This window comes from Numenius arquata, chromosome 3, assembly GCF_964106895.1.
Source record: "Numenius arquata chromosome 3, bNumArq3.hap1.1, whole genome shotgun sequence".
Lineage (NCBI taxonomy): Eukaryota > Metazoa > Chordata > Aves > Charadriiformes > Scolopacidae > Numenius > Numenius arquata.
Window position 1 is genome coordinate 11,403,086 of NC_133578.1, and position 59,794 is coordinate 11,462,879.

General features: G+C 48.4%; 1 protein-coding gene across 1 annotated transcript; it reads left to right on the plus strand.

Moving 5' to 3' along the window:
• Window positions 1-2,190: 2,190 nt before the first annotated feature.
• HEG1 (heart development protein with EGF like domains 1) lies at window positions 2,191-52,320 on the plus strand. Its single transcript, XM_074145651.1, has 22 exons — window positions 2,191-2,380; window positions 21,663-21,944; window positions 22,975-23,205; window positions 23,567-23,860; window positions 25,147-25,455; window positions 25,881-26,195; window positions 27,718-28,047; window positions 28,923-29,231; window positions 29,945-30,274; window positions 30,970-31,266; window positions 31,785-32,126; window positions 33,114-34,481; window positions 36,720-36,839; window positions 38,453-38,547; window positions 39,851-39,909; window positions 40,403-40,563; window positions 42,840-42,974; window positions 48,147-48,189; window positions 48,301-48,338; window positions 48,866-48,953; window positions 50,399-50,573; window positions 52,171-52,320. The coding sequence occupies exons 1-22, from the start codon at window positions 2,191-2,193 to the stop codon at window positions 52,318-52,320; spliced, it is 5,661 nt and encodes a 1,886-aa protein (XP_074001752.1).
• Window positions 52,321-59,794: the final 7,474 nt, after the last annotated feature.

Consider the following 59,794-nt stretch of genomic DNA (forward strand, 5'->3'; position numbering starts at 1 on the left):
TGTTTGTGCTTCATTTCCTAGCACGTAGTACTTCCCCAGCTGACAGCAGCATGGCTGGTTCCTTGAGTTTAAGCAAATGTGGAGCGAGATGATTCCAAAAGTTATAGGGAGTAGAATAGAGACTGGGTTGATAGAGGGGTGCCTCAAAGGGCTGCCTTTGCCAGGGCTTTAATCTATGATTATGCAAGCATCAGAGTAAGGATTTCCAAGTGTGCTTCACTGCAAAGCTGTGTGGGAAGGTGCAGAAAGCATCCGCACGTTGAGAGAAGAGCACAGGAGCAGGGGGGGCCAAGTCCTGTGTCTGGGTAAAGCCAAGGTCATTGACTTGCCGGTGTGGGCTCATCAGTGCCACCTTTTGGCTGGAAGGAGGCTCTCAGGAGAGTTTGTCAGTCACCGGCTTTTGCTGAGGGGAGAAATGGGAAGTGGGGGCCTGTGGACAAGATCTGGGGTTTGCCCGGGGCTGCAGCTATCTGGATGTGGTGTACTGTCACTTGTCACCCCCCTCTGAAAGGTCGGATTCTGCTTGACTTGCGGAAATTAAGCCTGATTCTGAAATAGCCCAAGGGAAAAGCGAAGGGTCCAGGAGGATCTCAGAGGGGAGAGGCTGCCCAGGATGGGTTTATTTTCCCTGGGGAGCACGAGTTCGGCAGTGATGTTAAACCGGCTGCTTCGGGGTGCCAGCAGCCTCGGCAGAGCCCGACCTGCTGCTCCGTGGCGTGCTCTCTCGCAGAACCAGCAGCGTGAAGTTATGAAAGGGAATTTCAGAACAATGGAGGGAAATCCTCCTTTGCCTCCCATAAAGCCCAGTCTGGGAAATTCACCACCGCAAGAAGCCGCGGCCTCAAACGCTGCTGCTGGCATTTAAAAGGGAGCGGGTTAGCTTTATAACCAATAAAAGTTTTGAAGTTATTGGGTGAGGATTTGATTTTGATGGGAATTAAGTTTGGGGCTGTCCTACCGCTCACCACACTCGTCTGGAAAGAAAACTTTTCAATGGTGCAGGGCCCCGCACAACCGGCCAGGTTTTCACCCGCTTCAGAAGCTGTGTTGGTCGCAGCCAGAGACGCGATGCTGGACTCCATCGATCGATTGATCGATGGCTTTGTTTCCCCGTAGCTCAAACAGGAGCGCGGGAGCGTAACGGAGCCGACTCCCCCCGTAGCCCTGCGTGGGACCCCGGCAGCCGGGTTGTTTTGGCCCGCTCCCCTCGACCTCCATGTCGCCTAGGGCCTGGAAAACGAAGCGGGGTAGCGCTGCCCTTAAGAGCAAAACGCCTTCGTGTGGCCGCGGGGCGATGCGCGGGGGGGTGGCGATGCCCGGAGCCGGGGGTGGTGGCCGTGTCCGGAGCTGGGTGGGTGGCGGGGTGGCCATGCCGGGAGCGCGATGGTGGCTGTACCCGCTTGCCGTGCGGGGAGCGGGGCCGCCGCACCCCGCCGGGAGCCGCTACGCGGGGCGCGGGATTTGCGCGCTTTCCGCATTTAAGCGCGGTAGCGATAACGCTGCGGCACCTCCTGGGCGGCTTTGAGGGGGAAGCGGGGGGGGGGGGACGGTGGACGAGGAGGGTTTCCTGCTCTCCCGGCACGGCTGGGAGATGCATCAGGAAAAATAAAGTAAAAATTAGATTAATTTTTAAAAATTAAAATACTAATAACACGACTACTAATAGTAACAATAATAATAATAATAATAATAATGGTGATGATGATGCTGCACGCAGCCGGGCGAAGGAGCGGGCGGCCCGACGGCTGCGCGGGGCGGGAGGGGGCGGCCGCTCGGGGCCGGGCCGGGGCGGGGGGGGGGGGGGGGGGGGGCCGTACGGAGCCCGGGCCGTGCCGTGCCGAGCCGAGCCGCGGCTGGGTGATGTCAGGCCCGAGGAGGAGCCTCCGCCGCCTGCCCTTTTACTTTCGGGCGCCGGCACTTGGCCGCAGGCTGCTGCTGCTGCTGCTGGCCGGCCCCCCCCCCCCCCCCCCCCCCCTCACCCCCTCCGCTATGGACACCCCACACTTTTAAGGCCGGGGCGGCCGCCCTCTGCGCCGCCCCGGGGGTGGGGGGGCACCGTGAATTAATTAAAAAATTCGCTATTTACGTGGTTATTCATTGCCCCGCTCCGGGCATGTGAACAACCACTCTACCCCCCCGCCCCCCCCATCCCCACCCCCCCCCTCCCCGAATCCATCCACCCCCAGCGCCATGCCGGCAGCTTGTACCCTGCTGCTGCTGCTGCTGCTGGGGCTGGGGCTGGTCCCGCCGGCCGGGTCGTTGCCCCTCGCTTCCCCACGGCGTCTTCCTCCTCCTCCTCCTCCTCCTCCTTCTTCTTCGTCCCGAAGCTGTCTCGGCCGCCTTTGCTCGCCTCCCGCCGCGGGACACGCCGGCAGCCCGGGTGAGTGCCCTGCTCCGCCGTGGGGATGGGGATGGGGATAGGGATGGGATTTGGTCCCAAAAGCGGTCGCGGTGGGGCGGAGAGCGCGCGGGGTCCCACGCCGCGCGGGTCCCCGCGCGGCGTGGGACCCCGCGCGCTCTCCGCCCCACCGCGACCGAGGGTTGCTGAGCATCCCGACATCACCCAGTGCTGCATCAGCTCTGGGTGCAACCCCCTCCCCAAAGAACCTCTCTCCCCTTTTAACCTTGCCCAGCCCATCGTGGTACAGTGGGTGAATGTTTGGGATGGGAACGGTAGGTGGGAAACCATAAACGGGTCCGTAGCTGCGTGGACTGACTCGAAGGTGAGTAGTGGGAACTTCACAGAAGAATTTAAGGAGGACTCTGGTGGGTACGAGGGGCATGGCTGACATGTGCCCAGCCATCAAAATGTTCCCAGGTGGGAAACTGGTGGCTCCTGTTAGGTGGTCTTCAGGGTCTGAGTCACCTACTGCTCATCTCCAGACATGCCCTCACCTCACCTTAGGTGGTGACCCACATCCAGGTGTGGGGACAGATGCCATCAGCTCTCTATAAATACCCTCTCTCTCTCTGCGTCGCCTACAGACTGTCAGATTAGTCATGTATAAAGTCACATTTTTCCTTGCATGTCACATCTACAGTGTCGTTATGAGGAGCAATGACTAGTTTGGTGCTTTACAAATGATGCTGAATTTGGTTTCAGCACAGGATAAACCATATTTTTCCTGGAACCAGCAAGGACTCATTTCAAGTGTCACCCACTAAACTGGTTCACTTACGTGCTGAAGAAGACACATAGTTCTAAGGATGACTAATTCTCAATGAGTTTGGAAAGCACTGAATGTCTGCAGGTGGTATAAGGAAATCCAGTATGACAAATGAATCCTGTGTAAGTTTTAGGTAGGTTTTAGGGTTGATTGCCTGCTTGAGCTGGACTGTCAAATTTCATCTTTTAATTTCTGATGTGGAGAGAATATCATGCTTTGGTACTTAAGTTTACTTTCATGGAGCTATACAATTTCAGGAAATGTGACAGAACTACATTTATAACATTTTAGTTTTCTTCACAAACCCAAGGTGTGCCTTTGTAAGATGTATCCATACTAGACCGAATGTATAGTTGGGGATATCGACTGGAATGTACCCTGCAGTGGATTAGAAAGCTCCTAACTAACAGTGTTTGTATGAGAGCAGCCTGGTGACTAGGATACTGCACTGAAATGAAGGAGATTTGGGTCTGTTCCCAGATCAGCCACTTCTTTGTGCCACTCCGAGTGTCAGTTCGTCCTCCAAACCGGGAGAGAATAACTCTGTCTTACCTGCTATCAACCTCGTGAAGATAAAAATCTGCAACTTGCCAGGAAAGTGCTTGCCTATTATTTGATGAGAGCTGCGCAAATTCCTTGGTGGACAGAAAAAACTATTTAATTTCATCTCAGCTTTCGATCTGGCATCTTTTCCTGTGACCTTGATGACTCCTGAGAGTCAGCAGAGGAATGCGTTTCCTTTGTTAAGAGTCTGAAAAGCTCAAACTATCTGTCCGCATGCTGGAAAAGCCATTTGTCTGGCTACCAGCATCTGGCCGCCCAGCTCAGCGGCGGAGGCTTTTCTCCGAGCTGCCCGTGCTCGGCAGCTACAGGTGCTCGTGAATCATGTCAACCCCGTCCAGAAGGAACGGGGGGATGCACCGTGAAGCAATGATAAATAACCCGGCAGTAGCTCTCTCCCTAGCAAACAGCAGCATGAATTAGGCTGGGTCCTGACAGCCGCGATTCACTCGCTGTTAGCTACAGCTCTATGCTTGTCAGTCAAGGGAATTGTTTGGTGTTATGGGAGCGGGCTGATGGGAGCCCCTAAATCACTCTCAGGTTGAGCTGTCGACACTTGAGAAATCCCTGTTGTCTGTCTCGCTGCCGCTCCTGCCCCTCTGAGATGTTTTTCACGTTTGAAAACTCTTGCTTGAAGCAGGGGGTGGAGGGAGCGTTTCTTGTGAAGCCATCACCCCGGCGCTACGTGGAAATGAAGATTACATCTCTGCTTAGAACGAGTCTGAGGTTCGGCGGCAAAAGCCCTTTCTCAGGCAGGGCTTAGCGAGCAGATGGTGAGGCAGTGGGAGTAGAAATGGGGCTTTTGAGTCTCTCACAAAGCGTGGGGCGAGGGAGCGGGGCGGGAGCCTGGCTGCTCTGTGGAGCCTCGCTGCCTTCCCCGGCCTGTCGGTGCCTCGGACCGCATCTGCCACCCCTCCCTGCCAACCCCACCGTGGGCTTGTCTGGTGAAGAAATGAGGACAGATGGCTTTCGCGTGTTGTTTAAAGTGCAGGCTGAATCCTGGTGGAAAGGAACATAGGGAAAAATAGGTGAAGTAGGAAGCGAGGAAGCTGGTGAGAGCAGAGTTAAAGCAACATCAAACCCCTCGGTGAAATTCCTCCTGGCAGCCGTTTTACATGGGCACCAGGCGAGCTGAAGGGCACCGTGTGCCGGGGCTTTGGTTCCAAGCTCTGTCCTCCTGCAGGTTTCCTTATTTTAGGTTTCCCTGTTTTAGGTTTCCCATCTGTAAAATGGGAATAATTCCAGTGACACCATGGGGACAGCAGAGGTGGCATTGAGCCCCCGACAAAATCACCGTGGCTGGGGTCTCCCCCTGTTGCTGTAATATCCCTTTTTCCATTACTTCTGACCTGCTCCGGTGCCCTGCGGTGCCGCCCGGCACAGCGTGGGACCACCGGCAATGGGCTCGCCCTAAGAAGTTGATCTGCTTTTCTGCCATCTGTGTTCTTCCTTCCGTCCTTTTTCCCTCTCTCCGGTGCCAGCTGCCACCTTTCTTTGCCGCTTCCCCAGTGGGAGCCCTGGAAATAAGGTGTGAAATCACCCGAGAAGGAATCGGCTTAGCTTGCAGCAGGGATTTCGGGCTGGCTGCTAGGAGAAACTTCCCAACCCTCTGAGAGGGGCAGAACAGTCTGCATTTATTTATGTATTTTTTCAGCTTTCTATCTCTGAAACTTTCTGTGTGCGGAAGAAGCAAATTTAGGAGCGAGGGAAGAAGATGTGGAGGATGCCGATTTGCACAGAAGTATGGTGCTAACCTCCAAACCTGCCTCAATTTTCACAGTACGTTTTGTGGCTCCTGGGGGCAGAAGCCCAGCTCTCCGTGCAGAGGGGTGTAAGATGCCGCTGTTTAGCTTTGATGGGATTTCAGGTGGCCGCGGGCGGTGCAGGAAGGATGCTTCCTCCCCCTCCGGTGTGAGGACAGGGAAAGATCGCCTCCCACGCCTCCGCATTGCTATCAGAAGACCCGCAGGCTGCAAGGTTTCAGGGTTTTCTTTTCTTGGGCATCTCCACTGCTTCTCTCTGTGAGCTGGAAGTGGATGTGGTTGGTGTGCTGCGAACGTGAACTCCCTGGAGTTGTATAGATTTAGCTCTGCCCCTTCGAGGTACATAATTAAAAGCAAAAAAGCAAAGAGAAGGAAAAAAAAAAAAAAGCACTTCAGAAAAGGAGGGCGGAGATAAGAGATCAGCTTCCCAGCTCGTTCCCCATCCCGAGCCCCTGAAGGTGATGAGGGTTGTGCCCTGGGTTCGCATCTGTCTGTGAGAGCACTTTGCGTGATATTTGAGTGGTAAATGAATACAGTCCGAGAGATAATTGTGTAACCCGACTGGCAGGGAGCACACAGTGGTGTGTATTGATTTACACCTCCACAGGTAGTGAACGCGAGTGCTAAGCTGTGAGCGGGGCACAGCAGGTGAGGGGACAGCTGCTGTGGCTGGGGCCCGTAATTGGGCTCTCCACAAAGTCTCATTTCCCCGGTAGCGAAGCGGCAGAGCCAGCCCACGTCCCTTCAGCAGGCGTTTGCAGCGCGCTCTGCTCCAGCAGCCATCCCCACTTCAGGGGGGTAATTTAATTAGCTTTAATTTTTGCTCGTGGCTGGGAAGGTGAGGGAGACGAGCGGTTACTGCCGTGTCTGTGGGGGCTGATGCCAGCCTTGCTGGTGCACGGGTGCCTTCCTCAGGTGATATTATTTTCAGTATCAAAAGTTGCAGATGCTGGTGAGTTTAGAGGAGTGTGGGGTTTCTGGATCAACCTGCTCCTAGAGATCCTAATTTTTGGACTGGCAGTCAGAAACTCTCTATGATTGAGCTCCCAAGCTCTCTGCGTGCTGTCTCCATCCTCCCCATCCCGGTCATCTACCGGGGGCATGTGACAGCAGCTGAGCGCCGTGTGGAAGCTGATGGCTCCATCACCATCGCATCTCTGGGAGGTGGCAGAGGATGATGCTCCTTTAGCAGAGGGAGGTGTGGTGTCAGGCTAGAAAGGCAGTTGATTTTGGTATGGTTGTAAGGGCAAAAATTGAGTGGATGCTGCCATGGCTGGGACTGTGCCTGTGCATCCAAAATGTACGGCTGCTTCTTCAAACCCGTAGCTTTTCAGCCCATCCTACAAAAGGGATTTTGGGAGGTGTCTGGGCAATAGGAGCAGGGGATTGCTCTGTCCTGTGAGCTACCAAACCAGGTGCTGAGCTGTCCCCTGGGTGAAAGCCAAGACCAAAGCCCAAAGTGAAGACCAAAGACAGTAGATACATGTTGGCTGCCTGGTTGGGTGCTACCACTGGCCAGCCTGGGCTCCGGGGCCATGCACGGCTGCTGCAGGAGCTGCTGCTGGTCCTGCTTACTGCTCTTACGGCTGTACAGGAGGGGAATGAGGCCTTAGTAGCATCAATCTGGTCATGATGGTTTTATTTATGAAGCGTTTATCCAAGCTAATAACCACCCATCCCACCCAGAATAAAGAACTATTTCAATTAACAAGTTAAGCCAATAAAACCTGTCAGTGTAGCAACAGAGTTTCAGTGCTGTGCTGCAGAGACTAAGGCACCACCGAAGTCTCTGACTCTTCTGGAGTTGCTGCTGGAAGGACCCATTAGCCGGTGCTGTGACTTCTTCATCGATGGTAGCTACGTACCAAACTAAGGATAGGGACGGAACAGTAGGGCTCAGCTATGGGGTGCTCAAGGCAGGGCTGCAGCCTCCTAAATACCCTGGGGAAATGATCCGGAACTAGATGGATCATAGATAGCCAGTGTAAATCCTCTGGATGCTGGCTTTGCTTCCCCACATAGTTTCAAGAGAATTTCTGGGGTATGAGGGGGTGAGGAGGCCCTGGGTGAGTCCGGGTGTCTCTGCGCAGACGAACGGCATCGTTCATGCTTGGGCTGATCCACTCAGATACACAGAGAGCTCCTCTGCAAAGAGCTGTGGCCAGATTCTGGCACCTGACGTGGTGTCTTTCTGCTGTTGCAATGGTGCAAAGAAGCTTTCGGGGCAGTTGGACCAGCCAGAGGGTCAGAAGGCCTGCCAAGCGAATGGAAGGTTGGTTGTTCATAATATTTGCTTGATATGTCCGATACAAAATCCATAGTCTGTACCTCATGAGCAAGCTTGTTGCACATTCCTAATAACCCAACCACAGGCCCTGTTATTTACATTCGATTGAAGATGTAGGTCATACGATACAGATTTTCTCTTTCCTGATCGACTGAACATAAAAGGCAAAATCCAATTTTCAGTGGCAGTAGACCTGATTACAAATTCAAATTTTTATTTCTCTGAGCAGTTTTGTGACATTTGCATTGTAATTTGCTGTTTCCATAAATATTAGAGCTTTGTTTGCTGGGATACTCATCCAGAGCAGATGCAAGAGGGCTACAAGCATAGGCTCTGTCAAAGAATGGTGTCTGTGGAAGCCTATCAGGAGAAAATGGTTTTGTCACGTCTGGCCACCCTTCTCCCTCACCCTTTTCTGCATACATACAGCTGATGTGTGTGCACCCATTGCTATATATTTTTAATTCCCAGGTGTTGTACCATAACATCCTGCTGCTTCAGCAAGGGCCACGGCTCACTTACGGCTCTTTGATTATGTAGAGAGTTTGTATTCATCCTTTCAGGCTGAAATCATTCGCGTCTGAGGACGAGGAGAGAACTTTCCCACCCAAAAGGGAAATGATGTTGCATTACTGAGCGACCAGCCCAAGTAATAATATAATCTTAGAAAAATGCGGTTCCCTCGAGTAAAGGAAGCTCTGTAAACTTCAGCTCCTCCAAGCTCTTAGCGTAGCTGTTGCCTGTGTTATAGTAACGCTGCTGTAAGACTCGGTCTACTGAAGCGCTCAGGGAGCATGGGAGAAAAAGAGAGTAAGATCCAGTTCCTGTTTAAAACAAGGACCTTTTGAAGGCTCTGAATACTGTGAGGTTTATAACGCAGATTTTAGGATCTTGGGTCACATCCCTTCTTTTCTGTTAACTTGTCCAGCACCCAGCTGAGATAAAAAACGTGGTGACACTCCCCCCTGGTCCTGAAGAGCATGAAGAAGGGATAGGCAGAACCAGGGTGAGCAGAGGGGTCAGCTGGAGGAAGGTAAAACAACTGCAAGGTTTCCACTAACTGGAGTTCTGAGGTCAAAAGTCTGGTTGTGTAAAACTGGGGGAGAAAGAGGCTCACTTTTAGAGCTGTCAGTATTTGGGCAAAACCATGCAAGGGAGGAACGTAATAAAGTTACTCTGTGAGCAGTGCATGTGGTTTGCTCTCTTCTGCTCGCCACAGGGTGGGTGGCGTTAGCGTGTGATGTGTTTTATTTTTGGCTCCTTGGGTGCCAAGTGTGTTCAGGTCCCACGGCCAGGGCATGAAACGAACCACAGGGACCCTCCTTGCTCTGGGTGCAGCAGCTCCCCAAGCCAGACACTCACAGGAGTTTTTTCAAGCAAAGCGTCCGTCTTCATGAAACTTGTAGGAACTTGCTGTCCTGGAGGTCCCTGCCTTCCAGGCTTATTTGTTTTAGTGTGCTGTGGGAGATAGATAGGAGGACAAGACTATGCAGTCTCAGGAGCTTCATCTCTTCAGAAACCAGTATAAAAATGCATGAGATAAAAAAATATCTTTTCAAAAGTGCCTGAAATGCAAAAAACAGCCTATTTCCTGCAAGCAGGGCACTTATAGGAAATATCCCACAAGCTGTCGCTGCTTCCATCCTGCTGCCTCAGTCCCTCCTCTGGCTTTGGATGAAGGTATTCCCTGTTGCCTGTCCTCAGGCAGGGCTGTTGAGGAGGATTATATCTGCTTCTGCATCCGCCGTGCCCTTGACTTTGAATCATTTGATAAATAGTTTTGCAGTTGGTTACTTAAGCATCTCCCGAGCTGCAGTCAGCATCCCAGCTGTGGGCGAGGGAGCGCTCTTGCCAAGTCAGGATCTGTGTCGAGAGCCTCCTAAGATTTGGCTGGCTTTCTTTAAAACCCCAACTCCTGGACTTGTCGTTACAGGAGAATCACTTAGAGGGGGAGAAAAAGAGCTTCTGGCTGTCGAGGTGGTAGATAAAAAAACCCTGAAAACGTGAGCTGCAAATCCAGGAGACACACAAGAAGTCCAGGATGGCTGGATTTAAAAATATTACTAGTTCAGATCTGATCTCCAGAGTTTTTTGAGTCCGGATGGAGTGGCCGTTTCAGACACTCCTGCTTGGCAAGGCTCTGCCCGGGTGTCTGCAGGAGAAGTGCAACCATCTTAATCATCTTGCTCTGCTGGGAAAAGAGATGGTTCACAAAGAAGTACTGGGCAACACAGTAAGAAAACCGGGTGCAAACCCAGTTGTTTTCTGCCCAGCTGTCGGAATACCTTGTGCAAGTGCCTTGACCTTGGCAGATTGACTCTCCGCTGGGAGAAGCAAACTCCATCTGTCTTTTCATTCTTTGCAAGGACGTGAAGCTAGGAGGACTTTTTAAAACTGCCTTCACAGCATCCCGACTGTGGCCTGACCAGTTTAAGCTGTTTAAGGGTGACTGTGTCATTTGTGATGCGACCAGATGCTGCAGGTCCTTCCCATGGCCCTTCTGCGTGAGCAGCCCGTCTTGGGCTCCCAGGCAGGGCTTGCAAAAAGTCCTCTGGAAACGCCATGACCTTTGTGGTTCTTTCACCAAGGCAAACACGGAGATGTCTGAGGGACCTTTTGCACAGTGGTTAGATGGCAACGAGGATCTTGCAGCTGAAGTTTGGGAGAAAATATCCTTTTCTTTTTAACCCTGAGCTAATTTAGCTCTGGGATGAAATTGGCTGGGAAAGGACTGAGGAGGAGTCTTAAACGGTCTGATAGATGAAGGGTTAACTGGGCAGGGTTAATGGTTGTCCCAGGGGTGCAGTCCAGGCTGCATCTCCCAGAGGACATTGTGTTGCACACACACATTCAGGGCGTTTTTCTCAACATTTTTCAGCGTGGTGTTTAAAGAGGTTTTAAAGGCTGTTACAGGAATCAGTCTGACCTCTTGCCTCTTTAGCAAGACAGACATCATTGTCATTTCTGCTACCAGAATCATAGAATGGTTAGAGTTGGAAGGGACCTTAAAGATCATCTAGTTCCAACACCCCTGCCATGGGCAGGGACAGAACCACCCTCAGATTCCCTCAGGGATCTCCAGACCATGGAAGAAGCTCTGTGCAGGAGTTTTGGACTGATGGTCAGGCTCCTTTGGGTTGCCAAAGGCACTTCTGCATCTGGAGTGACAAGAGGAATTTGGATCTATAGAGCACAATTATCCACGTCACTGCTTATTAGGATGGTGTCGTTAACACCCTTCCTCTTGTGGAAAATCTCATAAGCCCTGAGGACCGGCGTGAAATGTCATGCTCTGTTGAACTTCGCTGAAGCGGGAATGAATCACATTAATTTGAAGATTTGGCTTCAATATATTATTGGAAAGATACGTTCTGTGATAGCCTAGCAGCAGGGTACTGCAGCCCACCCAAGGCAGCAGGACCTGTCCTGGGGGGAGGAGGATGTGGAGATGGCGTTAAGGGATGGAGATTGGAGTTTGAATATTTGAGGGGGTTTTGGTTTGGTTTTGTTTTTTGACCACTCCGTAAAAGCAAAAGGCAGGCCTGGAAGGGATCTCCCAAGGGATCTCAAGACATATCCCCTTGCAGGATCACCCCAGAAGATGTTTATCTAACACGTTTCTAAAAATTTACTCCAGAGAAAGGTTTCATGGCTTCCCTGAATAGCTGCCTCACAACATCCGTGACATTATGGGTAAGAAAAAACTTTCTTATCAGGGAAACTGTAGCAGCTGGTAGTCAAACCTTCTGCAAAGAAAGATATCCCATACAAGTGGTGGCCAGGTTTGACCCTGCATAACTTGTAAGATCTCATGAACTGACAAATGGAGGTAATTTAGCAATCTGGGGAGGTAACACAAGAGGTAATCCTGTGTATTGAACTAATTTCTACCCCTGTGATGGGAATGAATTTCCAGGAGTGGAAACATCAGCAAGCCAACTGAGCATGATTTGCTTTCCTTGTCAATTGGAATCAAGGACCCCGATTGTGGAGCATAATACTGCTCTTGTAATTCAGCCTTTATCTTTGTGCCGGAGCTGGGCATAATTGTATCTGTGTCTGGAGGGACAAGGAGAAGTTTCAGTAGCTGGTGCTCACAAAGGCATCTTTAGAAAGCTCCTTACCCCTGGTACAAGCTTGGAAGAGCTCAAAGGAAAATACCCCTGGGTAGCTTTAGGCATTTGAACAGTCATCATTGTTTGATTCGGGTTCAGTTACAGGACTAACATCTAAATGTTAATTCTTTTTAGGATATTATCAGCTCTTTCAGCAAATACAGAATGGGGCTGCAGTATTAGACTGGCAGCCAACCCTGCAGATAAAAGCCCTTTGAAAGGATGTTTCTTAGGAGGGAAACTTGATCAGAGAATGAAGAATAATCACGAAGATGGTCTTTTCTGAGGGATGTGGAGCAAATATGATGCATGAAGAAAGCCAAATGAGGCAAGGACCAGGATGCTTCTAACCTGGGGCATGGGATTCTTGTCCCCTGAGAATGGTCCATACCGTGCAGACAGAAATCCTCATAATCCTGTCCTGCAAATTGCTGGTACGCCTGGAGATCATACAGTGCTGGGTAAGCCACGTCACATGCTGGGTTAAGACCAAAGTTGATGGTCACTCGAAGGCAAGAGTGTGCCAAAGCAGTCGGTGTGAGGTGGCTCTGTGCTGGCTAATACGGGTCAGTGGTGGGCAGATGGGCTTTGGGTGCAGATTTCTGGCCTCTTGATCCTCTGTGCTGCCTTGCTCAGTATGCACCAAGGTAGCTATGACCTGACCCCGACTCCTGTGACAGCTTGGAGGGTGACAGCCTGATCCTGCCCTTCTCCATCTCCCGTTTCCACTGCTGGCCGCGGGGCTGCCGGCTGCAGAACGGAGACCTGCATGCAGCCAAATGAAGGCACCTTGGTTCCAGCCTCCCTGAAACGTGCAGAAAGGCACTGGAAATGGTAAAGCCCTTTCCCCCGGCTTCTCAGAAAGCAAATGTGTGACTGCAAAGGCAGTGAGAGAGCGGTGGGAGACAGCAGGAGGGATGCTTGCTTCAGCCACCCTGGTACATGCTGCTGCTCCGCAGTGGCAGTGGTGACCGGTCAGTGGGTGCCAGCAGGGAAGGACCTGGCTCATCCCCTGGAAGAAGGAGGTCCGACGCCATCCTGAGCCCTGCCACCGCCGCTTCCGGCAGCAGATCGGTGCGGTGTCATCTAGGAAATGCGATTTAGATCATCATCCTTTCGCAGCAGATGGGGGAAGGGAAGTGGGGGCCCTTATCTCTTCTGGGGATTAATTTCTCTTTAAGCTGCTTTATTTTTTTGCCCGTTTGCTTTTTTCTCGGTCCTCTCCCAAGTTTCACCGTACCTTGCTGGAAGAGTAGGGGCCACGAGAGCATCTATGCTTCCCACTGCCATGACACCATGCCCTGCAACCCACCTTCAGCTGGGAGGTGAGGGCTGGGGTGTAAGGCTTGGGCTGCCGTCAGTTTTCCCCTGGGATGGGTTTGGATTTTGGTAGTCTACATGGAGGGAAGAACCCAGCAAGCCTTGCATCTGTGTGTCACCAAAATGCATCCACCCCTTGGTGGCCTTGTGATCCTCCTGCATCTGTGAGGGCCCTTCATCCTTCTCATCCCCACCACATCCTTGAGAAGTTGCTCAGTTCCCAGGTTAGTCCTCTTCCCTGGTGTGGCCACCGGCCTGCAAAGTTCTTTGGCGTGTGCGTAACATTAAGTACAGAGAAAAGCTCCCTGGGGAGCTCTTCTTAAGTGCATTGATGGAGTGAGACTCTGGTCAGGACACCTGGACCAAAGCCCACCCTGCAGCAGTGGGCAGCATCGCTCGGCTCCTGGGAGCCTGTGGCAGCCTTTGGCTATTCCTGGTGTGGCCTCTCGAGGTGGCAGCGTCCCTTTTCCTACTCCCTCCTCCATCTTCCTGGTATTTATTGTCCCCTCCTGACTGTGGAAAGCAGCCTCTGGGCTCAGACAACTTTAGAGCAGGGACCTGTGGGTTTTTTTTGGGAGTCTGACCTGAAAATACCACCTTGTTTTCTCCTGGGTCGGCAAAGGGCTGGAGTCCTTGGCTCCTGGAGTGAATGGCTCCTGCTGCACATATGCCTCACACCGCCAGGCATCACTTTTTGATGTGTGTTGAGGGCTTGCGCAGAAAAATCTGTGCTTCAGCCTGTAGTTCTCATGGTTTTACGCACAATCCCAAATAATCACAAATACCAATAGTTTGGGGTTTTTTCCCTGTAAGATCCATTTAAGTCAAATACAAGTCACTGAGCATACACGGGGAGTAAATAAGCTACATGGAATGACTTTGGTTATACATGAGGTCAGACAGAATGAGCTAATGCTCCCTTCTGGCCTTGAAATCAAGCTTCTCAGAAAGCAAAATTTCATCCTGCAGCTTCTAAGCTGCAGCTTCTAAGCTGCTAGCACCTTTCCTTACGGAGGAGCCCGAGCCCCAGGGCTGCGCATCGCTCTGCACCTTGTGTGGCTGCTCACCCCCTTGTTGCCGAAATAGGTCCCTGCTTGGAGGAGGTTTTCTTATATTGCCCAGTTTAAACGAACGCAGGCAGCTGCCGGGTGTGTGAGATGGTGCAAGAAAGTCATACGATGGATTGTGATGCCCTGGCTAACATGCAAAGGGTAACTAATCTCTGCATAGCAGCAGCGGGCTAGCTTCCCTGGAAATATTGCCCCGTGTGAGATTTTTACCAGTTGCAAACCTTGCAGAGAAATGTCCAGGTTTCTGGAATTTTTTATGTGAGAACTCTGGAGAAAGGTCCATGTTAGAAATTGTCACGTGTTTACAAAAGCCAGCAGCGGCATCATCCTGCTCTCTCCAGCCCCATTTCTTTCCACTTATCCAGTACTGTACACGCTGCCATGGCTTTTTTTTCCTTCTCCCCCCCCCCCCCCCCCCCCCCTTTCTTTTTTGCAGCCAGGATGTTTTTTCTTGCCTTTTTATTGTTCCAGTGACCTAGCAACTCCACTTTGGTGGAGCCCTGCCAGGAGACTTCCTCCCCGAGCCGTCTGACAGTCTCCAGCAGCACTGCCCTCGGATGGGAGCACAAGTTAAAATGACACCGGGCTGAGTCCCTGCGCGGCTTTTGCCCTGCCCTCACAAGTGCAGGCAAGGGTACCGCTGCCTTCCCACCGAGCCAAGCTTCCAGGGGACTTAAAAAACCCTGCAAAGAGGAAGGAGAAACGCTGCATGGGTGATATTTTCTGTAACATTTCTGCAGGACGTTGCAGAAAAGCCTGGAGGGTTTTAGAAGCGAATTAGGTGGTGCTGTGATTTAGCATTTGGGATCCGCGGTGCAGGCAGCGTGGCTGGAGACATTTCAGCATCACAAGGCGGTCACAGAGGGGACAGAGAGGAGGTGCGAGTGCTCAGAGAGCAGTGCCATTTGGGAGATTTCTTTTGGCTTATTTTTATTAATATTTACTGAAAACACAGAAAGAAATCCCTTTGGTAAGTGCTCCTGGACTCATCGGCTGGTGCTGGGCCAGAGCTGCCTTCACACCCCCTGGGTCTGCAGGGGCTTTTCCTGTGTTAATGTCAGAGGGGACACTTGTGAGGTAGATAATAAATGAGTCGGCAAGCAAGCAAACACAGCTATTTTGGGTTTTCTGCTCAGGAAAGGCAGCAGGGACGCGGGTCCCAGTGCCTCTCTGGGGCTGGAGGCTCAGTCCCCTCTTCACTGGCTGTATGGATGGATGGATTGGATTTTACTGGAGCTTTGGCATGGTTATGGGTTTTTTTTTAGGAGTATGAGTAGTCATGAGACCTCTTGTCCCTGTTGGAAGTGGGCTTGTATTTGAAAGTGTTTTCCAAAGACTCGACAATAAAACAGGACTTCTTTTATTATTATTATTCAGTTGCCAAAAGCTATTTAAAACCAAAATCTCATGAAAAGAGGTTTAAGGTGCTGCTCCGAGCCCTGGGCTGGTGGTTTTCAGGCAGCATGGGTCCATGCATTCCCAGGGATCTGTGGATTGGACCCAAGCTATCCAAGAAAGATGAGTAAGAAGCTCAGGGTTTCGTAGGCTTGACATGGTGATCCGGGGGCTTGCACCTCCCCAGAGAAATGTTTAGGACACCAAAATTAAGAGGGTGGAAACCACTGGATAAGCAGGACAACATCCTGTCCCTGCATTGTGCAGATTTTATCCCTGGTTGCAGGCGGGCTGTATGCATGCATCCCACGCTTTTGGAAATGACCACAGGTTTCTGCGCGCTCTTTATTTCCGAGTACCTGTTTCTCTGCTTCAGGGCGCTGCTCTTAAGAGCAATAATTGGATCCTTTTGTTCCTTATGGCATCTCTGAGCACCAGGCTCTGGTATCATTTAAAAAAGGGTAGGAAGCAAAAATGGCCTTGAGCATCTTCCGTGGTTTTACAGAGGGGAGATGGTGTGGAAGTGCAAGTGTGTTTTTGTCTCATAAAGCAGCACTGCAAGCAAAGTGCCGTGGCCTGGCGTAGGAGGGGCTGAGGACGATGCTGATGTCCCCAGCCCCATGGGCACCCATCACATGTAGCAGCCAGGTAGGTGTTAACCACCTGGACCTCGGCACTCAGAGCTTGCAGGGGCCACTGCTGCCATTAAGTTCCCATCGCCTTTTTCAAGCTGACATATTAAAGCTCCAGTCACCTTTGGTGGCTGAATAAATCCTTCGTATTATGGTTAAAATTGTTTGAAGTCCTGCAGATTGCTGTCCTGCTCTGCCTGGGACCCAGTGGAGAGAGGATGAGGAGCACAAGGACCAGAGCAAGGCGCTACCAGGGCATGTGTCTGTAGGGTACCCCATCCAAACTGAGCCCCACAGCAGGGCAGGAGGTGCTGGCAGGGCTCCTGACCTCTTCTCTTCCCCATCCGCCCTCTCTCGCCTCCTTTCTTCGTCCAGCCTGAATGATTCCTTTTATTAATATCGAAAGAATTAGCAAAAAAGGATTGACCGCATGTGGTTAAAAACCTCTCACATTCTTCCCGTGCTTAGTGCACACGAGGGACCTTCCCCAAGCAATATTATCAGCGTGTTTACGCTCAACTGACCCGTCTCCAGCATGAAATTTTTTTTTAAGCTCCATTTCAACCCCCCTGCCCCCTCCGCTCCCCCCGCCTTCCACCTCGAACTGCTTCTTTCAGGGCAAGAACAAGGAAGGAAATTGAAAATCCCAGAGCGCCCTGGACGGTCCAGATTTAGGGCTGTAGCTTTTGTTCGCACAAACTCACTTGGCTCCCAACCGGCCTCCACCCATGATCCCAACATCCGCAGCAGCCGTTCAAAACACAGCCCAGAGCCCGGCCCCGGCAGGGACCGGCAGCCACCCGTGCCACCCGCTGCGGGGCCGGCTTTGCTCCCCTCACAGGCTTCTCCTGCCTCACAGCCTGCCTTGCTTCCTAACCTTTCCCTACAGCCGGCAAGGAGTTTTCTAAGTTGAGATGAGGTTTTGGTTTTGTTTTTTTTTTTTTTTTCCCTCTGTGAGCCTCAGATGATGTTCAGATTATGCAACGTTAACAGATGTGGGCTTTATAATTATAGCTGACTGTCCTCGGGAGGAGCCTACTTCAGCTTCACGCGTGCTCAGCTCAACATGGGATGCTCCCAGGGTGGCCGTAGCCCTGGCAAAACAGCCGCTCCATGGGCGGCCGTACCGGGAACGGTCGCTGGGGAATTGCCACCCTCCCGAGGAGGGGCTGCTTTGGGGTGAAGGGCTGGTCTGGGCAGCCAAGCAACCGCTCTTGCCTTTCCTTGTGTGCAAACACAGATTAAATTTGCATTCCTCAGTCAAGGGAGTATTTTTCTGCCCTTTGAGGAGAAAAATGCCTTCTGCAGAAAAGCAGCGGGGCTGGGATGGCTCATGGTGCACCTTGGCTGGCTGTGATGCTCCTGCCAAATGCTGTCCGTGGGGATCCTGCTCCCCTGGCGTTAGCAGGATACATCCCTCATCACTCCCTGCCCTAAAATGTCTGTGAAAGATCACAACCAGTACCGAAAACTCACAGTGTTGTGCTTGTCAGTGTTGTGCTGTCCCATGACTGAGCCTTGAGCATCACCATGACAGCGCCCCAGTAGCAGCCACCTCCTGGCCAGGGAGATGCCCGTGCTGCACCCAGGGATGGAGACAGAAAATCGCTGGTCCGAAAGGGATTTTTCAGGAGTCACACAAGGTAGACGTCCAGCCAGGCTGACAGGGGCAAACCCAAAGCCTCGAGAAATCAGCTGGAACTTGATCTGTTTGTCCTGGCCGCTTTATAACTCAGCTCCCAGCAAGCTGCAGGCTTGTTATGCTTGTGAAGAAAAAGTAACTCTGAGCCTCGACCTGTCTGGTGAGCATCACTGCTAGTTTTAACTGGGAAGGAAAACACCGGTCCGGTGGGTGGCAGGAGGGTTTTGCGCTGGAAGTCAAATATTTCTCTTGACGGCTACGGTCGTGTGGAGTTAAACTGCGGAAAGCAGTTGGCAGCTTAGGATGTGACGAAATTGTTAGTGACAAATCTGTACCTGAGCTAAAGGGCCACCCTGCTTTAAGCCTTTAGTGCATCAGGGGAGGCCAGATGGTCCTGTGTGTGTTTTTTTGGAAGAAGTTTGCATCTGGTCCATCTGCTCCAGCGGGGGTTCATCTTTGAAGGCTAATTTCTGCAGGCAAGTCAAAGAGGAGATTGCGGTTGTCTTGCACGTCTGGCAGGCTTGATGGCTCTGTGATGAACTGAGATTTCATGTCTTTTTTGTTGAACAGCCCGATGTTTTCGGGTTTCCTTACTACATGCCGTGGGTTGGATTTTCCAGCACGGCTCATGCTCTGCACCCACCAAACCAGGGAGCTGAGCCCGTGCTGGCACCAGGTTTTCCCCCCTGCACCAGGACCTGGCATACTTTGCAGGGCAGAGTTAAAAATGCCAGATGACTCTAAAACCCCTGTGTAAATAATACCTTCTTATTCAGCCTGTCCACTCCCTGGCTGCACTCAAAGCCAGGTTTGCTGGTGCCCAGGGTAAGGGGAAGGGTTTTGCTTCGGTTTATTCCCAGCAGCTCTGCCGAGCTGAAAGAGGATAGAGAAAACTCCGGGGTGGATTTGCGGGCCAAACAACAACCAGACAAGCAACCGGCCACATTTTACTTTTGAACCAGTTGCATTCAGTCAAGGGCCATAGCTGAAGGTACTGCTTGCTGGCTTTTCCAGGGGTATTTTTAAGAAGCGGCAATTAAATGCCTGCTGCAGTGCGCCACACTATATATTTTAGCGTGCCTGGCTGGAGTCCTTGTTGATAAACGACTTGGCAACCTGAGAAAGCAAATTTCCCTCTGTCTATACTCATCCCCTAAGGGTTTCTTTAAGCATCTGCTGCTTTCCCTTTCTTCTGTGCAGCAAAGCTGGCTGCTGGGGCACAGTAAGCATGGGTTGCACAGCTGAAAGCTTTTAGCGAGAGGGGAACGGAGGGAAATTCAGCCTCCAACCCTCCAGCACACCCAAATTTTTCAGCATCGGGGCAACTATAAATGGACTTGTGGGCTACAATTACAGGCTGGGTATTGGCTTGCAAATGAGAACAGCGAGATTTTTGCGTCCCCTCATCCAAATGGTGAAAACAAGCAGCTTGTTTTGTGGGACAGAAGGTGGCTCACAGCCGGATCCAGATGGCAGCGGCTGCTCGGTGTGCTCGACGAGGTGGGCATCGCAGCCATGGCTCAGGCTCTCAGTAAAGCCACCCAAGGGGCTCTGCTCCACCACAGCTCTTGTCTCCTTGAGCCTCATGGTGCTCAGACTCCCAGGATGAAATGCAGACTGTCCTACCTATGTATCTCTATTTTCTTGGTGAGTTCCCACTGAAGCTATTGCAGGTGGTTAGAGGAGACCACTCCTGAAATTGCCACCTCTGGTGTGGCAAGTACAGCAACCCCAAAGGAGACACGCAAGGCAAGGAGGAGTAGATGTCCCATGGGGGTTTCTCTGAGGCACAGCTTTCTTACAGAAGGTGCTTGGAAGCCAAGGACAGATGTGCAAGGCTTAACCTTCAACACACTGAGCCGTGCCTTTAGTGGCTGCATGGGTATCATCCGCAGCACTATTTTGAGACGCCATCTGGGTGACAGGCAGGACATGTCCCATAGCCTGGTGAATCTTCGAGCTGCAAAGTGGGGGGAGTGCCCCTCCCAAAATATATGACTTTTCTCAGTTTCTTGAGAGGCTTCAGGCTCTGTCACCCTACATCGCAGTTTCCCTAGTCAGGCTCCCATTCTGCCCACTCAGCACGTACAGCATGCGTTGGGTTATTCTAGCCCAGAGACGGCGTTTTGGTTATAAGGAAGATGGGCAAAACTGGGATGTTGCTGTTTCAGATGACACAGCTGTGATTTGGACTCCCTTTGACTTGTTGTGAGCTTTGAAGAACATCTGAGGCTGCAGTGCCAGACAAGCCTCGGGGCTGTAATGTAGGGCAGGGACAGTTGCTGCTGTTTTTCACGTGACTGTTGTGCAGGGAAATCCTCGCGCAGCCCTGGCTGGTACAACAGGCTGGAAATGCAGATTCCCCTGACAGACCTCACCGGAATGGCTCATGGCAGTTCTTAGTAGATGCTCCGCTCCGGGCAGTAGCAGGCTGGATGGCAGACCCAAGGCTGAAGCTACAGCTACTGCACCGAGTCCTGCTGTTGCTGCCGCCGCTCATCAGCCTTAATGATCGAGCCAAGAAGCTGGGTACTGAGTAACGTCCTAAGTCCTTGCGTAGGGCCCAATTTGGGAACATGTTTCTATTCCAGAGATGCACACAGCCATCTGTGTGCTTTTGGAGATCCCATAAAGCATATAATGTCTGTTGCCGTCCCTGGGAGAAGTAATTTCTGGGTCCGTGAGATACAGTAGGTGGTAGAAATGCAGAAGAAACTTGTGCAAAGAGGGGATGAGATTGCTGCTGTTACACATCGGCACAGTGGGGAGCAAGTGGAGGAAGGGGCAGAGCTAGCTAAGCTAAGGGGTAATGCTGGCTTGGGAACCAACATTTGTTCCATAAATGTGTTTATTCATTTTCTAAAAAAATAAGGAAAGGATTCTGGATGATGGGAGAGGTGGGAGTTTGGAGCAGCCTTCTAGCAGGAGCAAGAGAGCTGATCCCAACACTTCTAGGATGGAGCAGGGGCTCCGGCCACTCTTGCTCACAGAAAATGGACCTGCAGATGCACAAACTTCTTCTCCATCTTGTTTCTCATGTTCTAGTAGACATTAACATCAGATACACCAAAATGTCTGTCACCCTGGGGTTCTTCAGCTCCTGGACAGCCAGTGTAATCCACACCACATGCTGATCTCTTCTGTTGGGTGACTGGTGGTGTCTGGATGGGTTATACCAACGCTCCTGTTTGCCCTGCAGTTTTCAGCTAGCTTCATGCCATCTCTCTGGACGTGGTGGGACTTGAGGTCAGGCATCCAGCAAGCACCAGCTGGACAGAGAGAGGGGAAGATCTGCGTGGCCCTCCCTGCTCCCATCATGCCCTCGGAATGGGGCACATGGACTGTGCTGGGCTCCAGCTGACCATCAGCTCTGGAGACCTACACACTCTTCCCATGGACTCCACACTGTGCATACCTTCCTCTGTTGTTTGTTTAAGACATTCTTTTTGCTCCTTTAAAGATTTATTCCTCCTAATGCACAAAAAAAGCATGATTTGAATTCATCTCATGCACAAAGGTGGGTTTCGGCATTTGGCCCCACAGACCAACCTAATTTCCACTGGTGTGAATCCAAAAATAAATTTCATGTCTGTGTTTTGATTATGCAAAATTTTCTCTAGTGTAAATGAGAATAGAGATTGGCCTCGGTGTTACTGCCATGAACCGAGCCTGATGGGATTTTAATTTTTTTTTCTTGTTATTCCTTTTAGTCATTGAAAGCAGCCATCACGTGAGAAGAAGTTCAGACACAGAGATAAGGACTTCTGGTGCTCTCGTGGACAGTGTGGAGCTGGTGACGATGATGACTGGGAGCAGGGAGCAGGCATCACTGCCTGCCAGGCACAGTGCGGTGCCGGCAGCGAGTGGAGTCACAGGACACTTTGGTCCCCCCGCCGGCGGTGGGGATGTCACCCTGCCAGGAGGAGCAGAACCCCCAGACACCGCATCTGCTGGGGCAGCAACCCACCTGCCCACCCACAGCCATCCTCCTGGTGAGTTTTATCGATGCGAGACTCCCTGTTTGCCTTACCCAGCCCAGGGATCGAGTGTAGCTGGTGGGTTAGGAAGTATTCCTGCCCCACTGCTAGAAATTAAGATTTTTTGAAGAAATGCAATGCCAACAAAGCTGATTTTTTTTTTTAATGTTACAATGAAGGTGATTCTCGGGAGCTGCTGCTGTTGTTATTCACCACCCAGCAGCACCCCAGAGACTCCTGCCCATCCACAGAGCTCGAAGGCTGCACGCAGAACGGAGACCCTCGGCATCCCCACACCTCCTCCCAGGAGGAGCTGAACCCCACCGCGAACCCAGCCTAAATTATAAGTGCCCGAGTTAAAAATATCTGACCAGCTGCGTCATGATTTGTAGCTGAGGTCATCACGTGGAGATCGTGCAAATGAACACTTACCTTTGGGCTTGTTCATAATCTTCACCGCATTTGGTGGGACTGTGGTCATGAGTAAACCAATGTACTTTTTCAAGCGTGCCACTAAATCAAAGTCTGTTTCCCCCACCAGCAGGACAAGGCTGTGCTGATTGCCCTGTCCCCCCTTCAGTTTTTTTCTTAATACCCCAGATGAAATAAGTGTCTTGCTGAGATACAAGCATAGAGGTTTTCTTTAATTTTTTAATTCCTCAATTTTTTTCCTACTTAGGGACTAGAGTATGGAGCTAGCCTGCCCAGGCTGCCCAGCTGCTCGCTGTCCTGGCATAAGCTATTTACTGCTTTGTGCTTTTTTAATGTTTTAAAAAAAAAAAGTATCTGTGTTTCTCTTGCTGTGCACAAATGAAGACAAATTTTGAAATACTGATATTTTTTGGTGACAGAAACCCTCTGTTCCCAGCAGTCCCTCTTGCAGCGTGCTCTATCTTAAATAGAGGAAACACAGGGGATGCAGCTGTGACCCTGTCTATTGCATATGGCAGGGCTGGGTACCACTGCAGGTGATGCTGCTGCCACCCCAGCTGAGTCACTTTAATGTGTCCAGGGAGAACATGACCCTCTCTGTGCTGCTTTCCAGCTGCTGGAAGCCATCACCGTGCTGCAGGCAGCCAGGAGGGAGGCAAGAGGTCTCTGGCTTCTCCTGGCACCCCTGCAGCTGCCAAGGGGACACCCCAGGTTTTGGAAGCTGTCAGCACCGATTTGGCCGAGAGGACACTGGGTGGGCGCCGCGGGGCCTGGGACTTGGCGGGGTTTGACAACACAACGAGGATGGTGCTGCTGCCTTCACCTGCAGAAACTCCTCGCCCAGGTGAGCCATCCCAGTTCAGCCTGGGAACAAGGAGGTTGCTCTTGCCCAGAGAAGCTAGACATTGGTTGCATTGCTAGAGCTTTGTGCGCTGCGTCGGGCCCTCCATCCTCACCATGTGCCCAGAACAGTTTCTGGCTTGCTTCATGCACTAAGGTGGAGAGAAGGATCCATGCAGCTCCTCCTGGCCTTGAAAATGATTAATTACTCAGTGCAGCTCCCAAACACAAAAGTTGCTGTAGGCAGACTACTGGCAAGGGGACCATGGGCTCCTGGAGGGAGGTGGAAGGTGACAGCGGAGGATGCTGGGTGGGAAGCTCAGCCCACCTCTGTGCTCTCATTTGCTTTCCCCATTGCCTTGCAGGCACCAGCAGCCCATCTCGACTGGTGAGCGGCTGGGTGGGCACAGAGCCGCCTGGCAGCCCTTCCACAGGCACTGCAGCCACTTCATCCAGCCCCTCGGGTAGCAGTGGGGGGATACTGCAACCCCTCCACAGCACCTCTCTCCCTGGCTCTCCGGGACAGCCCCAGTCCTCCTCCCAAGCTTCCAGTACCCAGACTGGTGCACACCGTGTCGTGCTACATCCCAGGGATGTCACAGGGGACTCCACAAGCCCTTTGCTCACAGCATCGCCTGCCACGGACAGTGCTTTTGGAGGTGAGCTTTGCTGGCCCACGGATTTGTTTTATCCTTTATATGGCTTTTGCTTTCTTGAAACAGAGAAAGTGCTGTGTTTTGCATGCACTCTGTTCGCTATTATTTGGGTGGTTAGTTGAAATTCCCTGCTGAAAGAAGGAAAAAGCAATGGAAAAAATCACTTGGTCCAAAACCCCCAAAGTTTTCCACTTAAAAAAAAAAAAAGGTCTTTGGACCTTATCATTGTGTTTTCAACAGGGTGGGCATCTGCAACTGCAAAATATCTTGGCTGGTTGAGTGTCAGCTGCAGAACAAAGGTGAGGTCCCAGCCCCACCTGAGCTGTGTGTCCCACCCGAGTGGTGCTGTAGTGGGGTGTGAGGTTGGTAACCCACGCTCATGGCCACGCCGGGTGAGTTTGCTCTTGGCTAGACAGGGTGAGATGCCTGTACAGGACAACAACACTGAGATCCCTGGGCTCTGTGGCTTCCCCTTGCTTGCTTTGCAAGCAGCTGATTTCTGGAGCTCTCCAAAATGGAGACTTTGCCCTCCTCCACATGAACTTACTGAAAACTGTGGTGTTGCTGAGTCTTGTGTCCGGGGCTTGCTGGGAGCAAACGCATCTCTAAGGTTCTTGCATTGACACGTCCCTTCCCTCTATCACAGCTTCTGGGAGCAGCATCGGGGCTGCAGAGAACTTGAGATCTGGGTTTTCCTCCTCGGTGGCCCTGGCGCAGGGGCCCTCCACAGAGCACCAGCTCACCCCTTCTCACCCGGCTTCAGAAAGCACTGCCACAGGTGAGCTCGGTTAGTTTATGATTCGTTGTTTTACCCTTTTTTGCACTTCCTTAAGCATTTTTCCCTATGTCCTGTTAAGCCCTGGGATCTGTCGTGAGCTGCAGGCTCCTATGGGAAGGACACATGCTCAGCTTTCCCCACTTTGCTGTTTTATGCTGTGTTCAAGCTACCAAAAAGTACTAAGAGAGCCTGGGCCGATTTCCACCAGTCTTAGAGCAAAGGTGGGATTTAAAAGGCAAGTCTCCACAGTCCTTGTCCCGGGGGGTTTCCTGCTGGCTGAGCTGCCCCGGCTCTCGTGAAGCCACGCTGTCCTGGCAGCGAGCCCCGGGTTTTGTGCAAGGTCTTCCTGCAGCAAGGGGATTAATGCCTTTCCAAAAGAGCACTTCGTCCAGATTGAAAACTTCCTGTGCTTAATATCCGTATGTGCGCTGTAAGCATCTGGGAAGAAAATGGATCCATCTGTTTATAATTTCATACGTATAAATCCAGGGTTTTTTTTATCGTGCCGTAGCCATTGGAAGCAGCTACCAGCCATCCAACGTCTCGGCCGTGGAGAGGAGACTTTTGGATTTCCCCACCGCTGGCACCTCTGTTTCCACAACAGCCACCAAGGGTGGAGGGAGGACGTTGAGGTCTCTGCCAGCCAGCACCAGGCTGGCCAATGCAGCAGAGGTTTCCACCTCTGGGACCGAAATCGCCAGCTCCTCAGACCAGACCCAGTCCCCTGGGATGTCTCTGAGAGCCCAGGGTGGTGGTGGCAGAAGTGCCACGGACCCGTTGCTCATGAACTCGCCGTCTGCTTCGGAAAGCGCTTCCACGAGTGAGTTTTGATAGCTAGCTGGATAACTCGGAACATTATTTAAAGACTCTTTATAAACAAAAAAATACATCCTTTTTATTTTAAAGAAAGGAGGAATAATATTGTATTTGGCACATTCTGTACATTTAAAAACATTTCACAGAAGTGAAAGTATGGATAAATATTATTCTTGTTGGAAGAGGAGGATAGATTTTCCTTGAAAACTTTCAGCTGAATTTTGCAAGGAATAATTTCAGGAGTTCTTATATAGAGACCACTTTTTTTCCCCATCTTAATGATTTCCCAGTATTAAATATTTCCGTATTGAATATTCACACGTACGTTGTCTACATCTACTGATAGCGGGATGAAACCTACCCAGATGTTTTCATTTACATGTATGCAGTTTTATATTTCTTTTATATATTTTATTTTTTTTTTTTTAGCCTTTAGCAGCGATTACGAACCCAAGCGCATCCCAGCTGCAGAAGAGGCGACGCTGCACTCAGACGCCCGTGGTGCTGACATGCCCAGTGTGGCAGTGGGGGCACCGGGGTCCCCCGCAAACGGCCGCACAGATGGGGTGACAAGGGGCTCTGCTACCAGCACCGACCCCACCACCTCTTTGAGAGGGACCTTCTCCTCCTCGGGGGCTGGAACACACCGTCCTAACGGCTCACGGGAAGCCACCGATCTCCCAGCGCCTCCCAGGGAGCCTTTGCTCACAAGCTCCCTCTCTGCCTCCCAGAGTACTTCCAGAGGTAAATTTGTTAGTCTGAAAGTTGGCTGCTTTGGGGCTGGATGAGATTTTGCATCCCCACGCTGTTTTTCTTTAGATACAGCCATCAGTTGCTATTGGATACATGGATATTTTTTATTACTGGCTGCATCGGGCTGGCAGCGGGGCTGGTGGGAAGGGTGGGAGTGGATCTTGGCGTTTGGGTGAGAAAGTGAAAAACATCAATGTCCTCACTGCTAATGAAGCTCCGGTGCTGGGGAAAGCAGCCATCGGTTAGATATACGTGCGTGCACTTTTTCCCTGCTGGAGACACTTTTGCCAAGGATTTGCAGCTGTTGCCCGGTGCTGTGTCTGCCATGTGGGCTGGTCTGTAGGAGAGGTGGCGGTCTGGGAGTCCCCACCACCACTACACTGCTGACCCTCCCCATGCCCTTGTAGTGGTCCCAAGTGAGCTCTACCCCACCTCTCCTGTGAAGACAGGCTGAGAAGGTTGGTGTTGTTCAGCCTGGAGAAGAGAAGGCTCCAGGGAGACCTTGTATCGGCCTTCCAGTACCTGAAGAGAGCCTACAGGAGAAACGGGGAGGGACTCTTTATCAGGGAGTGAAGTGATAGGACGAGGGGTAGTGGTTTTAAATTGAAAGAGGGGAGATTTAGGTTAGATGAGAAAAAAAATCTTTACTGTGAGGGTGGTGAGACACTGGAACATGTTGCTCAGAGAAGCTGTGGATATCCCGTCCCTGGAAGTGTTCAAGACCAGGTTGGATGGGGCTTTGAGCAACCTGGTCCAGTGGGAGGTGGGGTTGGAACCTCATGGCAGGGGGGTTGGAACTCGATGATCTTTAAGGTTCCTTCCAACTCTAACCATTCTATGATTCTATGATTGTACAATTTACCATTAATTCACAATAATTAAGCCCATCGCTCAGCGTGTTGTAGTGTAGCTCCTGCCGAGCTGGTGAGGTATCGTCATCCCCAGTGCTGTGGTTTGGGGATGCTCTGGGGCAGCAATGCCTGCTAAATGAGGGGTAAACCAGGCTGGGTCGAACACCAGGCTGGGGTGTTTCTGAGCATCTTATGGGTGAGGCTGTGTCCAGTTCTGCATGTCTCAGGGTGCCTGGTGCTGTGGGGGGCTCGGCCCCATGGCTGTGCTATCACCCCAGCACTGAGACAGCAACTTGGCTCTCTGGACTGTCACTAAAAAACCTAAACCAGGCCTTTTTTAGCTCATCCTCCAGATTTGCTTTGAAGTTAAAGGTATATAGTCCTGATTTAAACAGGCTCAAAGGTGCCTTAAATGCATAAATCAGGTATTGTGCACAGCCTGCCATTAAAAACCATGGTTTTAAGTTGAGATTTTCATGGCTTTTTGTTAGCCACATGTGCTCGAATGTAAGGGATTCACCTCTTCCCAGAGCAGTGCCTTTTCCAGGTTGAGAACTGTTCAGTTTCTCAACAAACAGTATAGAAGTGTATACCGTACAAAGAAATCCCTCAAATGTATAGCTCTATATGCTCAAATCAAACCTGGTTTTATTGTATCTTAGGTGTCAGAAGCAGCCACCGACCAGTTAACAGCTCAACGACAGAGAAAAAAACCCTTGCTTCCTTTCCCACCAGCGCTTTCATTTCAGCCATGGCCACCAGCAGCAGTGGGAGGCCCCCAAGGTCTGCCACGAGCAGCCGATGGGCAGCAGAAGACTCCACGTCCAGCAGTGGCATATACAGGACCTTGGGCACAGTCCAGTCCTCATCCGCGTCTTCTGTGAGAGAGACCTATGGAGTTCGTGGGTCCAGAGAAACCACAGATTTCACCGAGCGGGTGGCAGATCCTTCGCTAACAGGCTCTCACTCTCCTTCAGAAGGTCCTTCATCAGGTGAGCTCAAGTTAGAAGTGAAATACCTTTTTTCTTGTAGGTAAAAGGAGGACTGTTACTGTATCTTACATTGCCTGACTCTTTTCTGCTATGCAGAATATATTGCATGGAAGATGCAGTGTGATGTTGTGTCTGAAATATTTCAGCTCTTGCTTGACCGAAATATGTGGTTTGGGTTTTCGACAGAAGGGGCACGTGTGGAAAGTTTCATTATGCCAAGCAAAATAATTAACTTTCAAATCACGATTCCCTTTTTTACTATCTCCAGTTGCTATCTCAATTTTATAGGCAAGAGAACTAAGCAAGGGAGGATTAGATCATGTTTCTGCAGAACCAGGGACTCCAGTTCCTGCCCTCTGTCCTACCCCTTGGGCCATGCTTCTTCCCAGGAACTGAACCAGTTCAACAAATTTAAGGCAACTTTGAATGTGGTCTCCGAGGCCCTTCATGCCGCTGTTTGGTTCTAGACCCCTCTGTGGTGCTGAAGGGGTCTGATCCTCCTGATCCCATTTCTTCAGACTTGTTGTGCCTTGTCTGAACTCATTTCCAGGCTTTTCTGGGTTGTTAGGGTATTTGTTTGTTCTAGCAGCATGGAGCGCACTCAGGCACAGAATGGTGAAATCAAGTGCACAGCGTAGCAGTTCAACAGTTTTTATATAATAGCACTTTTCTCAGCATCAAACCACATTTTTTAGAAGACAGATCTCTGTAAGGAGGTTTCACATCTTTGGAAATGTCCTATTTTCTCTGGATTGACACCTTCTCATATTTTCTATTGTGCGAGTACTTGCTGCCTCTTGGTGTTACTGGAAGAAAGCTTGTTTATTTATAGTTTCACATTTGTAAAAATGTAAATTTTCTCTCCCACATCTTAGCTGCTAGAGGAAGCCATGTGTCATTCAGCATCTTGTCAACAGAGGGAAGAACCGATTTCCCTACCACCAGCACCTCGATTTCTGCAACAGCCACCAAAGGTGGAGGGAGGACGTTAAGGTCTCTGCCAGCCAGCACCAGGCTGGCCCAAACAACAGAGATTTCCACCACTGGTACTGAAACCATCAGCTCTCCAGACCATACCCAGTCCTCTTTGGGAGCCCAGGCTGGTGGTGGCAGAGTTGCCACTGTGTCATCCACGGACCCGTTGCTCACAGGCTCGCTGTCTGCTTCAGAAAATGCTTTTCCAGGTGAGTTCTGACTGTCCCCATGGGACTTCTTTCCATAGACCTCAAACGTCCACTCTGTATGGAGCAGTAAGGGCATGCTAGAAGGTGCTGGACAATGGCATTGGGCATTATGGAGGAAAATGTCAACTTCCAGAGAAAAATGCATTAGCTGTTTTTTGCATTTAGTCACCAGAATAACCCAGCCTTACTGCAAGAGCAGTGTGGCCCCGAGATTTGGTGTGTTTTCTGAGACAGCACAATTTGAAGACAGCCCCGTTGGCTGTGCTTATACAGGCAGGAGGCAACACCACTCATTCCCGACTGCCCCCCTGGGATGCAGAGGCAGTTTTTATTGATCCCATACAAGCCTGCCGTGCTTTGTTTCGAGTACCGGGGAGTAAGGTGCCGCTGTAACCCCACCTCGCTCACCACAGGTGCTGCGATGGTGGTATGGGCACACAGTGCCCTTGGCCAGACTGCGGCACTGAGAGCAGCACCAAAGGGAAGCAAACCCAACAGCGTTCCCAGGACTTGTTCCTAGTGCCCTCTTCAGGGTGTCCTCCTGCGAGCGGCACTGCCTTGCACATGAAAGGGTTGTGTTTTCATGGTTTTCTCCAGGTTTAGATCTTCTGCCTTGTTATATCTGTGCCGTCAACCTAAAGGTGGTGATGGAAGAGACAGCGCCCACGTGTTTATGGCTGTCTATAAATCTGTTTTCTTTTGCCTTTTCTCAGCGGAAGGGACCTCAGCTACAGGAGGACGCCTGCCCAATGCTACTCTCACCAGTACTCCCAGCTCAGTGACAGCCACCAGCAGTGGGCAGAGGAGCACAGAGCCCATGTCAGACGCCCATGTGATATCCAGTGTGGCAGGGAGCTCCGCTCCCATTCCAGCCCGCACCAGCTCCTTGAATGTGGTCCTTCTGCCATCTGCATCAGCTGGAGAGCCTGGGAGGCAGAGCAATGTTTCACAGGGTGGTGTTGGACTCAGTGAGCTTCCAACGAAGCCGCTGACTGCATTTCCTCCTGGCATTTCAGTGTCTTCACCTTCACCAAGTGCTTCAGGTGGGTCTTGTGGTTTCCTGATTTGCCGTGGAGGGCACCCCTCCTCCTTACCCTCTCCTGAGCTCCCACCCTCCCTTTTCTAGCTTTAAACCAGATTTGCCTTTTTAGCAAGCCAGGTTTATAGCAAAGGGCATCTGAGCACTGCACAGCTGGCAAGTTATCTGTCTCACTGCCTCGGGGCAGCGCTTCTCGTGTCAGGAACAGGATGGCCGGGCAGCTCTTCTGGGCCACATGTGCCCCTGTGCAATGGAGCCTTGACCTTAGCCCTCAAACCGAGGGAGCCTGGCATAAGATGTGGTGAGGGATCGGTAGACCCTTCCTTATATCCCAGCTATCGTGTGTTTCAGCCTTGGCTCTGCTTCCAGGGTTCCACCAGAGCTGGTTTGACACCCACTGGTCCTCCCAAGGGAACTTTCTGCCTGATGTCCAATACCAGGTCCTATCTCCCTGCCACTGTTCTCCTTCAGAAACACCATGCACCCCAATCTGTTTTATTTTTCTGGTGTAAAGGGGAAAAGCACAGATCACCTGGGAACCCTGCTTAGCAAATAAGTGATGTTGGTAACTGAGCTCCACCTCCACTGTGGGAACTGAAATTCAGATTTCAGTCCCTGTAGAGGCCTCAAAGGTATTAATAATATACAAAATATATATTTTTATATATATCTGTCTGTATCTCTGCTTTGCAATTCCAGAGGGAGGAAGAGTTTCTGGTGCTCCTACTGAGACTACGTACATCTCAACCACACTCTCCAGCCATGGGGAGGGGACATCTCGGGCTGCAGCTAATCACAGCACATGGAGCACGCCAGCAGCAAATCCCACATCTCACCCGGACACAGCTGGGGAGCCCCACACCAGCCCCCTCCCATCCTCCACAGAATGGCCTGGAGCAGGACACGTCTCATCTGGCCGAGCAGGGTACCCGGAGACCAAGGTCACCCTTTCATCCAGGGTCTCCACCTATTTCTCAGCTGCCAGTGAACCATCCAGTGAGTTTTTCTGAACTCTGGGATGGTGTTTGAACTAGGAAAAACCCACTACCTCTCCCTCCTCCTCTTCCATGGGGTTGATATGACCACCAGCACGTGTCAGAGCTGTTGCGGGTGTTGTAGGCAGAAGTTATAAGCGGTGGTGATTCTGCTCCTTGGTATTGTATATCTGCAGCTGTTGGTCTTTAACAAAAAAGTCTCAGAAATGAGAAGCCTAGCTTCTTGCTGTAGGACATAGCTACTGCCTGCCTGGTTTGGGGCAGTAGTTATGAATATAAATATGCCGTTATGACTCTAATGGTACTGATTGTCCCTCTGCATTCAGACAGTCCTGTTTCTTTGGAGGACGCTTTGTTTGTTAAATCCACATTTAGGGTGATAGATATGTGAGATTTAATCTGTGATTATCTGTGCAATTTTATTAAACTGCATTTCAAACCAGAATTTTTGTAGAAACCGCAAGTACTCTATGCTCTGAGATGATAAAATCACATTCCTGCTTTTCGATCCTGTTCCAGCCGTGGGCAGCAGCCATCCTTCGCTAAGCAGCTCAAGTGCCGAGGACAGGCTGTCCAGCCCCATCACTGATCCCGCGTACACTTCATCCACGTCTGCTGGTGGTGGAGAGAAGACGCTGCACTCAGTGACAGACGGGGTGCTGGCTGGTGGCACGGAGAGCTCTGCTTCCTACACCGAGACCGCCAGCTCTACGGGGCCGGCTCAGCCGATGTCGGTGGAGCAGAGCGGGACGGCCAACGCCTCGGCCAGCAACGGGGGCTTCTCAGACTTCTCAACGGAGACGCTCTTCGCACGTTCTTCCAAGATGCCCACTTATTCTTCTTTCCAAAACGACCTCACAAGTAAGTTAGTGTCTCCTGGTGGAGGAGTTCACATTGTCGTGCCTTTACCTACGTTGTATACAGAGTTTTCGTTCATTGGTACATGCAGTGCCACCTGTGGGTACACTTTGGGGGATGTTTTCATCCAAGGACTCAAAGCCAGACCCCACCTGGCTGGGAAATCATTCCAGAAGTGAAACCATGAGCCTGAGCAGGGAAACTCTCCTGTTTTGATGGCCGTATTATTTTTTTGTGTCCTAATTGATTTCTTGTGCGTGCTGCTTTCAGAACTGTTTCATGCTGACCTAAGTCACTTGTAGAATTAAATCAAATGTTCATTACCCTTTTTTTTTATTTTTAGAGATTGCTGAATTTATCTGTGCACCCTGAAATTCGTATTATAAGATTGACTGCACCTTTTATGCTAAATAATCTGAATTTTTTGCAGACTGATGTGCTACTCATTTAGGATTTCCTGACTGCAAAGTTTTCTACCGATGAGTTTATGATAAGCTGAAAATTAACATATTATAATAATTTCATCCTGCGGAGGCATGAAGTTCACTGCGTGTGAAAACAAACTGACTGAAGAAGATGGATATTCTTTAGTTGGGAACAGAGGATAAGAGGGAGAGGATATGGGTTTTATAAATTATGAGTGATAAAGAGAACAGATGGGTTTTCCTGCTTAGCTTGCCACAAAATAGTGTGGAAAGATAAGCGCTCAATCACATTAGAAAAGCAATACTGGAAGAAGAGTGTTTTAGAAGCCTACACCTTTCACAGGAGCCTTGTTTCTGTCTGAGTTCACCATTTTAGAATGAATGAAGGAGCGCAGAAAACTCCTGATTTGGCACCCATGCTTGGATGGTGTTCTAAATTTTTAGAAGAGCACGGGCAAGTTCACAGACAAGAAAATTTTATGTATTTTGCAAGTGATTTTAATATAACATCAAAATACTTTAATATTACTCCATTTTTCTAATATATTTTGTCCTTTTACTGCAGGCTTTTCAAGTAGCCGTCAGCCGGTCAGTAGCATCGATGCTGAGAAACGGACCTCGGTTTCTCATACGGACGGCACATACATTTCAACCACGTATACCAGAGGAGGAGAAAGGACCCTCCTGTCTATCTCAAATAGTAGCACCTCTGCTGACTCCTCAGAAAGTTCCACCTTTTTTTCTGAGATTTCCAACCCTTCTGATTCATCGAGGTCTTCTGTGGCACAGGACAGGAGGAACAACGTATCCAGCGATGGCAGTTTTGTTGAACCATCTACAGAGCCATTGCTGGTACATTCGTCCAAACTGTTGACTTCTGCTTCTCCAGGGACCGTACAAAACACAACTCTCTTCAACACTGACTCTGAGTTATTGACCACTGGCAGATCATCTCTGTCTTCATCAGCATTTCCAGCCTCTTCTGCAGTGTCATCACTGCATCACTCGCTGTCATCAACACCACCACCAACTTATTTATTTACATCATCAGAGTCATCTGAACCACTCTCGTCCTCTGTGATGGCATCTTCATCCCCTCTGCAGGCTTTGTCGTCCTCTTTGCCCAGCTCCTCATTGCTTTCCCCATCCTATTCATTAGCATCTTTATCGCCTGTCTTCTCGTCACCATCATCCATCTCTCAGTCTGATGATAGTGGTCAAGCAGTCACCTCTGTAGCTACGACTGGGATCAGGCAGGCACCCTCCACAGCCACCGTGGCTGGGAGCTCACCCAGGGGGACCAACAAGCACAATGTCACGCACCAGCCCCAAAACAGCACCACCTTCACCTCCACCAGGTCTCCTCCTCTCCCCACGGCGCCCATGGAGCAGCTTGGCGGACGCATCATATCTGTGTCCATTCCCATGACGGTAATGGAGACCACCTCACTGAGAGCCACCACCACCCAGGGAGGCAGCTTTGGGACCGCAACGCTGCTGCCCACTACAGCTGGTGATGCCCCACGGACTGGGCCGACAGATGCACCCCTTAGTCCCTCACCAAGTGCAACAAACCACAGCGTCATCATCCCCGCGGTGGCACTGACGACTGTGAAACCTCCTGTGCTGACAACACCGGCCGGTCACCAGCCAACCCCAGGTGATGTTAGCACCACGAAAGATCACAGACCTCAAACGCCCACTACCACTAAGCACATGTATACCACTGATGAAAGCACAGAAGCTGTGGATCCTACCACTGCAAGGCCTGGTAAAGTCACCAAAGAAAATATCCCTGTTGTGAGTCCTTCTGAAGCCCCTCCAACCAGCAAGACCACTGTGAGCATTGCAACTACTTTGGCTGCTACCAAACCAACCACTGTTCCTCCTTCAAGTAGCACTACTGGGCTGAGGACATCGTCTCTGGCAACAGGTAATATATCTAATGGCACTCATCAGTGGTGAGGCGGGGGATGAGGGGGCCAGCAATGCCTGGGTCCCCCTTTAAGGGTCTTCCAAGGGTTACGTATGTATGTATGACAAGTCTGTTGTCAGCAGGGTTTGAGGATAAGGACTCAGTCTCCATGTTTGGTATTGTTAAGCTAAGGGTTTAGCAATCAAGCTGAACCGCTGGAAAGGGTGAGCATTTTGGTGAACATTTCTGATAGAAACATTAAGCTGAAAATTGAGAATTTCAAGAAAATAAAGCTGACAGGCCTTCAACCTATGTGTAGGATGCACTTTATATTTAGTTGATCAGTCACCCATGTTGATCGATACCAATCAGTATCTATCTCATTAATGAGAGAAGGTGGTTGGCCATAACTTGGTATTTGTGTTGGAACTTTTTCTACTATTACAACCTGTGGTCGTTTTCTCCCCACCTCACTAAATAATCTCCTACTCAAGGGCCTGTTGCTTCTCCTGGTAGGCTATGTACCGTAGTCTTGCTCAGTGCGTTGTTACAGTCATTTATTACTGCTGCCAGGCTCCTTATCTTCTCAAGTAAATACATTCAGCAACGTTTTATATGAATGGAAATTGATTCTGTGTTTACAGTTCAGGAGCCTGGCCCTCATGCCACTGTAGGATATTGTGTGTGCTAATTGCATTAATCACAATAAAATACTGGCAATAGTATATATTCCCTCCAATAATTAAGTATTTAAAGGTTATTTCTCAGGCTGATTGGTTTTAATTATAGCTATGGCTTCATGTAAGGGAACAGATTAGATTATTTTTTTTTTTATCCAAAACTAACAGTGTATCCTTTTTACCAACTGATTCACACTTCTGCCAAGTTATTCTTTCCTTTAAATACCAAGTTTTGCCATTTACCAGAATGAAAAAGATCCTTCTGTTGCCTGAGACGTGGTGCTTTGTGTGTTGGCACTCGCTGCTGTGGGAGAAGCAGCTGCCATGGTCCCTACTGTACAAAGCACAAACTGAAGGATGGCAAAGTGAAAGCCAACACTTTAAAATACACCCACTCATTTCTGGCTGCTTGGATCAGAGACACCAAATCTCCTTCTCGATGATGCTGAGGTGGTCATGCCAGGCTAGTTGAGACACAGAGATTGTGTCAAATGGTATGTCCCAAGTCGGCTTGGGACTGTCTGGTCTGCAGAACCTGTGTGATGCCCTGGGACATCTCGGTGCTGTCAGAAACACACACATGGTTTTGACTCTCACGCTTTGTGCTTAGACCACAAAGCCCATCCTTCCTGCCTCTGCTGCAGTGCTTGGCAGCAGCTGCAGAATAGGTACAAGTGGTGTGTAAACTGTCTAGCACATCTTGTAGCGCCTTGTTGCCAAGTCCACAGTCCTGCCTACGGTCTGCCTTTGCATGCATGTGCGGCATGCATTTGTGCTCGGGTGAGTCGTACACACAGCAAGAAGGAGCATTTTTGACCAGGAGGTGGGTTTTTTCAAAGGGAGGTGTTGGGTATCTTCTCTAGAACTTGTAGTATGGGTTGTGTAATCTATGGAGCACCTAAGACTACCATCATTAATCCCCCGAAACACCATATTTCACAGTTGGCGTCTGCTCCTCAAGCCCCTGCTCACCCAGTGCATTACGAGTGGTGGCACAGGCAGATATTACTGCTGTGAACATCCTCAACCTGGCATAGAGGGGGCTGCAGCCCCGGTAAAGTTGGTGACAGCAGCTGAGAATGCCTTCACCACTGCTGCGTAATCTACAGACTGCAAAAGTGTTCAAGCACTAGCTTTCGTTCATGGAAACAGGGCTTGGATGAAAAGGGCAGGACTTTGGTGAAGGAGCCCATGCTCCTGTGTCTAGCTCTGGCTGCCAAGGTCCCTTCTTCGGTGTCTCCATCCATAACTGTAGGGTTGTTTGTCTTTGGAAAGCACCCAGAGATCTGCAGATGAGCAGTGCTGTAGACAAGCTGGGTGTTAATATTAACATGGATCAACACTGCATCCCAAGAGCTTTTGAATGAATATTCAAGGGAACGTGGTCTGTATTTATTCTTTCAGCTCCAACAGAATAATTAAGAACCAGATAAATAGTAAGTGCAAATGATGCAACAAAGCATCTGATGGTGCTCAGGGGGTCACAGAAGAGGAGCCAAGTTGATCTTTTTTAGCCCAACAGTTGATGATTTTTGTGATTCTATAACTATAGCCTGGGTTTTTTCTGCTTTCGTAGACGTGGATAAATGTCTTTCCAACCCTTGTCCTGCGCTGGCCACCTGCAACAGCACCCATGGCTCCTATATCTGTCAGTGTCCTCTTGGATATGAGCTGGAAAAAGGAAAGTGCAATATAGGTAAGAAAACAAAAGTGAAAAACCAGGGAAGAAAAAGATGGAAATAATTATCTGTAATCTTCTAAAACAAATTAACCTGGGCTCAGACTAGTTCGGGAACTTAGTGTTCCTCCCAACCATCACTTTTAACAAGAGCCTTTTAGTGTTTATACAAGTGCAGTGTCTAAAGCCTGTTGTGTTGGGGTGCCCCGGGGAGCAGGCGCAGTGATAGCTGAGGGTTTCTTAAAAAACACAGCAAGAGGCTTGTTAGTGAGGACAGATGTGCCCCTTCTGTTCCTCATGTGTTTTACAACCCTCAAAAAGTGTTCAGCAGCAGCTTATCTTAGCTCCCAGCCCTGCAAACCCGGGTGACGGCGCTTGGCCTGGGAGAAGTGAGTGGGTCTATTGTGTAACCTGGCTTCAGCGGGATCAGCCATGTGCGGAAAATCAAGCAGCCGTGAAAGTCTTTGCAAGATCAAGGTCTTGTTTCATACCTTTAGCATTTTTCATGCAGCACAGTTATTAGTTGGAACTCAGGTTCTGACCCCCTCCTTTCTATTAGAGGACTCTCAATCTCAAGGACTTACAATGTCCCATTGTAAAGGGGAATTTGTTTTGCTAAGAGTTTCTTCTGACCCTTAATCAGCGAGGATTAGAGGCATGGAAATTTTGCTAAGGAAACATGGGTGAGGTGTCCCTGAAGGGTGTTTTGAAACATTTCTTCAAGTTGGAATGTGTCAGCTTCTAATTTAGAGAGTTGTTTTGGTTATGCCTTGAACTGGGATATGGGCAGATTATGTAAATACTGAGAAGGTGATTATTTTTACCTGGAGTTGTTATATTAGAGCTGTCTGATACAAAATTTGTGATGAAGATAGGCTCTGTGGTTGGGAAAAATGGTAAAGAATTGGAGGCTTTATAATGCTATCTGCGACCTTATTTGTTTTTCTGGTGGAACATAAAACTGGAGCTCTGAGTTCTCATTTCCACCAAGTATCTCATGACACTTAATACAAGATTTAGGGATATTATCTCTCTGAGTCTGGACAACTCGGATTATTGCATTCTGCTGCCATGAATCAAATATAAATCTAAGCATGGAAAAATGCATCTTTTGGACCTCTTTTCAAATGTCATTGCTCATTCTGTCCAACAATTTGAAAAATGAAAATGTCCTTTCTACAGTGCTTTATTTTGACTTGCTGATTTGCTTTCCTTCCATGAGAGGGAGGGGTAAGAGATTTGGCAGGTTTACCCCAAATTATTATAAATAGCTTTGGTACCTGAAAGTATCTTGTTAATAAACTTACCCAGCTCTTTCTGTATTCAGGGGTCTTTTTAAATTAGTCTGTGTTTCTATAGTAAATGTATGAACTCTGCGGTGAAATGCTGGCGGTTCAGCAGCATTGAGCTCTGGAATTTGACTGGGGCTGTGGGAACATTGCAGCAACCCTTGGGAAAAATCCCAAGGCTAGGACTTTGCTTTACTGGGGCAGTGAATGTCAGATTTGAGTTTTCTATCTGCATTGAGGGGTTTTTCCATGCAGACAGTCTCTCATGTGAGGCAGATGAAACTGCAGCTACACATGGCATGGAGACGTGTTCCAACTAACTTGTCTTATTTTCCTTTTTAGTAAGAATATTTATTGGCCAGGTCCCCCTGAAACTTAATATTACCCATGGGAAGTACGCAGAGCTCCTCCATGTCGAGGACGAAATCCTGTCGATGGTGAGTGTTGTTGCCGGGACTTCAGCGATGCTGATAGGACAGGTCTCCCTTTGCTCCTCTTATGGTTGTCATGGGAAGCCGCAAGACTCTGTAGTGTGGATTTAGTCTTTTTAATCACCAAACAATCCTGGTGTGGTGTAAGTTAGGACTGGTGAGATGTACGCTTTTAAATCCCAGCACGCTTCTCTCCCCTGCCCTGTCCAGGCTGTTATGACAGCAGTGGAGAGGTGCGGCTCCTATGGGGCTTCAGACAGCGTATCTGCCCAGAAAATCCTGAAGCCCTTCTCATGGAAGTGGTGTGGTTGGGTTCACGCTTCTGTAGCCACTGTCCTTTCCTAGTGTCTTCTGGCTGTGTTACTTTTTCCAGACCTCAAAAGGGCATTAGTGCTCCTCCAAGGTCAAGCATTATAACAGTAACTCTGAACTTCATCGTTTGTCTGTAAATCTCACGGGTGCTGGGGCAGGTTGGACTGCAGCTGGTGCCACCTCACTCTTAGCTAAACCCTGTGGGACGTAGCACAGCAGCAGCACCCACCTAAAAATACCTTCCTCTTGGTGGAGTTTCCCAGCCACTCTATCACAACCGCATGTCCCTCAGTCTGCTCAGAGCAAGCCCTGGATGAGCTGGTGGCTTCCCAGTACCCTGTGCTTTCAGTTGCTCCAAAAAGACCCCTGGGCTGGGGATATATACATCTCAGTGTGTTATTTAGCCAGATCATAGCATGCATGAGTTCACCCTGTTAGCAGTTCCTAGGCTAGCTGTAGTTCATCCCAACGCTTTTTGGAGTAGCTGATTTGGAGATGCCGCCAAAGGAGGGGTGAGCCAGGGTGAGTCGCCTTGATGCTGCCTGCAAAGCTTTTGCTGAGGAGAGAGCACAACCAACTGCATGGATCCAGGGAGAGGGAGGCTGCTTGGAAGATGAGCAGTCTCCGAGGGTGCTGCCTTGAGCTCGGCCTCACCCAGGGCTCTCCTGGTTTCTGGCTTGTCCTCTATCTTGGCAGTCATTGCACAGTGGGACCCTAGGCAGGTGCTCATGTCAAAACTCCCAGGTCTTTGTTCTTCTCCAAGGCTGTGCAACAGTGACTTCAGTTGTCCCTTGCTGACAACAGGATGGCGCATCTTTCTCATTGAGCAGATGAACTGCTGGGATGCTCGGAGCCCCCTTGGCCTCAGCAGGAAGCTCTGGCAAACACAGGGGATGGTATCGGTGACCCAGGAGGGCTGATCCATGCTGCATCCCACTAGGCTGCCTCCTTCCATCATCCCCTGGGACACTAACAACTGCTCTCTCCTTCCTTGCAGCTTGATGCATCGCTGTCGGGCTTGCCGGGGTACCACCACTCCACAGTTAAGGCAACCAGGTAAGGCTAAAGCTACCAGGGGAAGAGTGAGAAACTCGAGCGTTCAGGATGTTCAACTTGAGATCCATGTTCATCGTTTTGAGTCGGTGCTGGGCTTGATGCAACCCGGCCTGGTGGTAGCGCAGGGCATGGGGAACACCTGACCACCTTGCCCAGCTCTCTTGGTACCTTCCTCCTGGCCTGAGTAGCTTGGGGACAGGCTTGTGAGCTGCCTGGGAGGAATTTATGGCTGGTTTCAAAGTGAGCTACCGGCACCCCTTCCAGCCCCAAATTTATCTTTCTGTGTGTAAGTTTCTTCTGTCCTGTTTTTAAGGTCTGTTACAATGCACGGCTGTTTCAGTATGTATGCAATATTGTGTCTGTGATAAGCATTGCTTGTGTTAATGAGTCCTATGTATAATGTGCATTAATGAGAGTCCTATGTATAAGGTGCTAACAATGATACCAGACTGACCCGTGGTACTCAGGGCTGTTTTGTTTTGTTTTCTGTTAGGGAGGCAAATTTTGTGCATGTTTCAGTGCAATCCACGTTCTCTTTAGCATCCAACGTGACTTTCTATGACGTTGTCGGCAGCGTGAAAAGCTACATTCGAGCTTGCAAATCCCCCACCGAAGCCTGCCAGTTCATCTCCAGCCTGAAACCGCTCCACAGAGGTAAATAGCATCTGGAACTGTGATGGGAAGGGAAAGGGATGTTTTATTTGGCTCCGTTTATAAGAGGGACAAAGATTTTGGTGTTTGGTAAAATCCCTCTGAATCTTTTTTATCTTATATAAATGGGAGTCATCTTAAGAGCCCTGCAGTACAAAAGGGATGCAGATATCGAGCCTTATCTTTGCCACATGTGTGAGAAGTCTGCCTCTCTGTGAAAACATCATGCAGCACAGGATTAGAGGCATTGTAGGGCAGCCTTTCATCTCCGGGATGTGACACTGGGCCCCGGCCAGATCAAAAAACCTTAAGTCTTAATTCCACCCGTGCAGCCGGGAGCCGGGGAAACAGCGTGAAGGCTGCGACAAATCCCCGCAATGAAGTCAATTAGAGCTGCTGGAGGCTACGCGGGTGGCGTGGTTTAGCCCCAGCTGGCAGCTAGGACCATGCAGCCGCTCGCTGGGAAGTGGAAAAGAATTGGAAGAGTAAAAGCAAGAAAAGTCGTGGGTGTAGATAAAGACAGTTTAATAGAGAAAACAAAAGCTGCACATGCAAGCAAAGCAAAACTAGGAATTAATTCACCACTTCCCATGGGCAGGCAGGTACTCAGCCATCCTCAGGGAAGCAGGGCTCCATCACACATAACGTTTACTTGGGAAGGCAGAAGACCATCACTCTGAACAACCACCTCTGCCCTTCCTTCTTCTTCCCCCAGCTTTATATACTGGGCACGACGTCACATGGTATGGGATATCCCTTTGGTCATTTGGGGTCTACTGTCCTGGCTGTATCCCCTCCTAACTCCTTGTGCACCCCCAGCCCTCGCTGGCAGGGCGGTGTGAGGAGCAGAAAAGGCCTTGAGTGCTCAGCAACAACCAAAACCACCAGTGCGCTATCAACACTATTTCCCATCCCATATTCAAAACATAGCACTACACCAGCTGCTAGTAAGAAAGTCAACTTCATCCCAGCTGAAACCACCACAGTGGGGAGCCGTGCTCTCCTGCCTCCCAGTTTCAGTGTTGCAGGGTGTAAAAATGGTTCACAATTAAGAGCTTTTGATTTCTGCACCAAATCCTCTACCTGCCAAAGGGGATTGTGGGTCTGACATAGAGACCTGGAGAAGCACATCACTGTGGAACCTTTTCCAGGTGGACCTCAGGTGGTGGCCCTCTGCCTTGCACGTCCTGGTCCTCGCTTTACGAGGGTACAATAGAGGAGATTTAGCCATGAGAGTAACCGGCAGGATGCAGGAAGGGAGTACCCTTGAAAGATGGGCTCCTGCAAGGACTTTGGGGTTCAAGGCTTGGCCTGGGTCTAGTGGGAAACCCCTTGGATCGTTTTGGCAAAGTAAAGACACAAAGATGAGAAATTTAGCTTGTGCTTTTATTTTAACGTGCCATATTTTAAAGCCACACTCCACCATAGATTGAATTAAATTATTTTGGTAGACCCGCTCAGATTATATCTAGCTGCTATCTCTGAAACAATGCTTCTGGTAAAGGCTGTTTCTAACTTAAAATAAGCAGAATGAGAAACAAATTATGTTCTTGCGTAATTACTTGAAAGAAAAGATGTCAGATCAAAAAAAAAAAAAAAAAGATGGATCTAGCAGGGACAGGTTCATAAAAGGTGAGTGCCAAATGGAGTGACACTTTTTCCATAAAATCATATTTCTCATGAATATTTTTTCATTTGTTCATTCCATTTAGTCTGATCCCCCAGTAAATAATGTAAACTCGGTGACACGATTTCCGTCATTTACCCACAGTTTTCCTGAATGCTCATTGTAACAAATCAGACTTTCTAAATGATAATGCTGTTTCGAAGTAATGTAAATGAAAGGACAAACTCTTTGTTTGTAAAATGAAAAAAAATCCAGTGTTTAATATGGAGATGGAAAAAAGTTGGTTTGGGCTGAGCAAAATGTTTTGCTTGATATAAACTTAAAAATTGATTTGTTGAACTGTCTCAGGGGGTGAATGCGTTTCAGCTAGAGCCAAACCAAATTTTTCTTTTTCATTTCCCCTTCTGCCTCCGAGCTGAAACATTTATTATTCGCCCCCTCTGTTTGCCTGTGCAAACAATGGTAGAGACGCAAGAAAGGGTGACAGCGCAATGTTGACTGTCTCCTAATGGAACAAATGTTATTAAAAAAAAAAAAAAGGGAAGGAGATTAAAGCGGCACAGGAGCTGAATGCGATGCCTGGGGAAAGCAAATGTGCGTGACGGTGGGTTCAGAGAGAACCGCGCTGACGTTGGCCGCCTCTTCCCCACAGTCGGCAGCTTGTGCAAGCAGAAAGACCCCGAATGCGACAAGGAAACTTCTGAATGCACCGACTTTGATGGGGTCGCCCTCTGCCAGTGCAAAAGCGGGTACTTCAAATACAACAAGATGGACCACTCCTGCAGAGGTATTGCCCTTTGTGTGGCGTATTTTGCCTGAATTTTGCTTAAACTTTTTATTCCAGTGGAAGCGAGTGTGTGTGTTTATCACTGCGTGCAAGAAGCTCAATATTATGAATAAATATTAGCAGCTCAAGTTTCTTTTATTTGGTTAGGGGACTTTTCAGCAGACACTGAAGATACAGCCTCTCTCTAGGAATAATATTATCTCTTACTGGAGCACGCTGTGAGTCACAGCGATCGAGAAGAGGGAGAAAGGGGCCCAGCTGCTTTGGGCTCCATTTCAGTGGCACAGAGCAGAGATGACGTGTGGCTCTGCCTGTTTTGATTTTGTCTGAACTCTCAGCGAACTTAGGAGAAGTGCTTTAAACTCACAAGCTTATATTAATACATCATCAATATTTTAAAAATAAGTATCTGAAAATGATTAGTAATTTATTTTTAAGCTGTGTTTTTAATAGAAATTTTAAGCTTAAGGGTTATATTATTTTTTAGCTACTCCTCAGATCATCAAATCTGGTTTTGCTACATTTTAAACAAGGTCTTTGTCCATGTGCCAGTGGTCAAAACAACTTCTGTAGGATCAACCCTAGTTCCAGTGGTTGTTGTAGGGCTTCTTAAGAAGTTGAGTTTTCTGATGTCTTATCAATAAGAATTGCAATAGTGGTTATATATTGTTTCTGGCAGTGTCTGCTGGGTTGCTGTTGAAAGAGGAAGAGATGCTTTGTCAATTCCAAATCTGATCAGACAGTGAGAAAAATGTGTCTGGAAATAACTCATGTGCTGCAGGCTCTGGAATGGACATCTCACAAATGGGCATCTCTGGGTCACGGATCATGGTCCTGCTTCTCCTCTGCTCTGTGGCTCCAGGCAAAATCTTTCTCCTTTGGGTTTTCCTTTCATCCCTTCATCTTGTGTGTTGGGAGAAGGATGTTTATTAGGAAATACTGACTGTCTCTATCTACCCTTCAGAAGCAGAGTGAGAGACTCATGCAGTGAGCAGGGAGTTGAGCTGAAACTTGGGAGGCTCTTGCCCAACTCTGGCTCTGGCACCGATGGTGGGGACCCAGGATGAATTACTCCATTTTTCTTGTCCATGTCCCTTGCCAAGCAGTGTTGTGAAGATAAATACCTGAAAGGCTGTGAGGCACTTGGGTGTGATGATTGGAGATCTACCATCTTGTACATGTGGTTGCTCCCTATTTACAGCTCTTGTTTGCTGTGCAAACTATAAAAAACCCTATCTGCACACAGTGGGACCTCAATTCCCTCTTCAACTCTCTGCTGTCAGTAGGAAACATCTTATTGACCAGCCTGAGAGTGTCTGAGGGACAGGGTTGATGTGGAGTTTAGGCTGCAGTGCAGTGGCGTGACAATAGCACCGACTGCATGGTGCCATGCTCTGGCAAGATACCAGATTTTCAGCATCACTTTTTTCCCATCTGGGTGAGCCAGGTGGTTGGGATTTTTAAAGGCTTTTTCAAAAGCCAAGCTGTGGCCCTCATTTGATATTTAGGGCTATTTTCTGATAAATATAGCATACAATATGCCAGCCTCTTTGAAAATCTCTGCCCTCTTAGTAACTAAACAGGAACTGAGGTCTCCTGAACATCTGACCCTCATTGTGGGTCATGAAAATGTGGCGTGGTAACTCCAATTATAGTATTTGCAAAGAGGGAAATGGCTATTGTGCTGCCCTGTCCGGTCTCCCCCGTGGGAAGGCAGGTATGGCTGGGAGAGCCACTGAGGATCAGGGGATTGGCCACCCTGACCCCTAGGGATTGTTCTGTCCTGCCTGGCAGTGTCTGTCCCCTGGGGCATGTTAAAAAAAGCATCCCCTTGACCAAGGAAATGTTGGGTCTCTGAGCCACAAGAGTTTCGATGTGTTGACCGTGGTGCCGCTTGACATGCAGTTTGGTCGTCTCTGGGTTTTCAGTCTTCCCAGTATCTTCAGAGCTGTTTTAGAAACAGGGTGACAAACCCAATGTGCCAACTTTTCCAGGGCATGCTATTTTTAATAGTACAGAGTGTTTCCAGAGCTAAGCAAGGAGCAGCAAAGCAGGTTTCCAAAGAGACCCCTGAGTCTCTTTCAGGAAGGCAAAAGCAAAGGAATCCTGAGTAGAAAAGCACAACTCGATAGCTTCGCTTGGCCCCTGACACTTAAGCCGTTCCTCTGTTCCCTGCTCATGTATGAAAGCTTGCCGAGTAAGTGTGACAGTACGAGCTCTCCTGGGAGCGTGTTCAAAGGAGCAGGAAAGATGCCAGAGGAGAAAGCAAAGTGGCAGGAAAAGGCTGGGTGAGGAGAGGAAAAGACATAAGCACCGAGCGTTTAAATAAGACAGAGATGTATGTTCGGAGTCTTGCTTTTTCCTATTTCCGCCCCTGTAGCCTCCTGGCCTGAGAGCTCCTTGCCAATGGGGTCCCAGGGCTGCCCCTGTCCAAGGCACGCTCCAGCTCTGAGACCGCTCAAGGTGTACGTGTCCTACACATATTACTTGGCTAGGGCTGAGGGGCTGAGATTAGGCTGGGCTCCAGCATCTGCCTGCAGGCTCCTTCAGGCCTTCCCAACACACACGCAGCAGACTGGGACACTGGTGACACTGGGGTACACGGGTCTGCAGGCGCTCATTACAGAAGGCAACTCCAACGAGCTGTTGAGGTGATGCCTCCCTCCGCTTTACCACAGATTTCATTATTGCCTGATCTTTTGGCTCACTTTGGTAGAACATTTACTCCATAATGTTTTCAGTCTGCTTTTGTTAGCGAGTGAAAGGAATGAAAGGACATCCAGTCCCATTTTGCTAAGACATCGGTGTTATGAATGAACCGGGCAAGGATCCTTTGGGATTTGCTACTCTTGCCCAGGCTGTTGTACGGCTGAGGCTCTTAAATCTCGCCCAGTTACCTCTGGTCTCTTCCTTGACTTCAAAGAAACCATCTTAGAGAGAGAAAAATAAATCCAGTGCGAAAAGCATCATGATGAAATGCAGCGGGGGTGGGGGGGGGGAGGTGTGTGCTATGCAAAGAGCCTCGTCCTCCCCATCCCCAGCTCTGGGGGAATAAAAGGAGTGAAAGAGGTGGTGGAGGAGCAGCAAGGCTATATAGGGCAGAAGAGGGGATGCAAGACCAGCTGTAATGCACATCAGCTTCCCCATCATCATTGGTGCCAGTTGCTGAACATTTTCACAGGGAAAATGGCATGCTTAGTGACATGAGATGCTTAGTAAATGGGATATAGGCAAACAGCATTTCGATATGACCACAAGTAAGGCCAGTCATCCAAGAGCAGAGTGCCAGGCAGGTGACACTGCAGGTCGTGTTCCCTGGAAAGTGGAGACTTGGGCAGAGCTGTGAAGGGAGCGTGGCGGGTGAAGAAGAGGTCCTCAGCTCTGGTTTCTAAGGCTAGTGTGGTCCCTGGGTGCATTTAGGGGGCACGGGCAGGCAGAAGAGCGGAAGTTTTGTTATCCCTGGGCTTGCAACATCTATTTCTGGGAACCAGAAATCAAAAGGGTCAAAGAGAACCTGTGAGCGTTCAGAGCAAAGCTGAAATAACCAGGGAGACTCAAAGATCTCAGTGCACTTGGCTTTGTAAAGGCAAAGGAGTGACTTGAGGAGGAGGAGGAGAAATGTGATCATATAACCCTTCCCAGCCTAGCAGGAAAACATCCAAAGGCTGGAATTTGACACTGGGATAATTCAGACCAGAAAGAAGGTGAATGTTTTTAATGGCTGGGGAAATTAACTTTATGAGCATCTGACCCAGGGTTGTGGTTGATTGTCTGTCACTGAAAATATTAAAATCTATCTTGGATGGTTCTCTAAACTGTAGCTCTGGTTCAACTATTTGATTTGAAACGGGAATTAAATTTAGGGGAGTTCTGTGACCTGTATTATGAGGGGGAGGTCACAGTCACATTGCTCCCTGCTGGCATCAGTATCACTTGTTGGTGCTGGAAGACCCATAAACTTCTGAATCCAGCCAGAGAACTACTGCTCTTTCTTGGTTTACTATGACATTGCCAGCCCATCCTAATGGACAAAGTTGCATATTTGTCCTTCTTTTCTTCCTTCCTCCCCTCCTGTGCTAAGAGTGTCTGAAAATCCAGTCACTGGCTGCGTCAGATGTTCGAGGGGAAAAAATTTATGGGCATGTTTTATTTCTCTTAACAATCTAGTTTTATTCCCTGTGGAGTGTGTTGCAGGGATTCCCCAGATCTCTGGGTGACTGATGTCATGCAGGCTCACGAGGGTTACTGCACGTGCTGGCCCTGGCTTGTCCCTCTGCCCGAAGGGACTCCGTCTGTGTCACTTCCCAGGTCTTTGTCTGAGCTGTCTCAGGTGACCACCTTCACTGCCTCCGCAAAAGGCAGAGGCATCTTATCAGTAATCTGAAGCTTATAATTTTATGTCCAAAGTATCATCACCTTTGCTATTCATCGGAAGGGTAGTATAATTTTCTCAGATAATTCGGGTGATGAGATAGCTGTCCATAAGCATGGAAATTATTTTATTTTGAAGCGATGGTTTCAGTATTTCACCTGCAGTTTGTACATAGCAGTTTTCTGGGTTATTTAGACCTAGTAAATTTAATTTCTATCCTGTAGTAAAAATATGATATTTCAAAATTTGATTTACCTCCAAATTTGAAAGAGAACTAAAAAAAGGTGACACGAGGCAAAACATAACATACCACTTTGGGTTACCCCAACTGTGTTTGTGTAACATTTTGTTGCAGTACTAACATTTCAAAGTAATGAATAGCGTGCATCAATGCTGAAGTAGCGCTGTTCAAATGAGATTTTGTTCTGAAGAACAAAAACTGGAGGCACTGCTATTTTGTGGGAAGCAACACAAGTGTGGAGTGAGTTTCCACTTGGGCAAGAAGAGGTTTTGCTGGGAATTACATTACCAGCTGCCCAGCCTGTGCTAGGCTCCGGGTTAGCTCTGCCGGGAAGCCCTGAAATGGTCCCGTCGAAGCCAGCGGGAGGTGAATTTAAGTGCGTGGTGTTTTGCCTAAACCAGAGGAGATATTGCATCACATCAGAGCGCCAGCAGCACAGACCAGTTTGTTGGTCCCCAGGGTTGTTTGGGATGAAGCTGCCGTGGGAAGCGGCGATGGGAAATACCTCCCCTCCACCACTACGCGGTGCTCATGGCCCTTCTCTCCTCTGTGTTTTTAGCCTGTGAAGATGGATATAAGCTGGAAAACGATACCTGTGTGAGGTATGGTCACTGTTCTGCCCTTCTCCTACCCCACCATCCTTCTTAATATTGCTTTGGTGGCCTGCCAGCACAACTAAGCCACTGAAACTCCCTGTTGTTTTCTGTTACCAGCTGCCCATTTGGCTTAGGTGGATTCAACTGTGGAAACCGTGAGTACCGAGTTTTGTTTCTTTTAATTTCTGCAGTGTCAGAAATGGGAAATTTGAAACAAGTAATTGCAGATGACTGTCTAAAACGCAGTAGGTTCGCGCTACTCTTGTTTTTTGTTTCTTCATTTTCTGTTAAAAATGATATTGTTGACCATCTTTGACAAATTTGACTTTATGTTATCTCCTAAGGAAAGGAGATCTCCTTTCTCTGGGTACTCTGTCATGATAGCACATATAGTGGGCACTCTAGAAGCAAGATATTCAGAGATGAATATTGTTCGATTGATTCTGATCTATTAGTGAAGGGAATCTGTTCCCTAGGGAAACAAGAGCTTGTCCTTCCTTCAGCAGGAGATCCCCAACTCCATCCATTTCACTTGGAAATTTAAGGCAATAGTGCTTACAGAGGGAGAGAAGATGGGAAATAAACAGTTAATCCCTTTGCATGAGGACTGTGGATATATTTAAATTAGTATTTGCAACTACATGGCTGTTTCTAATTGAGTCTCTGTCTTTTCTGTCTGTAGCATACCAGCTCATCACTGTGGTGATCGCGGCTGCAGGAGGGGGACTTCTGCTTATCATGGGCATAGCACTGATTGTCACCTGCTGCCGGTAGGTACCACCTCCAGCCCATGAATCCTCTCAGTGGCCTACACCAGACTTAGGGCTTCATCTGTGAACCCCAAAGGACCAAAACAGAGGTGAAAACAGGGTAGCTAAGCAAGTGGACTCATCAGAGATACTAACGTATTACATTGTGCTTTCATTTGGGGCATATCTTTTTTTTTTTTTTTTCCAAGCAACCAGGCTAAAAATTTCAACTCAGTGTCTCTTAAGGATGCACCTGGCAATCATTCCCTCTAAGGATGGGGAGGCAAAGGAGTCCTTCCGACTCAGAGCTGTAAGGCAGCCAGGGAGCAGTCTCCAAACAGCAAGCTAAGTAGACAGAAGAAGTTTAGGCAACAGGAGAGGTTGCTGGCCATTGTTCAAGTGGTGTTTGAGTGTATTTATGGCTGTTTTCATTTTTCTTTATGGACAAGTCCTGGATGTGCCCTCACTTTGTGCCTCTCTCCCTCTCAGGTGCACACATGCATGTACACACATAGTTCCCATACCAGCAGGTAGCTTCAGACTAGAGGCAAGATGTGCTGCCAAGGAAGGTGTGCTTCATGATTGAAATATCATGAAAAGGGCTGCCTTGCAGTAACACCCTCTCCCCTCCATTGCAGCCCCCAAATCTAGGATTTCAAAGCTCTCTGGTTAAAGTTGGCAGCTGGATTTATCAGTACAATAGACATGGCAATGGTTTGGTTGGCACAGCGGTGTGCACTTGTTCCCAGGTGTTTTGAGCTAGGAGGATGCCAGCAAGCCCCAGCCAGGAGGTTTGATGGTCAGTACACCTCCAGGCTCCAGAGTGCAGATCTCTGCAGGGATGGGCTGATCTTCGCATGAGTCCTGACCTTTGGCAGGCTTCCTGGGTGGTACTCTGTGTTGAACTGGAAGCGTTGCTTCCAGTTCAACACGGTACTCATGTTGAGGCATTCGGTGTCATTCAAACTGGCAGCTTGCAGACCTTCCTTCTCACGAATTAACATAGTGCTTAGAAATGCTATAGATAAGCACTTGGAGACTTGACTAGCATAGGGGCTCCCATTTTTTTTCTTCCTGGATTTCCATGACTTTTTCATTGACTCAAGTGAACATTTTTAAGAGACAGCAGGCATAAGTTGGAACAGGAGAGGTTCAAACTGAATGTAGGGAAACACTCTTTCACCTAGAGGACAGTATGGTAGTGGAACAGGTTGCTCAGAGAGGTTATGCCATCTCCATCCTTGAAGATTTCAAATCCCACCAGATAAAGCCCTGAGTAGCATGAGCTGATCTCATATCTAATTTTGCCTTGGAGCAGAAGATTGGATATAGCCTTTCTGAGGTGATCTTTCTTCCTAGCCAAGGTTCATAACATGAAGCAAGCCTCCTGAGATCACATCAGAAATGCATACAAGAAAGCAGGAGAAGTTGTATGTTTTCACTTTCCTTGATTCTTTTATAAACAGGAAGAATAAAAATGACATAAGTAAACTAATTTTCAAGAGTGGAGATTTCCAGATGTCACCGTATGCTGAATATCCGAAGAACCCCCGGGCACAGGAGTGGGGCAGAGAGACCATCGAGATGCAAGAGAACGGAAGCACCAAGAACCTGTTGCAGATGACAGATGTGTATTATTCGGTATATACCTAACCTTTTTTGCCTAATACAGCAAAGACATATTCCTTTGTTTTTGGAAGGACAGATCCCTTTAAAAGAGCAAATAAATGGCTTCCATAGACAGCAAGGTATTGGTAGTCCTATGGACTCCAGCTATTACACGTGTGGTGAATATCATAAAGAGGTGTTATTAGGAAGAGTGCTAGGGAAATGCCTAGGAAAATTTTGGTAGACTCCTAAAAAGCCCAATCCTAGAGTAAAGAAGGAGAGTTAAAGGTTTTGGACAGGCTGCTAGGAATTCCTGTAGGTAGTTTTCTCCCTTCCATGTTCACTGATGGTGCTGGAAGGTTGAGACCTCTTCCTGGGGAACTTCACCCCAAGATGGGAATATCCTAATCACTGAGGACCCCTCTTTTCTTCCACTCCTCCTGCTCTCTGGGGTACAGGCCCCTTCCAGCAGCAGGAAGGATGCATAAGGAGCATCCCTCCAGCTCTGGGGAAACAAGTGGTAGGGAGTAGTGGACTGTGCAGGGCAGAGAAAGACACAAGCACAAGACCTGCTGTCATGCTTGGTACCATCTGCTACTGTCTGTATCCAGAGCTGTGATGCTGTTGTATCATCTGTCACTAATCTACAGCAACACACTGGATGTACTTAAGGTGTGTGGAGGTTACTCATGTGAGTGAAGATTGCAGGATTTCATCCAAATTACACATTCTGGACTCCTACTTTCCAGAGAAGAGAGCAGCAAGCAGAACTTTTTTTTTTCTGGCTTGTATTTTAGGTTTTCCAGTGAGCAAGTTTACTGGATTGCACCTCATGAAAGGAAGTACCCCTCCATCCAGCTTCCAGTAAGAATGAGAGATTTGGAAATGAAAATGCATTTCCTAAACATTTGTTAAGACTTTTATTGTGCTGGTGACTGGAAAGGGGAGCTTTTTATCAAGGAGCAGGTGATGACAGCTTTGCATGGATCTGCTCTGTAATGGGTCAAACCAGGTGGCTTGATGTTATCTACTGGGTGAAAGGATTGTACAGTCTTGGTCTTAGACATCAAAGTTCCTCAACCAAGTGTCCCCAGGAGATTTACTTAAGTAAGAGAAGGGAAGAGAAAGCAAGGTCATATCACTTCGTATTTGACGTATAATTCAAGTGCCTGTGTTGGGAGAATAGGTACCTTTGGTTAATGGGGAGAGAAGTGCTCCCAGGTAATACTTAAAGCAGGAGACTAACTTTGATTTTCTAGAGATGTTTCCTTTAACGATGGCTCTGGGACAGTATCGTTTTCCTGAGAGTTGTTTCACTGCCTGAGCTTATCAGCACAATTGTCTTGGATTAAAAATTAACTGTGAACTTAGACTGCACTTGGTGGCGTCAGGTGAACTTCAAGTGTGCTAAGTGGCAAGATGTTGAAACTAGATTGCTTCAGAATAATCCCTTCAGGCAATGCATAACTCCCACAGTAAAAATCATTCTAGGTTATAGAGATCATTAGCGATCACTGTTGCTCCTGCTAGCTACCGAAATAACTGCTGGGAAAGGTGGTAAGGCTGTGCCTGAAAGAAGATTTGCGTGTGAGAATAAGACCTTTTTTATTTAATTTTTTTGCTAATACAGCCAACTGGACTGAGAAATCCTGAACTGGAAAGAAACGGACTTTATCCTCCCTACACTGGTTTGCCTGGATCTCGACATTCATGCATCTACCCTGGACAATACAATCCATCCTTCATTAGTGACGAAACCAGAAGAAGAGACTATTTTTAGCAGGGACTGGAGAGGGAGTGGAAGATTGACACAGTTTTGTGGCCTTTGATCCCCAGGTACAATCTGTCCCCTGGGCAGTTCAGCCCACGTCAATCTTACTCTTCCCATTTAACAGAAAGGACTTTGAACTCCATGTCAAGCGTTGCTGCCCTGAGAAATGGTTACACTCGCTGAGCAGCAGAGAGAAAGAGAAGGAGGAGGGAATGGCCCAAGGTGCACATCACTAAAAGACCCAGATGGAAGTTAACACATATACTCTGAATTTGTTCTGTGCTGCTCCTTCACTCTTTACGCTAGATGGCAAGCATGGATCAGTACAGGCAGGTGAACTAAGCCCACCACTCTGCATTGAATACCACTAGGGAGTGTTTTGTTTACAGATCTTGTTCACTGTTGACTGTGCTTGTCTTCTTAGCCAGCCTTCACGCAAAGATTCACCATGCAACTCCTTTTGGTAGGGCAAGTTTGTCCACTCCCTTTTCCATTGCTGCATTGCTTTCTGCTTCATACACGACAGGGAAGTTGGCTGATCCTCTGGCCCTCGCCTTCTTAGTGGTAGAAGTTCTGCAGATGGCTGGGTCTTTGCTGAAGCCTGATGCCTGGAAATGTTGACTGAATTCATGAGTTAGTTGTCTCCAACGAGTATGGGAAAGTTAGTCTTACCACTGCAATTCTAACTGAAAAAAACCCACAGTTGGTCCTGTGTGCTGCTTTGAAAACTTCCTCTATATAGGGAAGAGTCTGAGCATGTTGTTGTTTTGTCAACCAGCATTGTTCAGAAGTGATACCACTACACAACGTCATAATGCTTCTGTATAGCATCTTACGTGGCTCTGTTTCCCTGCAGGGTTTTAAATGCCTTTAGAAACAGCAATATAATGTTAAATAGTTGCTCATGGGGAAGCAAAACATGAGCTGGGAATTCAGCATGCTCCTTACAAGGAATCTGGGAAGGCGCAATAATGCTATACCTCTGGTTGGGCAGGTGGAACGTGAATTCTGGGCACTGCAGATGAGACATAGTTTTCAGGCCTCCACAGCCCACCTTGACTTCAGTAGGAGCTGTAGAGGCTTTCAGTACATTGGAAAATAAGGCTCACTGCAGTCAGTTGCATTTAAGGCAGAGAAAAACATGGTGCTTTCAGTTCTAGCAGAACAAAGATCACTTATGTTGAAGGGTTTTGCTTTCTTCCATCCTAGTTTTGAGTGATTCAGATTCAGACTAGGCAGGTTTCCTCATCTAGGTATGTTAATTCATATTAATCACATCCACAAAAACTGAAGAATGTAAGTTATTACATTTCTCACCAAAGATCAGGTTGAAAACTCGTGGACTCTATTCCTACCTGAGCTGGGTGTTGAAAGAGATCTTGTAAATGAAGTATATTTGCTGCTTATCTTTACTGCAATGTTAACCTGAGTCATCCAAATCCTGTCCAGATACAGGGTCCAGATGCAGATCCTTCCCCTGAATGTAGCTGTGCTCTTAATTCAAGGTGGCTGCTTGTAGGAGGATAACAAATAGCACAATTCCTTAGCCATTAACCCACCATCTCTGTAGTGCGTACATAAGCTAGTTTCACTGAAGGGCACATACCCTCTGATATTCCCTTCTCCCCCACCCCCCCGCAGTGTTCAAAAAGACACAGTGCCTACAAGTAAGTTTATAAAGAAGCTCAGCTCACTGAAGCTCTAAGGACCATGGGATGCGTCCCCCAAAGTGCCTAACCCCAAGTAAGATGCTGATGTGTTGTGTAGTTGCTCACTGGAGGCAAACCTGGGGTGATGAGGAGCCCTCTGTCAGGGAGCAGGTAGTAGTACCTGCGCCCTTGTTGTGGTTTCGGCCAAATTGGCCAAAACCAGAATGACAGATGGCCCTTCTCCCCCGACAAACAGAGGAGAAGAAGAGATAAGGAGATTTATAAGTTTAGAATGAACTATAGATGCTGTGAGTCCCCAGATCCTTTCCCAGCACTTTGAAGGCTGTTGTATTCCCTATCAAAAGTGAGCAACAGCTACCAGGAGGAAGGGCAGCTAGCAGTAGGCAGTCATCAGATGCATGGGCTAAGAGGTTTCTGGTCCCTGTTCACATTTCCTTCTGTTTTCTCAAAACTGCAAGTCAGGAAAGGCACCACAAATGTTCTTGAGAAGACATGGTTTGGTGCAGCAGCCACAGCACACAAACGCAGTGTCTTTTTATGCCTCAGCCCTAATCTACTAAGTAGAAACAGCAGTGTGGGTTTGCAGAAAAACAGGACTTTATGGGTGCTGAGGGCAGTGTGCTTTGCACTTAAATGATCTTATGGTGATGATGCATGCAACTTCATGTCTATCTGATCTGTAATCAACCTTGCAGGTCGTAGTAGCAAAAATGTTTAACTGCTGGGTTAATTCAAAGACTGGGAAATGTTCCTGCATGTGCCAAGTACAAAGGACAAAGTAGGAAGTATCAATTCATAATTGCAGATCAGTCTTTCTGTATGAAGAGTAACATGGATTGTATGAACAAAATACTGGTCTGTATCTCACAGAAAATTGCAAGTTGCAAGGGATTTGAATGGAAACGAGTTAAGACTGTTCCTAATTGAAATCACACAAAAGTTTGCAAATAATTAATGATCTTCAAATTCTTCTTAATGCTGTATCTGGAGTGAAAGGGTCTCAGTAAACCCAGCAGGATTTTCTGAGTGAGGACTGCAAAACTTAGCCTTTTCCAAAAGAGAGAACTTTATTGCAGTGAAATTTTCCCTCTGCCAGAGCAGGTAAACAATGGGAATTTTCATGTGAGAATGTATCTATCGCAGCCTGACCTTCCTTTTAGCTTTGGTGAGAAAGGAGGAAGTAGTCCACAGGCGAAGGAAAAGGGTCTCTCCTGAGATGCAGCACCTTCTCTGGGTGTCCTAGGAGGCCCTGCTCAGCGGGCAGGAGAGGATTTATGCAGTGTCGGCACTGGGTGAGTGCGGGTGCTTTCCCACGGGGTGCTCCAGGAAGTCTTTGTGGAGCTGGCAGATACAGCCCAAGGTGATTCAGCCCCCAGATTTCCACCAGCCCAGCCGCTCCCTGTGCTGCTACACTTCTGTCTTCACCCCAGCCCCACCGGCTCCCGGTTCCACTAGGGCAGAAGGTGTGGGTGCTCTGCAGTGTGTTTTGATAGTTTATGCCAGTTACTTTACATCAACTGTTTATTACCACATCCCAGTAGCAATGGGCTTGCCCGGCCATGGCAGGGATGCGACCTGTTTCAGTGCAGCTTGCCTCTGCTAAAGCTGCCACCGGGATCCTCTCTGGCTGCTTCCATCTCTGCCATAACCTAAGCACCCTCTGGCAGCAGAGTGGGGTTTGCTGCTCCTGTCGGATGTGAGAAGGATCTTCACATGCCCTCAAGCCCACTTTCAAATGCGGATGCCTCTCTGCTCAGTACCTAACTCCCCATAGGATGTCTAAATAAATGCGTCTTATTTCTCAGACTGCTTAGATTACTTTTAGCTGCTCCAAATTGCAAATTTTGAGCACACTGGATGTTTTTGCCAAGGGGAATTGCTCTCCACTGTCCCAGAGGATAAGATAGAAATGGCATGTTTCTTGTAAGGAGGAGGCAAGTCGTTTAGCCAGATGTGGGGAAAGGAAGAAAAACTATGCCAATGCTGCTCAGAAATCTGCCCTGGCTCCTTGCTACTGTGAAAAGCTAAGGGAGTAGTCAGCAAGGGCCCATGGGCAGTTGTGTGGGTGTGTTTTTTATTAACTTTGGAAAAAATGCTAATTCTGTTGCTTGACAAGAAAAGATGGGAGACACACGTTTGCTGCTACGGTGGTCTGCCAGTTGTGCTGACAAAAGCCCCTCGCCCACAGAAGTACCCCCGGCACTCAGCCTAGGAAAAGTAGCCCCAGTGAACAGAGTAGCAAAACGCAGGTTTGAGGGATCATTCAAAAGGGAGGCTCGTACACGCAGGCTTCCTGTGTCCCTGCCATGCACCACTGCTCACCCTGGCCAGCCCTCCCAGCTGCACTGGAAAAATCAGGGGCCTTTTGCGTGCTGTTGAAACCTCACAGCACTGAATTGGGCTGGATGAGGGAAAAAACAGGACAGGAGCATTTTGATGCACTTTGCCATCCACAGTTAAAGCATTAGGTAATACAGCAGCAACGAATCTCATTGCGGCATTTCCCGTAAGTCCCGCTGTCACAGTCACGTCCTGAGTCACCCCTTGTGACCAGCCTTCTAAAAGGTATTTGCCTCCACACTAAACGGTAGTAAAAGGCTTTAAAAATAGAAATAAATTGCAGATAGAGAGAGGTGTTTGTCATCTTGTGAAATTGTTTGTGCCAATATATGTAAACGTTGTTTGCTGGGACCTGAGTGAGCAGCAGAGCAGGTTTGATCATTGCTGCAGACACACCAAGTGCTTCCCCTGGGCTTGTCTCTAATGCTAGTCAATGGCTGTATCCGTTCCAAATCCAGCTGGACTTCTCATTCCCTCATAATGATGTTTAATCTTTAGTTTTCTTCCTTAAATTAACAAAAACGGATGCATTTTACTTAAATGCTCTTCCTATGCTGACTAATGTTTTTTCCTCTTTACACACAAAGGACCTAATCCAGCATCCATTATAGTGACCAGGGTAACTCTCCCATGAAGTTTTTTTGGGGACTGAAGTAATCCACCACCAGGGTCACCTGTGTGTAGTACATGCTTTCTTGTGGCTCTGTATTCTGCCTATTTCTGTGATACTGTTGCTGCCTTTCCGTGTTGTATTTATTTTTTTTAAGTATACTTATTACTGTAGCAGAACCTGTATTATGTGAGATTGAACAAAACAGGTTCAGGATCTGAAACACCTTCCTGAGAAGACAATGTATGTGAATTTTGTGTAGTTGTTTTACTGATCAGCCAACCTGTTTCCTGTCGGGTAGGATCTTCTAGGGGTGTAGAGGTGCTTCCTGCAGTCACAGATAAGAGCTCTTCAGTTCACTCTTATTTGTCCCTTCAGAAATGAAGGAAGATCTCCCAGTTTCAAAAGGGATATGTGCTGTGTGCTTTTAAGGTTTTGGGAGCCTTGCAATGTGTATTTAATTCTTTGTTCCGTTGAACTGCTGAAATTGAAAAGTAGGACAGAAATCCATGAAGGGGTAAGAAATAACAAAAAAAAAAAAAAAAAAAGAAGGAGGAGTATGCTCACGTGTTTTGGAGAAGTAAATGTCTAAGGTCTAAGGCAAGTGTGGCTTCTGTACTGTAAGGTCATACGTGGGATGACACCTCTTCTGTGTCTAGTTTGTATTGCATGTGTGTAATAACCTTGTTGAGGGAAAACCTAGAGAGGGTGCCTGATGATCCTCAAAAGTAGTATGTAAATGGTAAGTTCGCTGGTCTCTGTTCTGGTAAAGTGCTGGAAGGGATGGGAGTCTTGCTTAGGTGAATGACCACAGCAGGCATCCCCCAGATCTGCAAAATCCTATATGGAAAAATCCTGTGGAATACAGTAAAAACGGATCACTTCTCTTGAACAATGCCTGACACAAAAGGTCTCCAATGAAATCTGCTAGGGTAGGTTTACTTTAAAGAAGAAAACCCTAACCAATATTTAATAGTTTACTTTTCTAAAGGAAATTCTGTTAAACTCAGTCATTTGTTTTAAGCCCTGTTAAATTCTACAAGACTTTCTCTTAACAGAAGGTCTGACTTGGCGTGTAAAATCATAATGGTTTATTTGAGCAGCTTTCAGAATTGCAGTAATAAAGCTTACCTTTCGTGAGCTCTCTTTCAACAGGTAAATTTTCAGCATTTGTTTGTGCTTCTTTTATCAACCTGACTGTAAACCTGCTTTATGTTCTTGACACTGCCCTCTTTCCTTCTCTGTATCTCTGAATGTTTCCTTCCAAGTCGCTGGGGTTCCGAGGACACTTTCAAAACCAGTATTATTTAAAGTTGTATCATATTTTCAGTCTCCACTAATTATACAGTACTGTAGTAGCAAAATATAATTTTTAAGGATTGGATTATTTTTATACCTGCATCCAATATTATTAAATCTGGCGTTCTAGTCAGTATTATAAAAAGATACAATAAAACTATGAATATTACTATGTCTCAGCTTTTTTATTGTCTTTAGCTTTCCCTGTAGAGAGATGCATGTGCAATTTTAGATGGTTTTAATTATACTTAGAAATATAATCTATGAAATAAGAAATATTATAGTTCTTTTGTTTTTCTGGTGGTGCCTTGTGATTGAGTAACTAAAATGAAAAGCAAAGAGGAAATGGGTAAGTTCTGTTAGTTGTGCTAAATGAACTTCTGCTCAGCTAAAATACAAGTTCTGTTCTGATACATTTATTTCAGTAGCATTAAGCAACTCAGTTTAATTTTAATTTTTTACCTCAATTTCATTTTTCATCCTGCTGGAATTGCAGGAGAATTGGTGAAGTTGTGTGTTTGCATGTGTGAGTGCATGTTGGAGGGGAGGAAAACCTCAGGAGAGGTTGATGCAGCAGTTTGCAAGGCCAAGGGACTGGACCTGACCCCAGTAAAATCAGTCCTACCTCACTAAGTGCCACTGGGGACTGTGAAGAGTGTACAGCTGAATGTCTCTCAGAGGAAGGAGGAGGGTACCTTAAATCCAGATAACACAATATCCAGCCCAGGCTGCTGGGAAGATGTGTGACATGGAAGAGCATCTGAAGTAATGGCAGGTATGTTCATCTGGAACAATCTTTTCCTATAGTGCTCCAGAGGAGTACAACGCTCAACTGCGATAGCAATCAGATGGGACTAAGGTGGGATTCATCTGTTCTACCAAAAGTTAGGTGGCCAGTTTGAACCCACCATCTGGTGCCTCCAGGAAAAAAGACAAGCATCCGCAGAGGATAGCTCACCCCATGGTAAGATATCCCTCACCCTTGACAGTAGTGTCACAAGACCCCCCACACTAGACAGCTGTCGTAGATGAAGTGAGTGCCACTTGCAGAGAAATGGTGGGTCTAGACCATACTTCTTGCTACATCTGAAACTACAGTCTACTTTCTATGGTGATATAGTACAGAATTGTGTTATATGCCTGTTCCTTGTCTAGTAAGACTCCAGTGGGAGCATAAAGGAGAGAGTAAGCTGATTAAATCCTGAGGTTCTGTTCAATTGTCAAGAGAAGGACTGTTAACAGTGCCTGAGTTTTGTTGCCAATACTATTGCAAGTTGTTCTGTTTTCTGTGTGACGCTGGTATCTTTTAAGGAAATTGGCAGTGCAAAAGGACTGGTAACAATATTGCCATGAGACTAGATAAACGCCCTTTGCAGTTATGGACAAGCACATGATTTAACAGTCCTGCCCACTTCAGATTTGTATACCAGTGCCTCTGACATCATCAAATGCATCCACACTTTGTGCCCTCAGCCATCTTGAGAACCACCTGAAAAGAAGTCTAAGCGCATCTGCTGCCCCTGATTATGGGTGATTCTGTATGTATATAGCACTTTGATTTAGA

Bases quoted from the DNA above. Each gene is read 5' to 3' on its own strand.
- HEG1 (XM_074145651.1), top strand. From the start codon at position 2,191: ATGCCGGCAGCTTGTACCCTGCTGCTGCTGCTGCTGCTGGGGCTGGGG. The intron at 21,945-22,974 runs GTGAGTTTTATC...GCTGCTTTCCAG, and splicing joins CACCCACAGCCATCCTCCTG to CTGCTGGAAGCCATCACCGT. The intron at 31,267-31,784 runs GTGAGTTTTTCT...ATCCTGTTCCAG, and splicing joins AGCTGCCAGTGAACCATCCA to CCGTGGGCAGCAGCCATCCT.